The 68,902-nt window shown below is 44.5% G+C and overlaps 2 protein-coding genes across 2 annotated transcripts; one reads left to right on the top strand and one right to left on the bottom strand.

The window, feature by feature from the left end:
• Positions 1 to 20,461: 20,461 nt before the first annotated feature.
• Positions 20,462 to 41,545, top strand: LOC128438531 (spermatid perinuclear RNA-binding protein-like). The gene is made up of 17 exons (XM_053421114.1): positions 20,462 to 20,503; positions 21,502 to 21,731; positions 21,984 to 22,149; positions 24,238 to 24,385; positions 28,770 to 28,885; positions 30,186 to 30,281; positions 30,422 to 30,533; positions 31,889 to 31,986; positions 33,470 to 33,575; positions 33,794 to 33,859; positions 36,492 to 36,700; positions 37,314 to 37,463; positions 38,170 to 38,304; positions 39,116 to 39,256; positions 39,383 to 39,506; positions 39,820 to 39,870; positions 41,457 to 41,545. Exons 1-17 carry the CDS (start codon positions 20,462 to 20,464, stop codon positions 41,543 to 41,545), a joined length of 2,079 nt encoding a protein of 692 aa, XP_053277089.1.
• Positions 41,546 to 54,718: 13,173 nt separating this feature from the next.
• LOC128438970 (probable G-protein coupled receptor 21) lies at positions 54,719 to 58,712 on the bottom strand. The gene has a single exon (XM_053421760.1). It carries the CDS (start codon positions 58,688 to 58,690, stop codon positions 57,623 to 57,625), a length of 1,068 nt encoding a protein of 355 aa, XP_053277735.1. The 5' UTR covers positions 58,691 to 58,712; the 3' UTR covers positions 54,719 to 57,622.
• Between the last annotated feature and the right edge of the window lie 10,190 nt (positions 58,713 to 68,902).

The raw sequence follows: 68,902 nt of genomic DNA, 5'->3' as shown, positions 1-68,902 counted from the left end.
TTAAATAAGACGGTTTCTGTCATGTTAGTTCTCATTAAACAGATGTATGGATTCATGTTTCTGATACGGTTGTTTTAATCAGATATTTGATGCTGTAAAAAAAGGGCTGAGACGTCATGATTGACAGCTGCAACTGACTCATGATTGGTCGAGAGTGTGTGTGTGGGCAGAACCTCGATACCACAGCTCCCTCCCTCGTTCGTGTCCAGGACCTTTTTGTCTTCTTTTCTAAATAGATCTTTGATCAGATTTCTTTAGCTTGGTCCATGTCCTGTGTGTTAACATGGAGGACATGTGGTTTATACTGCAGCCAGCCACCAGGGGGCGAAGAAGCCATCATGTCGTCCATCTTTACATACACTCTGAATATGTATTTACCGTACACACACTGGAACAGGAAATCAGCAGTAGCTCTAAACACTGTGATGCATTACATTTAAGATATTGATTATTGAACCCACACAGACGAAATTCCCAAACATTTGATAACTGTTGTGACATTACCTGCATATTCATAAACGTTTAGTGAATCAAGGGAACCAGGTTTAGCTCTTTGAGTTGAAGCACTCGTCTCATTACAAACAACAAGGAGGCTGACTTTTCTTTCTGTCCCTGAACGCAGCCTCAGGTAGTAAAGAAGAAAATGATATTTAACTTCCTCAGCTCCACATGACTGGAATGAGTGTGAAACCCCAAGAAAGGCCGTAGAGCTGCTGCAGAGAGGGAAGCTCACTCTGAAGTCCACCTGCTGCTCACACACTCACACACACACACACACACACACACACACACACACACACACACACACACCCCTGTAACCCAGCACTTTGCTGATGCAGCACAACCACAGGGTTACTTGAGCATGCAGAACTAGAGAGTGGTGCAACATGGACAGACGAGGCCCGAGTGTCGTCCTGAAGGGCTGAGACGGCTGGTGATGCTGTTATAGATAGATGTGTGTGTGTGGGGGGGGGGGGGGGGGGGGGGACCTGACGTCTGTGGCATTAAGCACATGTCAGCAGTGTGTGTGTGTGTGTGTGTGTGTGAGAGAGAGAGAGAGAGGCATGATGATGTTGTCATGTGTCATCTTCATCATCACAGGCCTGGCCCTCACCTTCCTCTGAGACTGGGTGTCAGTCCACCTTTGGGTTTAATGAACATTTAAAAAGAAGCTGGGAAGTTGCTGCAGTTGTTGTGATGTTGTGTTATGACCGAAGTCACGTGAGTAAACCTGTTCTCTGCTCATTTGACTCCTCTGTGACTCACCAGCAGAATCTCACCTGGATCGCTGCTCCTGGGTCTGTGCAGCTCAGAGGAGCTAGAGAGGTAAGAGATGTCACTCTGCTGCGGATCATGGAAACCAACGACAATCGCTCTAAAACCTGTCACGTACATCTATACATCTTTACCTTCTATAAATATGTTAAACTGACAATATCCATCCACTGACTGTTCTTCATGTTCCCCTCGACTTTGTGCTGAACTTTGAAAATCTGCCTTTTCCTCAAGTGGAACAAAACACAGCTCATCCTTAGGTTAAGCAAACTTCTAACGTTTCGTCATTTTAGAAATTTGTTCTTACACCTTCCAACGTCCAGTTGCAATTGTTCAATATAACAATATTTTTATTTGACAGTTTTTGGCCTAGCCTGTAATGTGCACTAGATGGTGGAACTATTATCTGAGATATTTCAGACACTGGACAGCTGTTTGCAGTATAAGGCTTGGTCTCACTGCTGCTATAAAGGTTAACGGGTTAGATATTTTTATAAATAATTTTTAATAATTTAATGTTTTAAACGTGAATGTGATACATGCGCATTTCCCAGGATACTCTCCTGAGAAACAGGATATCCATTAGTGCCTATTTATAAGATTGTTGAGGACAGCGAGGGGGAGGGGGGGGAAGGGAGGGATGTGGAGGGGGGGGGGGGGGGGGGTGTCTATGATCGTATATCAGTTTTGATGGATTTAGACAACTTACATTAAGCATGTGTGCTATCCTGCATATTAAACTACTAGAAATGACAATCTTAGCATTAATCCTGTGGCCCGAAAATACTATTATACATCACTTTACAAGAGGAAAAGCAAAACAGTCAGAATATATTATTTATCATTGAGAAGTGAAAGCATGATTCCTGTTTTATGTTTTCAACACAAAGGGATGGGTGAAAGTTAGATGAATATTTTTGATTGTTTATTAGGAGTGTTAGTAGGAGTGTTTTGTACTTTATCAACATAAGTATTACCTCCATCAAGGAGGGTACTATCTATGCTGTTTATCTGTTTGACAGCAGTATCACTGAGTGTATATCTCGATCTATAGTAAAAATCATCATCATAACGATAAAACATTTTATTTATATATAACTATATAACAATGCTCAAAGACACTTTACACAGGTTTCATCTCATTTAAAAAACAGAATGCAAATAGAATCATATAACAACAATAACAACAACAATAATAATAATAGTAATAATAGTATATTCTATTTATATAACACTTAACGTTTTTCAGACACCGTACATTGTAGAAGGTAATAATAACACTTTTATTTATGTAGCAATTCAAAGACACTTCACATAGTTTACAAAAATTTCAGCAAAGTAGACGGAAGATTTTCAGGAACACAGACGGAGCTGATCATCCTGTCATCAGACGATCTCTATTTCTCAGCAGCAGCCGCGGTGGTGCGCACGCGCGGCTCAGAGCTCCGGTGCACGGAGCGCAGTGAGCGGCTCACAGTCACCGGACACCGGAGCCGCTGCCGCCGCCTCAGTCCGCCCCGCGAGCCGCTGACCGGAGAACAACCGGGTCCAGCACGGAAGTAACTTTCTGCGCGAGGACACGACCGCCCGGAGAACGAGCACCACCGGGAGGAGGAGGAGGAGGAGCCCCCCCGCTGCGCGACCCGCCATCGGTGAAGGTAAGCGGGGAAGAGGCGGGGGACGCGCCGCTGTCCCGGCTCGGCTCGGCTCACTTCAGCTCCGCGTTAGAACACCTGACGGGGACTCACCTCCCGCCGGGGAACGAGCAGAATTACCGGTGGAAGTTTTCCCCGTTTCTCCTCGTGAGACCCGGGGAAGCTCAGAGGACCGTTATCTGATGAGAGGACCGTTATCTGATCAGAGGACCGTTATCCCAATTAACTTTACATCGCTTTCTGACCAATGGCAGCAGAGCACCTGTCGTCTGTTTCCGGCGGTCACAGGTACAGGTAGGATCACGTGGTCACATGATGCACCTGTGCACTGAAAGAATTACTCCAGATAAACAACGCTCGGATAAACAATACTTCCATCATTTACATGTTATAATTTAGGAAGTCCACTAAATAATTTTCACGACTTACTTGTGTCCTGTCATCACTCACGTTGTGATGAAGTACCTTACGTCCTGTTGTCCTCCCCTTCGTGAGCTGTGTCTCATCTATATGCTTCACTTACAGTGATATATTAATGCTTGTCTGTCCAACACATCGGGCCTGTGAGACACTGGCGATCGGTCCAGGGTGTCTCTCTTCGCTCCTCTAAACCAACCTGCTCCCTCGTTTGCATTTTACCACGTTGTCCTGACCCTGTGCGTCCCCAGGTCAGGTTCCAGCCGGGGGCCCGGGGCCCGGTGTACTCGGTAAGCAGAGCCAGCACCGGCCCGGAGCAGGTGGCTCCTCAGAGCCGGAGGAATGTAAATAGAAACGGTAACTGGAGCCCGAATGTTCAAGCCCCGGTCGCCTCAGGCCGCGGCTGCAGCTCAAAGTGTTGACGAGGATTCAGCGGCAGCTCCTGCAAATGAGGCTCAAGTGTGTTCGTGACATTTAGTTTTCAATTAGAGGCGTCCGGTTGGGTGTGTAAGGAATACACTAATGTTGTGTTAGCAGTAAATCCTCAGTGGGGACACTGGTGGAGGCGGGACCAGTGTGGGTGCAGGGTAACGTCGGCTCAGCACAAGTTCAGTGTGTCTCCGCTGAGTTCAAACATCTGACACGAGTCTGACCACAACTCAACTCACAGCGGCCAAGTCCTGGTGCTGGTGGTCGTCAGGCTGTGAGACCTCTGCTTCACTATCGGCTGTGCTCTGTGTCAAACATACAGGAACATACATGTGAACACGTGAGTAGAGGCTAACTGTACACAACAGATAAACTTAAAACACAACTTAACACTTAAATAAATACTCAAAACTAATATGACAGAATCTGTCTGACTTTGATATGTCTCTCTTTAATGTAACATAGTAAAATGGGGATATAATTCAACCCTAGACTGTAAATAAAGATGGACGACACATGTCAACGATTTACCCCGTTTATTTAAATCATCAAATATCAGAAACCTCCACATTTAGAACTGCCTAAATGACACAAGCTCACGGAGGGCAGCTTTATGACCTATACGGTAGCCAGCCACTAGGGGGCGATCAAGATTAATTAGCTTAACCATTTGGGAGCTGTCATGTTGTCCATCTTGTCCATTTATGATTTTGACTCAAGACGCAGAGAACGTTGTTGATGATGTTGTTGTTGATTTAGATTTGTTCTTGTTTGGGTTGGGGGGGATGGGGGGGGGGGGGGGGGGGGGGTCACAGATGTTTTCCAGCTGTGAGAGGTGGAAACAAAGACAGGTGGACGATGAAAACTTAATTTCATCACCACATTATAATCACCTGTATCTGAACGAGGCCCAGTATTGATTTGTAGTATTGATTGTTTATTGTTTATTACCAGATATTACCAGTATGTTTGCTCAAGTATTTATTGTGTGCCTCTGTTGCTGGTTGTGTAAAATGTAAACTTGTGAATCCCCCTGATTCCTGTGGAGAGTTTAAGAATATATATTGATCTGAATTCTGCCTCCGCTGCAGGAATTTGTCATATTTAACGATACAGTAACCAGAGTTTTAGTTTCCCCTTCATCCTCAATGTGTTTTCAGAGACTCTCCTCGCGGCAAAGACAGAAAATATATGGAGAAGCTTTGAAAACACGTTTCGCCGTCATGAAAATTGAAGAATAACGACGGGGAACATCAAACACCCGGGGACACACTCACTTTGTGGAGATGGCTGTGCTGTGAATGTGCTGTGTGGTGATGATGAGAGTCAAATCTAAAGGACGGCATCACAGCCTTCACTGCACCGGCTGCAGAGCCGAGAAGGATCCACAGCAGCTGGATCTTCATTTAGAAACACAACACTGTGATGATGCTCCACTAAAACAACACAACAACACAACGACACAAGAAACAGACGCACAAAACCAGACGGCCACTGTTGATCCGTCACTCACTGCACGGCCTCAGGGGATGATGTTCATCCTCTGGGAACAACGACTGGTGATTGTTTATAGACACCGACAAGTTTCTGATAAAATCTGCCTTTTACAGACATATTTTAATATTTTAATATTTTAATATTGGCCGATAATGGATAAAAAATGGATTGATGAATCTCTACCAGCAGCAGTCGGCCACATCACTGCACAATATTTACCCATATGATATTGTGTTCACATTATTTATGGATTGCTATTATTTATGGATGACTGCATCAGCATATTGTTTACTCGTCCTGCTGCCACCTGACCGTGGAGCTCCTGCTCCCTCCGGTGCTGGCTCGGCTGCTGCTGGTCTCCAGTGCAGCTGAACGGGCGAGTTGAGGTAAACCAGTGAAACCTGAGCAGAAGGTTCCCGCTGCCATCAGCTCCATCTTCTCTCATTTCAGCTCGTTTCCCAAAGAGCCTGAAGAGCTCGACTCACCCTGCTCCGTGCAAACCTCAGAGAGCTTCCCTGCTGATGACAGAAGAGAGGGATTGTGATCTGAAGCCAGGCTGAAATAAAAACCTCACCATCCGGGGACATGAGAGGACGTGTCTCCTCCTGAGCCGTTTGATGTGCTCTGAAAACAGAAAACCCTGCAGCTCTCTGGATGTTTGAGTTGCGGTCGCTGCCAGAACCAGGACTCACTCAGCAAACACAGACAAAACCATGAGCTCCAATGTTACCTCGACTGTTTCAGACGTGTTCGGGGAACATGAATTAACTCAGAGCACATTTGAATTCTCGTGTTCCTCCTTGAACTGTTTGACTAACTTTTCATTTAATTCAAACTAAATACTCCTTAATGATGTTAAACCGAGTTAATTATAAGAATAAATCCCCAGAGATGGAGGTTTCAAATGTTAATCTCATTTAAAAAGCAGTAAAAAGTAAAATGATAGTGTTAATATTGAGGGAAGATGTCCCTCACTTATTATTTAGGGCTCCGGACTCCAAACCTTTTCCAGTAGTACTTATCCTCTAAAAATTCTGGAAGCATCAGCACAAAATTCAGGAGCATCCCTTCAGTCCACATAAAACATATTTAACGTTTTTTTATATCTCAACTGTAGTAGCGATAAATGCTTTGGCAATAAACGCAAATAAATAAGTATATAGAAAATTCTGGTCGGCTCCAGAAGCTGACAGAGGTTTATCGATCCCTCTGAGGATCTTAATCTGATTGGCTCAGTTTTAATCTACCTAGTTAGATCTTAATCTACCTGGACGGGGTTTAAACGACTTGGGAGAGTCTTAATCTACCGGATCAGGTATTAATCTACCTGGACCTACCTGATGTATCTGGACAGGTCACGCTAGTAGAGAGTAGAGAACCTTCCTCTTCCCCGTTGTCGTGCTTCACGTGTGTTTCATTTTCTAAGATTGTGGTTGATCAATACCTTTTCTTTCAAGTATCTCACAAAGTTTCTCTCTAGAACAAGTCTTTACCTCTTCCATCACGAGATCCCCGGCTGCTCTCTCACCTGAGTCGTCCTCGTCAGACCTTGGAGACAGGAGGCTCTGATCGATCTTTTACTTTCTGAAAAGTGAATCAATAGATTGTTTTATTGCCACCAAACAGCCAAGTGAGAGCGACTTGTACTTCACCAACCTCCAGTCGTGAGCCCATTCATTCTTTAACTTGTGTTATCCACTAAATAGGAAGGTCTGTGATAACGTCAGATCGCCCACGTCCTAGAAGGAACCGAACGAGGTGGAACCACTCGGTCATGAAGGAGCTGAGGAGCCGGTGATCATTCTCTGAGTGACCTCTCTCACACTACACATCTCACATGGGTCCATTTGTAATCTAGAAACATTGATTGTTGCAGCTTTGAGAGTCGGCAGCTCCAGGCGCACAGGGGCAAGAGTTTCTACCGCCTTAATGTTCGGGTTCAATAATAAATGAAGACGTGTTGCAGCTCGGGTCATTTGTTCTGAACTCAGTTTGTGCTGATCCTGGATCCACTAAGCACACGGACACACACACCGTGCAGTCTATTGAGTTTGAGCTTTTACAGTTTCACAAGCTGCTGTCTGATCAGTGCAGCGAGTTATGGATCAGGGTCTGTTTATGATGCTTTTATTCTTCAGTGAAAACGTGTAATAACATTTACCGGCAGATTCAAAGCAGATGAGATTGTCGGACCGAGGCTCGTGCAGCAGGGACTGAAGAGATGAAATCATTTTTAGGAGATAATAGATCAACAGGAAGATGATCAAGAAGTGACAAATTGGGCTCCTGCTCAGATTGATCATTTGAATTTGTGTTATTACTGCGTCAACACACAGAGGAAAGATGAGCATCATAATTCTCTTTTAACATTTCTGTAACGTGACGGTGGATTTGGAGTTTGAACCCAGAGTCGTTGCATCTCAAGCCTGGATGAGCTTTCAAAGTGGATTTCAGGGTTCCACTGATATTTCGAGTCAAATTTGGGTCTTTTTTCCTGAATTGTGTTGTGTTGCTGTCAATTCTTCCCGAAACACAACAAGATGAAACTTGCGCTGAACTCTCCCCGACACGCGTTTTTCCTTTTATCATCTCACTGCTCAGCAACGTGCACTGTCAATGTGTCGGGGGGGGGGGGGGTTCTCACTGATGAGCAGATTGTCGGGACTCTGGCTTAAAGAGAATCTGATGTCAGTGTTGAGTTGTAGCTTCGCACTATTTCAGATATAAGACAAGACGATAAAGTTTCATACCAGCAACGGGGTGATTTAGACATTTATTTAGTAATTATTGCTGTGGATATCCCCCCCCCCCCCCCCCCGACTTCCACACTGACACCTTTTAGTTTTAAAATCCACAACAACCCCAACTCTGATCTAATATTTGCGATGAACCTAATTGTGGATTTAATATCAACACCCTGCAACAACAGCTGTAAACTACTTAATTTGACAGCTTATTTTTTCAGCAGCTCCCTGATCCAAATGCTGGAAGCCTTCGAAAACATAATCATTATAAAGTTAAATTATTGATAGGACGTGAATGAAAGTTTAATTGGAAAATACGACACGGGAAATTGAAGTGACACAATCAGCTGGAGGGAAGATGAATCCTTCTGTGAGCTGCTGGAATTACAGAAAACACTGAGGCCACTTATGGTCGGCTTTAGTCTTTTCCCAATCAGCTCTGAAGATGATAATTAGGGACAGGTCATAGAAAATAGCCCTCTAAATAGGTTGAGTAGTTCTAGCGTACTCCTGCTGACAAACATGTCCACGGGGGTGAAAACATAACCTCCAAAGCAGAGGCAATAAGAACGGTGGATGTTTCATACAAATGGCCGAAAGAAAAAGTGAGATTTTACACATTTTCATTTTCTCAGGGTGAATATTGTTCACATGTCTCGGCCCCTCGTGGGAGGATTTATTACTTTCTGCTCTTGGTCCCCATTGGATTTAATTCCAGCTCTTTACTTCTACGCATCACATGGTCATAATTTCTGCTGTAAAGAAGATTTGTCTCGTCCTCTGGCTTCTGTCTTCCATCTTCTGCCTCGTTGAGTCACATCATCAAAATGACTTATTGTCGGTGAGCGCTGGGATATGTAGAAAGTCAACAAGGAGGGGCTGCAGGTCGGGGGGGGGGGTTGCTTTAAGCACCAGCAGGATTACTGTGAAGCTGCATGTGAGCTGTGAGTGTGATGAGGTGGAGTCCTGAGCTGCTCTAATGAAATCCATTAGCAGACTGGGCACAAATAATCCCCTCGGCTTCACCTGAGCTCAGTGGAGTCGGTGGATAGAGTCATGAAACACAAAAAGCTGCCGGGGCTCGGAGCTGACGAGATAGAAGTGGGACTGTCTTTGTTCTGGTGGCTCAGCTGCAACATCGGATTACCTGATGTTCCCATCGGCCCTTTTGTAAAACTCATTTGGTTCATTTTTTGTGTATCAGTGGTCGTGTTCAGTTCATCAGAACAGAAACATTTGAGTTATCATCAGACGAGAGGAGAGATCTGGGCTGTCGAGGAATGAAGTTCTTTCTCTGTGTCAGGGCAGCTAGATGGAGACTCGAGAACGTTGAACCTCAGGGGTTTGTGTGTGTCTTCTGACATCAGAGCTTTTTCAGATGAGTCCATTGTGTGTGTGTGAAGTGAAAGGATTTCCGTGGGAGCTCAGAATGCTAGTTGAGCCACTGGTAGCTTTACTTCCAATAAACACATTTTCTCTTATAGTAGAAAACATCATAAACGAAATGTGAAAGCATCAATCAGAGCTTGGAACTGGATATATAGTCACAGCAGGTTGAAGCAAACTCTCAATTACAGATGTGTATAGACGTGTATATAAAGCAATGGCTTCTTGAGTGCCCCCTGCTGGCTGGCTGCAGTATAAGTCACGAGCCCCGCCTCCTCCATGTAAGTGGATGGGGCAAGGCATCAAAATAAAAGGTCAAAGTACACATTTTTACCAAAGTTGGTTTGTATAATTTTAGGTAGTTCTTATTTCTGATTTATGTTTTCAATAGGCTGGGTTGAATTATGTATTTGATGATTTTAGAACTGCAGGTTAAAAGTTCTTCTCACCAAGAGAAGCTTTATCATTATTTCCACGTTTTGATGCCAAATCCTTTGCAAAGTTTAAAACGCCCGGTTGGCATCAACATTTATTTTAGAGTAGACGGGATCTAGAGTTGGGAGAATGAATATTTTATAGCGAGTCAGCTTCCAATCATTCATATTTCAGAAGTTAAAGACAGAAGCTGCCTGTGAAACCACAGCAAGGGCAGGTCTGTGAGTCTTGCTGCTCTGAACTGGGAACATGGTTTTTTACAGGAGCCGCTCACAGCTTCTGGTTGATGTCTGGTGCTGGGATAACTCTCTCTCCCTGGTTGCAGATCGTATGAGGTGGATGTTTGTGTTGAATTGGCCTCGGCCCATGGAAGCCGCTTGGACTAATGCCCAATACTACGCCTCTGGATATTATAATTAGCTTCCTTCACTGGGACTTCTTCAGGGTTCACACGGGGCTACCGGGCCAGTCTGGGAAAGGAATCTCATTCTCTCCCTCGTCCTGAAAAATGCATGAAACTGTACAAACAGTCCAATGTGAGAAAGTAAAAAACTGAATAGGAATAAGGTAAAAGAATATTTAAAAATAACAAATACTGTGTCCTCCTTCTCAAGAGGAACACTTCTCTCCTATCACACCTGATATGTATTGCAATTTTTCAAGCATTTCTATTTTATTCGACATTATGAGTCAGGCTTCAGTGGTTCAGGCCACTCTGAGCTCTGAGTGGTCGGTTGTGCTCGACCACATGATGCCTCCATTACCTGGCTGAGAGACCGACTCTGTCTCTATGTCACGTCCACCACCTGCTGCTTGTACACACCGCGGGCGACTCGCCTCTCGTGTCGCCCTCTCGTGCTGATTGGCCGTGGCAAAGGCAAGAAGCTGAAATAGCTTCCTGGAGGTGATCTGCAGCTGCACGGACATTAGAGTCTCCTCGCTGCCTCGTTGGTTGTTCAATCCGTGAGTGAGATTTCCTGATCGTCCACATTGGAGGTTTCATTATTGTATTTATTATCACATTGATAATACGGGTGAACCTTCTGCAGCTGGTTTCTCTGTTCACCTGTAAAGATGTGAACAGACGTCTGTTTCATGTTGTCTTTGTGTTTACAGGGACATCGTACAGATAAAGAAGATGTAGATCTGAGTTTCCAGCAAGTAGAGTCGACCTTTCTTAATACTCTTCAGAAACAAAATTTTTTAGGGTTAGGGTTATGTGCTGCAAACTAAAAACAGAGGCAGTGTTCACTTATGAGGCTTTCTAGTGTGGTCCAGACATTTGGACTTCTCAGTAACTGGATCAATTTAGAACACGTTTTTGTCCAAAAGGTTGAATGTAAATTTAGCATATTTATAAGAGCTTTTCTAGTCCTATCAATGTGCTCTACACTACAAGTTACATTCACCCATTCACACACACACATTCATGTAGTGCTCCTGTACGCTTCCTCTGTCACACATCATTCGGTTCACTTCAGGCATGCAGACAAGAGGAGGTTGTTGTTGAGATCAAGTTAAACTCAGACGACTTGTCCTCTTTAAAACAGGAGAGCACTTGATGCACTGGGACTTTCTCACCGTCGGCCAACATCTGCACTTTACACAACACTGACACTGAAACCGAAACACGCCCACCTGCTTGGAAAGGTAAACTTAATCTGCTGCGTACATCAAACCTTCCAGGGCCGAGCTGAAAGTGCTTCACTAACAATATAAGGATAATAAAGAGGATAGTACGGCAAGCAATAAAAACTGCAAGGCAAGCTGGTTTGTGTTTGTGTGGACTGGAATAATTTAGCAGGTGTGAAGGAAGCAGCAGCTCAGTCAGCTCTCTTTGGGTTTGGGCTTTTACTTTTATATTAGTTTACCTTTAAACCTCACAGCAGGGTGCGGTTCATAATGTGTCACCAGTGGATCCCTCGTCTTGTTCTTGTTAAAACATTTATTTCTAAGTGACCATGTTTGGAAGAGTAGGGGGTGGAGCCTGGGAGAGCTCGAGGAAACCACACGCCCCCCCTACACCTGCCACCTGCACTCATTGGACAGTACTAGCTGTCAATCACACTGTATCCACACCCCCCCAATGCATACAGTGTGATATCATCTATTTGACTCAAAATGGACAATAACTTATTCATCATTGAGTGTGAACATGAACGTGTCCTGGTTCCTAGCGACTTAATAACCAAACAAACTGTTAGCATCGTGTCATAAGAGCCTGTGAAAAACTGACTGTTCACACGCGATGTCGTTTCTTTGCCAAATATTTCTGTCACCATTTTTCTGGTTCTGCACGAACCACCACAATCCTCTTTTTTTAATCCCACAGACAAAGCTGTAAATTGACTCAGATGTTTGCTTTTGTCCAAACAGGCAAACAGCTGTAATTTAGCACAACAACGTTTTGAAAAGACTGAAACATCTGTGGAAAAATAATAAACACTGCAGTGACTGGTTCCAATGTCCACTTTTATCTTTACAGACATTTTTTTTATTATATTGACGTGTTCAGTTGTGTCGACATCTTCAGATTTTGCCTTGTGCGTCGTTGGGAGCTGAAGCCACCGGGGGGGGGGGGGGGGGGGGGGGCATTCTTTAGCTTTAAACTGATTTCCTAATTTTAGATCTCACAACAAAGCATTACATGGTATTCCACAGGCTCCCTTCCCCCCCCCCAACACACACACAGACACACACGGACACACACACACACACACTCTGCTGCTGATGCTTTTAGCACCAGACAGGGACGAGAGTGTTGTGCTTACTTGTTCTTTTCGTGGCTGCAGCACAGCACTGATCCATTAGTGCATTAATAAAAGAACTAATCCTCCACTGAAAAAATAGAAAAGCTTCTGTTTCATAACAAAGCAGCTGCGTGGGCGTCGCTCTGCTTGGTTTTATAAACTGGCTTCGGGGCCCGCCCAACCTTTACCTCCGCTGCAGCCCGCTCCAGAGCCCCCCCCCCCCCCCCCCCCCACTGCAGGTGAATGCCGATCGGCGCCTCGGTCTGATGGTTCACCAGGCGGCGGCTCGGCCCTGGCACAGCACCGTCACCGGGTGGAGTCGTGCCACGCGGCGCCAGCCAGAAGCTTTGTGTTGAGATTTGTCAGTTTGTCTCTTATCCTCGTCTCCCACAGAAGTGTTTGTTTACGAAAACTAAAAAGATTAAAATAATTCAATTATACACTTTTTCTATTTGTGCCTCAACGGCGCAGCTTGAATCTGAATTTGCAGAACACACGTTACACAACTCACTCGCCCTTTTGAATCCACACAACATCAAATAACAGATGCTTGTCGTGAGGTCGGATCTTGTCCGGTGCTGCATGTTGGATTATACCGAGGTCTAAACTTTAATAATCTATATCTAATCTATAGTTTTCAGGTAATTGAAAATGTCTTAAATTCATTCAATAGTAATGTCTTAACTATAAACCCCATCCCCTCTAGGTCTATTGAATCTAAATGTGGTTTCTTTGAGGGCTTGTTGGGTGGAGGTGTTCACTCTTCAGCTCTGTCTGCTTCACCTGTGATTGACCTCTGACCTCTGACCTCTGATCCGGTTTCTCATCTGAAGCCAAACATGTAGAAAATCCGCAGCTGCCTGAGACTCAGGATTCCAGCTTCTTACTGAAGACTTTGACATCAGCTCTCCTCAGCAGGAACCAGTGAGACCAGAGTGTTAATTCATATTCTGACATATTTTGATTATTTTTCACACGTTATTTTCAATTACATCAACCATGTTGGCTTTTTTCAGGCTTTTCTCCCTCAAGTAAATTCACATCCTCCTGTCACACGTTGTGACTTCCTCTGTGGTTGTGATTTAATTCGACACCTCTTTCTTTTATCGGGTTGACACAGCGATGACCCTTGACCTTTTCTTTTTTGTGTACGCTGCTTGACTTGCAAATGATGTGAGAACTTGAGCTTCGGTTTTCATCTTGAGACAGTTCGCTGGAATATATAGAATTTAATGTGCAGTAGAACTCATATTATTTGGCTTTTTAGTTTCAGACAGATGAGTTCAGGCCTGGCTCAGGTTGATCGCCGTTTCCTCCTCGTCTCCTGCTCATGAAGGGGCTTTACAATCGGAGCATACTGGGAAATTACTTTGGTATATTTGAGGTAAACAACGTCTCTTTAAGCAGCTGCCTTCCTGCCAGCTGTGACTCACTTGTATTCCTGGAATTATTGAAAGATGTAGATCAGATGATAGGAGACGACAAACCTGCAGTGTCCCGCAAAGACTGACTGGAGCGGCACACAGTTGATTGCAAGAAGTCAACACTTAAAATGTGATTGTGTATTTTTGCAGCAACTTTCCACTTCCACATTTTTTAACTTGTTTCTGCCCGGTGTCTGCACTTCTCTGGAGTTGTGAGTTTGAGCATACTACCCTATTTGAAAGTTTTGATCTGACTCATTCCTTTTCAATGTTATTTTAGATTGAGTTTTTGAGTATCTGTGGAACTTTCGGGGGCTTTTCACACCTCATTCATGTCTGCAGACCAGGTGGATGCATCCCTCTGTAGGTGAGGACGACACAATGAACATGTCGTACAGAACTCTTTAGTGCACTCCCTAAACGACAATGTGAAATCAAAGCTAACCAGGTGACAGTGTGACCTTGTACGACCTTTGTTCAGACTCTCAGGTGTGAAAACGTCCTGAGTTTCCCTGAGTGTTGTTGTCAGATCAAATGTTTATCCGACCAACCTTTGTATGTGAACACCCCCCCCCCCCCCTCTCTCTCACAGGACTGCAGAGAGCATTATTTGAAGACTTGTGTGAACATAAAAAGCCTGCTCGTAAAAAGTTCCCCGCAGTGAAAACGACCCAAAATAAACACGACCCCTAAAATAAAAAAAACCTCCCCGGGTTCATCTCACCTTCGTCAGAACGCAGGAGGGGGCCGGCAGCGGCTGGAGGTGGCATTAGGGAGCGAGCACCTGAAGAGGAGGAGGTGGCATTAGGGAGCGAGCACCTGAAGAGGAGGAGGAGGCATTAGGGAGCAAGCACCTGAAGAGGAGGAGGAGGCATTAGGGAGCAAGCACCTGAAGAGGAGGAGGAGGCATTAGGGAGCGAGCACCTGAAGAGGAGGAGGTGGCATTAGGGAGCGAGCACCTGAAGAGGAGGAGGTGGCATTAGGGAGCGAGCACCTGAAGAGGAGGAGGTGGCATTAGGGAGCGAGCACCTGAAGAAGAGGAGGAGGCATTAGGGAGCAAGCACCTGAAGAGGAGGAGGAGGCATTAGGGAGCGAGCACCTGAAGAGGAGGAGGTGGCATTAGGGAGCGAGCACCTGAAGAGGAGGAGGTGGCATTAGGGAGCGAGCACCTGAAGAGGAGGAGGAGGCATTAGGGAGCAAGCACCAGAAGAGGAGGAGGTGGCATTAGGGAGCACCTGAAGAGGAGGAGGTGGCATTAGGGAGCGAGCACCTGAAGAGGAGGAGGTGGCATTAGGGAGCACCAGAAGAGGAGGAGGAGGTGTGGAGCAGAATGCCGCAGCCATTTGTGAGATGATTACTGTTCGGCTGCATCACAGCAGCTGGAGTGGCTGCAGTTCCAGTCTGACCTTTGATTCCTCTCGTGTTGCAGGCCCACTGGAAATAGAACAAATTACATTGAGTTTACTGGAGTGAATTTTTTACATCTGAGTTTTTGCTTTGTTTACTTTAAAGCATCACTCCTACCTTTTAATAGTCTCTGTTTCCACTCAGACTCGTCCATGCATCGACCTCCAGCCCTCTGCTCTCCTCACTGCTCCTCCAGAGGTTCACTTCCTGTCAAGCGTTCATTCTGCTCAACACGATGTCCAACAGTAATGAGATAAAGTAAAAATCGATAAATGTAAAAGAAAAAGTCAAGAACACCCATTTCACGTCTTATCATTCAATATACAGGGAAACCATTAGAGTAAATGTACTTTATTAAATATTCATTACAATGTAGATTGAATGGAACCTTAGTTTAGACAGTGCAGCTGTGTTGGAGCAGATTCAATTATAAAACATTTATAAAGTGTCCTCAAGGTGGCGCAATGATCATGACTGGATATTGTCCACAGACTGTAAAGACAGACGAAATCGAAACCTACGATACTAAATCTTAAAACTCTCAGGTTAGGATATCGTGGTCGTGTTGAATTAAATATCTCCTCGTCTCATTTGAGATCCGTCCCCGGGAGATGGACGCTCGTCCCACCTGTCTCCGCTTCACAGGACGTTTGTTCCTGTCTCCGTCCACTTCAGTTATTAATAACCAGCTCACTGTTGTTCTCACCTCGTGTTCTAATGAACCTCGTCTCACTTGCTGCAAACCATCGTCTCTGGCTGGAGTTTGGTGAAGCTAATTTCTTCTCACTGAAGATCTGAGGTTGGATTGTTTCCTTCTCAGTAATCGTCTCATAATGTGGGCGTGGCTAAGCCCTTCGAGACCAACTGCGATTAGAGCCTATGCAAATAAACATGACTCATAGGGAGTAAATGCACCCAGTGTTTGTATCCTTCACTTCACTTCTAGAGCATGTGTAGGTCTGTTTTTGTTATGGAGAGAACATAAAGGCCTTTTTGTTCCCGTGTTCTCTCTTTCTCTTAGTTTACATATCGGGCTCGTCTCGTTGTCTCATGCTGAGCTCACCATCTGCCTCTGCTGCAGCAGCGTGCACGGCTTTGGAAAGTCATCGCTGTATTCTTAATTATCTTCGTTTAATCACCTCGCCTCTTCAGGGAGACGGAAGGTTATTATAGAGCGAGCCCACGTGGGGGATTTATTAAACCTGCAGTGGGATACTGTACAGCAGTGCACAGAGATGGAGGACGGTGCTGTAGCTGCTGTTGTCCTTGAACCATGTGCTCCAGTTGATTTAGAGCTTTTTATGCTTTTCTTTGCTGAAATGGTCGGTGAGTTCCTTCAGTCTGCTCTCTGCTCCCGGGCCTCTCGTCTAAGTGTTACCAATACCTTTTCCTTCTCAGCTCTTTCCCCCTGGTTTCATCGTGTATCGATTTGCTCTCTGCACTCGAGTTCATGTTCCAGACACTGTTAGATTGTATGTTTTGGTGATAAAGGTCAAATCTTTGGTGGCGTTTCATTCCTCTTCCTCTTCTCACATTAGAGCGGAGATGCAGCAGAACTCTGTGGAGACGACGTGTCCTCAAACTGAATCCGTCTCTCTCCGGGTGTGAGGTGGAGGCTCGTTAGCATTCTCCTGCTGCCGTCCTCGTCTCCCAACACGTGGCTACATCCTCCATTACGGATCACTTGTAAACGTTTTGAAGTTGTGCTGTTTTGGAAGCGGGAGCGTGCGGCTCTGTGAGGCAGACGTCTCAGCAGCTGGCCCAGTAATTGTTGTGTCATATTGATCAACATCCTTTCTCTGCTGATATTTATTTTCAAGCAGTTTCTCTCACGCTGTTTGATTTGCTGCACGGTTGAAAAGGATTCTGCAAACAGAGCTGATGGGACGTTCCTTTGCTCGGCTCCGTCATTGAAAAGCAGGTCAAGGTGACGGGGGAATCTGATTGACGCTGGGCTCGACCCACCGAGTCCCCTGGGATGTTTTACAGCTGCTCTGCTCCTCCACCACATGGCAGCACCACAGGCTCACGTCTCATTAGCATCTGACTGTGTGGGCAGAACTGCAGCTTCATGGAATGTGTTTTAGCAGTGAGAAGAGATTCAGAGTAATTACATGGATGTGTTGGTGTGAGGCCAGACGACACTGACACAAATCTCACAGCAGCATCTGAACAGTGAAAACCATCGTCTCATAACAGAAGAACACAAACTCTGGTCTTCAGATGAATATGGCTCAGTGACTTACACCGTGATGGGTTTATCCACTGATAATCAATTCCCTGGTCTTATATAGACGTCTGTACAGCACGGGGGGGGGGTAATTCGTGCTGTAAACGACACAAAGAAAAACTACTGGAGCACTTGAACATAATTTGAAATATGTTTTGCAGAAGCTTCGAGAAACTAAAAAACAAACCAGAATGTCCCTCAGAGCCCGGACCAGCAGCCCCTGAAACTCAATCAAGCTGCTCTAAATCAGATATATCAGTTCTCTAAACATGTCTGATGATCTGGATCCATGAATTATTCTCTAGGAAAGATTGACAGACGTTTGACGATGTTAAAGAAAGACATCTGTGTCTCTATCAATGCTCCAATCGAATGGCTTCCTCCTCGGCCTGCATCCCGTCCTTCTACCAAGTCTTGTTTAAATGGGTTCAGTCCTTTTTCGGTAATCCCGCGGACAATGAACGGTCAGCGAGCGAAAACACAACCTCCACCAAGTTGTTAAAGATTGACACAAACTCTTCTGCAGCCACAACCTGATGAAGTCGGGAATATTTTGCTTTATATTTTTATTTCTTGTCTTGTCGCCGTGAATCGTGAAGCACGGGGGGGGGGGGGGGGGGGTTACAAGTTCTGACATCTGTACAATCATTTTCACTCTGGACGGTGCAGCCCCAAAATTCTCAGCATTTAGTCGATGTGTGTTCAGAGCGGATTAGAATAAGCTTTTAAATCCTGGTTCACCCACATTATGAAAAACAAACGGTACAAACACAAAAGGTCAGATCTGGATCAGCAGCAGTTGAATTAATAAAACGTTTCTTTTTTACTTCCTCCTCCAGTGAGACCGACCAAGAGGACTCGTCAGGAGACGTCTGACTGCATGAAGAGGCCGAGAGACGGGACCCTGGTCCTCACCTAGACCTCCCCCACCCCCCACCCCACTGCCTGGACATGGTGAGCCTCCTGTTCATATCTGCATGCTGTGCATATTTAGCCTTTCATTAAATATACTGAGACGCATTTGGTGACCGATCAGGTGACAGTTGCCATGTTCACAGTCAGGAAGAGTTTGATTACTGGAAATCTGGTGGAAAGTGGAGTGAACTCAACCAAACGAGTCTTGATACGTGGAACAAGAGAAAATTGAGTTTTAATTGTGTCTTTGTCCGTGTGATGGTTCTTCAAATGCTGCGTGTGTTGGAATCAGAGGTCGTGTGTATGGTACAAGACCCAGTTTGACTTTCCAGTTTGAAATATTTACCAAATTACTAAGATCTTAGTCGACAACATCGACATCAACCCTTTGTCTTCACCTTTCTAGAAAACAGCACCTCCCAGTGGCAGCACAGCGCAACTGCGGTTATGTAGCGGGAAAGAAGAAGTGATAAAATGTCAGTTTTATTTGTTTATGGGTGAAATTAATGATCTTTAAAGAGTGGGACATGGATTTGTGTACTTGCTGATGTCTCTGTGGTTCTCAGTGAATCTGATCACACTCCATCCTCCATGTATATATGATGATTTGTGTTATTCACAGGATTCTGGACGGATCGATATATATTTTTTGGGGGAAAGAATTTGTGAAGAAAATAATGTTCTTTCAGAATCTCATTTCAGAGTCTCTTTCTGGGCCGTTTCTCAGAAGCTTGGTTCCCCTCATATACAGTAAATCATGCTGCCCCCCCCCCCTCCCCTGGGTCATTTAACAGAGAAAAGAAATTATTTCTGATGCGTGTGTGTCAGATGGAAGTCGATGGCATCTTCTTCTGCGTTTCATTAAAGCAGTGGATGTCATTATGGTGTAATTGCGGTGCGACTCCGAGCTCCCAGCTGTCTCCTGCTGGGCAGATTAAAGGAAGGAGCCCGACGCGGAGCCGGGCCGGGATCCAGAGTCGGTGTTGATGCCATGAAAGTCTTAATCTTTCATTTAGATCTCGTTAATGTTTGTGTGTAGCCGGGTGTTATTGACGCTGCCCACACTTGTCACTACACAGCCTCGGATGCCCCCGGCAGTTCGGCGAGAGATTAGCTAGGTCGTGATGAATGACCCCCCCGCAACTCCGGCACAAGCCCCAGAGACTCGTGGCCATGAATTATTAAAGCACCGTCATAAATAACTCACCGTAATGAGGGGTGCTTACACGCTGCAGGCGGGAGAGAGGGGGGAGCGGAGAGGAGGAGAGGGAGAGGAGAGTTGAAGAGGAAGGGATGATGGAGAGAGATGGCAGCTTGACCTTGGACTGATAGAGCGGCGTGATGCTCGACCGGCGCACTGATGCACTCGGGCGTGTAAAACAGAGCAAAGAGCTAATTCTCCTGTCAGTGAGTTGGACTCTATGTTTAAGTGCATGTCATCGATGTGGATGTTAAGTATCAGCGGCAGGGAGGGAGGACTCAGGTGTCCTGTCTCTCATCTGCACAACACCAGGGTTCAGCTCAGACAAATCACACAACAAAACATTTATTAAGACACTGTTTCCTGAAACACCTTCTTGTCTGACACAAGCGCAGCAGCTACGGCAGCTGAGAAGGTCATTCCAGGTGTTTCTTGTAGAAGAAATCTCTGAGTTAGATGAGTTTAAATCTGTGTTTTATAATTCAAACATACGCTTTTTGCTGCCTGGAAGATATAATGGTAAATGGTTTTGTATTTATAGATTGCTTTTCTAGTCTTGATGACTCAAAGTGCTTTACAGTACAGTTCTACATTCACTCATTCACGCACACATTCATTCAGTGCATCTATTTGCAGCACTTTGTTATTCTATGGGGGCCATTCGGGGTTCAGCATCTTGCCCAAGGACACTTCGGCATGCAGATGGGTCAGACTAGGGATCGAACAGCCGACCTTCAGGTTGGAGGACGACCGCTCTACCCCTCAGCCGCAGCCGCCCTACCTCAGATCTGCTTCTAACATTTTCAGTTGACGTGAGCATCAGGCAGCAGCGGCCGCATCTGTCAAGATCTGAGGATTCCACTGTATCACTGAGTTTTTAAAATATGTATAATATATAAGTATGAAGCTGCTGAGTGGACATCACCCCTGACACACCCAGCGAATGAGAGCAAACGTGATGGTCAACACGCAAGCGGCAGGAAAATGGTTGCACATCATTGTGAGCTCATTTTTGGGGTCAATTAGAGCTTGATGATTTAAAACAAGTGTTTAAATAGGTAGAGCAGCACTTGGAGATGACTCCTCACACCTCCACCAGGGCTCCTCCATAAAACCTAACAGCTCTTTCATCTTTGAGTGACAGTGACTCTGTTGTTTTGTCTCCTGAACACAGGAGCTGGTTTTCATGCAGCAGTGCTTTGGGACATTTCTTTCAGTCATGACATATCTTAACTCTCTGACAGAATGTGCTCTCTATGTTCAGAGGTTTCTCTTGACGCTGCTACTTTCAGCTTCAAGATGTTTTGTGACCAAACCAAACTCCCACAGTCCTGGTGAAGCAGAGAAACTTCATTTCCTTATAACCAGGAGTTCAAACAGGTCTGTGAGTCAGAAACATCCGGATGAGTTCTCTTAATAAACCAGTCCGTGCTCACCGGCTGTTTATCAACCATCAACGTTCCCACTGGTGACATTCAGGCTGATTAGTGATAATGAGGAGACACACGCAGCTTCTCAAAGGTCACGAGTCGTAGAGGTCACAGTTATGATTTCAGCAGAGGCCCATTGAAGTCCATCAGTGGACTCTGGTGTTTCCTCTCTGGACGTCCTTGAGCTCCAGTGTCCACCTGCTCTCTGTGGGATTCATGCTGGACACATGAGCCTCATCTGGAATCACAACGTGCCTGAAAGTAAAAAACCATAACGCCTCTCTCTCTCCCCTCTTCTGAACCCAGAGGTCGTTCCGATCGTTTGCAAACGACGACCGCCATGTCATGGCCAAGCACGCCAGCATCTACCCGGCGCCCGAGGAGCTGGAGGCCGTGCAGACGCTGGTGTCCACCGTGGAGGGAGCCCTCAAGAAAGTCTCAGATTGGATGGACGGCCTCAGCAAATCCTCCGAGAAGACGTCCACTGAGAACGAGGCAGCGGACGACGAAGTGGAGGATGATGCTGCGGAGTCAAAGTATGTTCCTGTGTGTGTGTGTGTGTGTGTCTGTGTGTGTGTGTGATTAAACGCACTGACCCTGGTCAAACTGTCCTCAGAACGTCCCCAGACTGTCTTTTATAACCGTTTTTTATAACTGGTTAGTAGTGGAGGAGAAACTCTTCTCTGGCTGCAGGTGTCTATTTGTGTCTAATCAGCTGTAAAACATCTTCGTGACTGTTTGAGAATGTGACGCTGTCTGTCCTCCGTCTGTCCTCCGTCTGTCCTCAGGCTGCAGGCCAGGTCAGTGCTGTGCGGGGTGACCCGAGTCGGCCTGGTGGCGAAGGGCCTGCTGATCAAGGGAGACCTGGAGCTGGAGCTGGTGCTGATGTGCCGAGAGAAACCCACCAAGCTGCTGCTGTACACCATCAGCGCCAACCTCCCCCTGCAGATCCAGGTACTGATCTCCAATCACCTCCAGCACTGAGTCTGAATGAAAGAGTCTATCAATGTGTTGAGTGGCGCTCGCTGACCTGAATGCTGGAAATTACCCATGATCCCCGGCTTCCTGAACCACTTGATGATACTGGGATGGAAATCTGGAAACATAAGAGGCTGGAAACACCAAATTTGTCTACTTAAATTTTAAAAGGGGCTTTCTGCAGAAAGGATCAACACAGGGATCTCAGAGTGAAGATGCAGGACAGCCAAATGCAAGGATCTTATAGAGGAGGACTAAGGCTGTCTCTCAGAACCAGTTCAGACTGGTTCTGTAGGCGCAGGTTGAGAGAGGACTCTAAACACAGAAAACTCATCTACATATGTTTCCTTTGGAAAGAAGCAGAAATACATTCAGTTCTTTGGAGAGTAAATAAGTGATAAAAAGGTTCTGACAGTTTTCAGTTCATAAACAGTTCAGACCATTAAACAGTTCAGGTCATAAAGTATTTGGACATGTTGTATATATATGTAGATACAGGTCATACAAGTCTTTAGACAGGGCTGCAAAAACTTACTTTCCAACTACAAAATAGTTGTCAACCACACTTAGTAAATTGTTCCGATACAAATTACAGGCAAACTATAAAAACTATCAAACAATTTAAAATAAAGAAATTAAGAAATGTTGCACAGCAGCACAACACAGTCTCATTTCATCCTCAATATTTGTATGGACAGTTGTTTCTGATAAACACTCCGGTAGCTGAGGTTTTTCTTTTTTATTTCACGATGAAGAACCTTACAGGACAAAATATAAAATCATGGAAATGTAAAATCCCTTGTGCCACTAAACCAACATCTCTGCCGTCACTTGGTCGTTTAAATCAGGAACTGTGACTTATTAAGAATCTCACAGCATGGGAGGGTTTTCTCTTTTAAGCTCTGTTTGCATAAAAATGAGCAGAATAATAGGCAGAATGGGACGAAGCAGAAAGAAATACTCAACGTAAAAAAAAACTTTAGGCACAAAAACACTCACTAACCAAGTTACATTTAAATAATGAGCCACCCCCGCATCACAAAGTGTGAACTTTAGGGATTAAATGTGTCGGTCGGCAGCCGTCAATGAGAACCAGCGTTTCCTCCTCAACACTGACTCAAAGTTCATATCTTCAAAAAGTTCCCTTATTGATCAAATGAAAACCAAAACCACTCAGATTAACTCTCCGACAAAACAATCGCAGATACTTTTGTGTTGTTGACATTTCAACAAATCTTAAAACAAAACATAATTTCCTGATCGTCTATTTCAGATTCAGCGATTTATCTCTGTCACTCTGTTTTATTGGGATGTTAAAAGCACAGACTAATCTACAGACCCCAACCACTGACCACATGGACCCGGGGGCGTTTCTTTATAGACACCGGACCTGTTATTCCAATTGGATATGATGCACCTCAGCATATTATAACACTTTATAACAAAATGATCATCCTGAATATGAGCAGGATTTGTCTCCTTTAACATCTCAGCCGTGGAATGGTTTCCATCCCTTCTAGCATCTTCCATGGTGTCTCAAGCCGTTATTTGACAGGAGAGAGTTAAACTTTAAATGGTTCACATCAAATGTATGAAAATGACAATTAAACATGGAGGAGATGTTTTACCAAGTTGTGACCCTGGTTTAATTCCTACCTACATGTATCCAAAGCATTTTGCAGGATATTCATTTATGGTCAAGTCAAGAGTTTTTTTCTTTAAGCCGTTTTACCTGCAGGCCTCAATTAGTGTTTAATAGTTTACTCATTTATTTTCTTTGATAATAACAGATGATGAATATATGAATTAAATGATTAATATATAACACCGATCTTGATCAGGAAGTAATTGTGCATTTAATTGGTGTTTTACTTTCCTCAGCTCAGAGTGAAATACATGGTTACAGGTTATTAAAATACATTTGCAGAAGGTGAACCCTCAGAGAACTGATCTGCTTAGTGTTCATAAACAATTTAATTAGACGTGTTGTTCTGCATTTTGTCCTGAACAAGCAACAGGAGTCAGTGTTTGATTTTTGATTAATGGAGCAGCTTTGCCTTTCAGACGATGACGGAGGAGAAATACGAGGTTCGGTCGAGCGTCCCTGAAGCAGCCATCCAGGTCTGCAGCTCCAAAACCCCTCAACTCACCCTGAAGATCACCCTGTCCTCGTTAGCCATGAGGGACGAGCGGCACAGCAGCACCGAGGAAGGTACTGACTCCTCCTCTCAACCCTTTAACCCCCCCCCCCCCCCCCCCCCCCCATCGCTTGGTGGGAGAGGAAGCTCTTGTTTTGACCTTGAGGGCTGAGAGATTGGAAAAGAGGGAGGAAAGAGGGGGAGGGACTTACAGGAATATATAAAGGTATAAAAGTGCTGTGAAACTTGAGCTAGAAACCGGAGACACACTGGGGGACGTTGGGGGGAGGATGATACATGGAGAGGTTGGAAGCTGAGAGGGCGAACGAGGGGGGAAAAGGAGAAGGGACGATATGGATCTGCAGGGATTTCTATAGAGGACGTGTTGGGATTGGTCTCTGGTATCATGAGATTCATCGATCGGGATTTAGAATCAGATTAGAGAAGTTGTTTCTTTTTTAAAAGCGTTGTTTTTGAAAGTCGACATCGTTTTTAGGCCGGGAGCAGATTTGGTGAAGGAAACGAATCCCTGGAGGAGGAGCTGGTTGTTCAAGTTAAATAATGCTTCACACCAACAAGACACTTTATTATCTTGTGAACATTTCCTGTGAAAAACGGCCACAAAATGATGGGAAACTTAACTCTGGGCTCTGTCGGGCGTCTGCAGGTCAAGAGCTGAGGTCTGGCATCAATCAGTGCCGTGTTGGTTTTCTCCCACAAATGGGAATGAAATGGAAAAAGAATGGAAGGCGAGTCAGAAGTGAAGCTGCTATTATGAAACGGCGAGTCTCATTGTGCTGCTCGCTTCCAGCAGGAAAGATTGAGTCAAGCTCAATAGGTAGAAAAATGGATTCTTCTCTCAGACAGGAGAGAGGCTGACAACCATTTCCCCTCTGGTTCAACATCCTGTCAGCACAAACAAGCACAGAGTCACACTCCAGGTTTGTTTTACTGTGAAATCACATCAACGAGAATAAACCTCTGCTGTTCACATACACACCGGAGAAGAGCTGACGTCCTGATGAGGTTCTTACGTCTGAATATTAAAAAGACAAGTATCAGGATGAAGCTTTAGACTAAACCTAGCAGGTTCCTTGAAGTATCCCTTTGTTAAGCATGTATGTTTAGGTTAAGGAGATATTTTAAACATATTTTCAAATTGGTAAAATCAGTCTAGATCTGATTTAATGAATCTGGTATTAGATATTTAATTTCTTCTCACTCTTTAACACTAGAACAGAAAAGTGTAAATCTTCAGTTTGCAGGAAATCAGCCTGAAAGTCGAAGATTTGAATTTTGAGTCAGAGAATCTCATAGTGGAGCCTTAGTTTTCATTTAGCTGCTGACTCAGCGCTCTTTGACTTCACGCTGCTCTCTTTCAAGGTCCATGAGCCATCCATTAACATGGAGGAGGTGGGGTTTGTGACCTCTACTGCAGCCAGCCACCAGGGGGCAATCTGGATGATTCATGAAGTCAATGGGGCACTGGATTGATAACCCAGTTTGTTGTGGCTCTTTGAGGAACCTGTTGAGGATGAACTGGTCTTACTGGCGCTGTGCGGCTCACAGATGACCCCTGGTTGTCGCCTCTGCTCACTGACTGTTGGATTTGTTGCCGTAGCTCCGCAGGTTCGAGTCCCAGTGGATCGACGCCTCTCTGCGACCCCGCCGCCGCCGCCGAGGCGCCCCCCCCTCCCCACCCGGCAGCAGGAAACCCTGGGTACAGAGGGGTTCCCCGACAAGCAAATCAAACCAACCCACTCACTCTCTAACCCCCCCCTCCCCTCTGTCGACTGAACTTCTCTCTGGGTCGCCATGAAATTCTGGTCCATGTCTATGACCAAGCAAACAGACTAAAATAACAAAACGACGTCATTACCCAGAAGCCCCGGTCCACATCTGTGCCTCGCTGCTTTAATCACTGGGGCGGGCCCCTCTCGGCCAATCAATTTTTATTGGCTCAGAAATGACTTCCCATAATTTCATGTAATAAAAATGGTGTTAATTGAATTTACCTGATGTACTGGTCACTAATCAAATTCCCTCGAAGCTACGATGTGGAGGAGAATTTATCATCGTTGTTGTGTTTGTGGTCGTGAGCTGAGGCTCCTTCATGTTCAGCTCAGGAGACACGAGAAGGGACGAGAACCCACGACACTGAGATCTGAAGACCTGCAGGGTTATTTATTATTCATATCCTGTTCTAACTCCGCTCTTTAAGACTTTGAGTCTTTGGCCCAGTGTTTTAACGGCGGAGCAGCTGTCCAATCACAGCCCCGCGACGCCCATCAATCAGATCTGATTTATTTAGCACGTGTTTAAATTAAGGAAAATCACCACTAAGTGGAAGCTAATGAGGAAATGGAAACCAAATGTCAAAGCGGGGGACGAATCAGCTACGAGACGGGAAGAAAATGTCAAGTAAATTACTGCTAAAATAATGAATCTGTTAATTAATGTAACAGAGAAATTGACATTTACACAAATACTTTTTTTTTGACCGGCAGCGTCATTAGAACTTTTATGTTTAAACCAGACTGAAGTGGATTTTCATGGCCAATGCCAATTTATCGTCCATATATATAAAAAAGTATTCATAAAATTTAAACAAACATAATTTCTTTATTGTTTATTATAGCAAGTAAAAGTTACAGATACATCAATCAAACTGTAGTTATGTCATCATTTCTCAGATTTTCTATTTGTCAGTTTTAGAATAAAATCAGTCATATGAAGTGTGATGATGTAAATGTTATTGTTAAGTCTCTTTACACGTTACAGCCTCACGCAATGATTGCAAAATAAAATGAGCTTTTAATTATATCTGACACAATCAAGTATAATCTCGGTTTAATACACAATATAGTTAATTGAAAGTAAGTAAACAAGACAGTTAGAAACTCTTAATCTGAATTTTATTTCTAAATATAAATGGACGACATGTCTCCACTTCCTCCCACTCCCCACAAGTGAAGCCAAAATATATGATTGCTGCCATCTTGCATCGATAACCTATACTGCAGCCAGCCAGCAGGGGGCGAGCAAGACGGTTTGGCTCCAGTCATGTCGTCCATCTTTATATAAACAGGAACACTTCTATATGTTTCAGTTTCTCCCCACAAACTATTTTGAGGACAGAAACATTGTTGAATGGTTCTATTTTGTCAAGTTTCACTTCAATTCCCAATTTCATTTGTTATTTCGGTCTCCAGGTTCAGCTAGCAAACAAAACCTTTACCCCCCCCCCCCCCCCCCCAAAAAAAAATATGAAGAAGTTCCCACACACACTCATAACAAACCATCCCATTAGCTGCAGAGCTCCTCTCAGTACAGTACATTACCCAGAAGTCCCAGGGGCAGAGCAGGAAGGCCCTCGTTCCCACCTGGAGGTCAGACACCTGCGTCTCTCATCAGCTCCTTCATCTTCCTCCTCCTCTTCATCATGTTCGGCTTCCACTCGGGTCTCCTCAGCCACAGACTGCTGCACCTGCTGCTGACGTGTCACACACACACCAACCAATTAGGTTTTGGAATCCTGCAGATATTTGGAATCACAGGCTCCACTTGTCTTCTGTTTTTTTAAAGCTCTGTGTCAGCATTACTGTCGGCGCGGTAGAAAAAGAGCCAGGATTTAAATCTCTGCTCATAGGAGTTGATCTTTGAACCATGATGGGAGAGATTCCACTACGATGGGACGTTCGTCAGGATCTAATATTTGCTGCTCGGCAAGAAGCTGAAGACTAAAGATAAGGTTTCAAGTCGCACAGGAGTGTGTGTGTTCTGTTCCCTGGAGGAGGTCATTGATAACCTGCAGTTCGTGCTGAGCTCTGCAGTGTGGTCTGCAGTCTGTCTCCCCCCCCCCCCATTCTCTGTTCATCTGCTTGACTGTCCCACAGTGGACCGGCCTTCATTTTCTTTCCAGGGTGGCGTTCTCACTCACTGTCAGATGTTTATGTTGTTGTTGTCATATGCTGTCACTCTTCTTCTGCTACTATTCTCCCATGGCTCCGCCTCAAGTCATGGCAGGAGGGCCCCCCCCCCTCCCCCAACAAAACCTGCAGAGCAAACTTTAAATCTTTGAATCGCTGCACTCAGACTTTTCTGAGCTGATGAATCAATGGACGTGTTGTAAATCTGACCTTTGACCCCTCGCCATGCTCTCATTTCTCCTCCTGTGCTGTAATTGATATCAGACTAATCTCCAGCCACTGATCTGCATCACGAGTGAGACTCCAGCCCCCCCCCCCCCCCCCCTTTCCAAGAAAATCACACAATCTCTCAAATTACCAGTGTATTAACCCCCCCCCCCCCGTAGCGGTCAGATCAGTGGATTTGCCTAATAATTAGTTGTTCAACGCTGCTGCCTGTGTGTGTGTCTGTGTCTGTGTGTGTGTGCGTGTGAGGTCAGCGAGGTCACACTCACACTCTGTCCTGTCTCACCCTGTCCCCTCTCTCCAGAGAAGGCCGATCAAGACGTCCACGAGGACGAGGAAGAGGAGGACGAAGACGATGTCCTGGACAGGAACAAGTGCCGGGCAGCGCTGGCTCTGCTCCGACATGCCAAATGGTTCCAGGTGAGCTGAGCAGACTGTGATGGAGCCACAGACCTTCTGGTTAGAGGTGGACCCGCTCTACCCCCTGAGCCACATGCTGCCCCCAGTTAGTGTAGAAGGAAGTTAAATCCCAGCAGCCCAATGTCTCTCGTGCTTTAATTCTTCACCTTCTGTATAGATGAGGACATGTCCTCCACTCTGCTCTCAAGTCAGGTGTCAACCATCTCCATCTTTTAATGTTGCAAAGTATGAAGATGTTAGAACGAGTGTTGCCCTTCGTTTGAATCGTATCGTCTGGCATCAACCCCACGGACATAATCTGCCGATCCTCAGGAATCTTGTGACAGTGTTTAACACGAGTGTTTCTAGAACAGCTTGGAAACTGTAGAGGAAGAAGCTGACACAGCGATTTAACTCTGATTGTCACTTCACCACATAGAAGTGGATGAAGTGGGTTGTTCTGCTGCTGAGGGAGGACAGTAGGGAGGAGGGGGGGGGGGGGGGGGTGAAGGTCAGGTGAGTCAGTGAGCAGCTCCCCTCAGGGCAGGAGAGCCAAATGCTAAATGTAGTGTCAGAGTGAAGAGCTGCACTGCAGAGTGAAGGTGAGGATTCACTCTATATTCAGACATCACTAATCCCACCTGCACAAAGGATCAGAATAATAACAGAAGAAACAATTAGCTCCTGATTTCAGCCCCATACTTCATTTCATCTCATAATCAGTGTCTGTGATCTTCATCATATTATTTGTTTTTGAAGTCAATTCCACCATCATCATCATCATCGTCTCCATTTTCGTTTCAATCACTGCTTCTTCTGATTTCCAATTTAATGCTCTTCTCTCTTTTTGAACATTGACAGAAGTGGTGTTGAATAAATTTGTGAACAAAAGCTGAGAAAAACTAATATTAAGTTTTCTAATTGGTTTTTCTGACTGAACCTTTACTTGTACGTGACCAAACTCTGTGGAGAGGACCTGCTCCCGATGTAGATATGAAGTATTTAAATATAAAAGGACCATTCCAGGGTGAAGAATTCCTGGTTCTGCTCCATAATCAATCCATTTGTTTTGCTGTTAACGAAAAGACAAACTGGAGACAGGACATTGTGACTTGATTGTCTACAGCTTCACCGATTGGCCGAGGCGTTCGACCACCAAATCCAGTTTTTCCAGCATATTGACAGTTCGGGGATCGTGAAACTGCATCGTCAGGAGCTGGAGATCTGGAAACACCAGACTGCTGTCATGTGAAAGGGCTGCTCAGTAACTTGTGTGTGTCTGTGTGTGTGTGTGTGTGTGTGTGTGTGTGTACCCCCCCAGGCCCGTGTCACAGACCTCAAGTCCTGCGTCATCATCTTGAGGATCCTCAGAGACATGTGCAACACACTGCCAGCGTGGCAGCCCCTCAAAGGACGGGTAAGGGACGTCCATAGAATCACAATAGTCTCACCCTGTCCTGTCCTCCCTCTTGGTTCAGTCTCCTGTCCTGACAGCAGCTGGTTTACTTTGCGTTGTGTCCAGTTGTCCAGTATCTTCTCTCTGTGTGTCCTCCCCAGCCTCTGGAGCTGCTCTGTGAAAAGGCCTTAGCCACCTGCAACCGGCCGCTGGGTCCAGCTGAGGCCCTGCGTCGCGTCATGGAGTGCGTCGCCTCAGGGATCCTCCTGCCAGGTCTGTGATCCTCCAGTCAGCCTCCACACCTCCCTTCTCACACTGTTCAGCCCCCGGGTTAGAGGTCCTGAACCTTCACTACCCATCAAAGGGTGGAAACTGGTGTAAATGGTGAATTGGTGGCTGAACTTATAGGAAGACTTGAGGTCAATACGAGACCATTTTGAAGTTAAGCACATTTTTTATTGCTCTTTGAAGAAAGACAAAAAGAGGAGAAACATGGTTAGTGGTGATTTTATGAATGAGTCTGAGGGGACAGAGTCCACTGTCTCTGTCTCTGTCTGAGTCAACGAGACAAAGACTGAATGAACACCGGAGCAGTTCTCCTTCAGACGACTCAAGGAAACGAGGCACAGTTTGACTCGGGCCACTTCCAGCGGGGGAGCTGAACTCTGACCTCGACTGTCGGGCAGTTTGAGTATTTGATGTGGGGGGGGCTTAGGAAGCAGCTCTCTGTTGGACGCCACTGAGTCAAACAGCTCTGCACTGGCTGCAGCCGTGGTCGGGTGAGAGCCCAGGGACTGACCAACGTGATGATCTCACAGAAAACCTCTCACAGTAGAAGGAGGGGAGTGAATCTGAAGCCTTAAAGGGAACAAATTCATAAACACATGTATATCATTTTTTCAGGGACAAATATTGGTGTGAGAGGTTTGATAAAAGCCGCCAGAGAAATGTATCAACGAGCTCTCATGAGGTAAAAAAGGCTCAACAAGCAAAAAAAGACAAATATAAATATTGTTTTTATCTTGGCAGGAGATTTAGAAACAAGACTTATGATTCCAGCAGTTTTTATGTTATTATGAATCGTGAATCAAGTTTTTCACGGACGCAGCCGATGCTCCGCCCTCTGCTCAATACACTTTCAATCTTGTAGAGGATAAAAGTTATTCTGACAGAAATTAATATACGTGTGTGTCATCAGTGGCAGGAGTCGGCCTTAGTGAGTGACTTTCATATCAGTCATTTACAAAATGAAATTAAAAATTTTGAAAGTGAAATTTAAATCATCAAGGACGTTGGAAGAATGCAAAACATTTATCTCCTGAGATCCCACAGACAGATTTGATCCGACAGTCGTCCACGTAGAAGAATTCGTATTTATCTGATAAATAGAAAGACGTCCTCAGATTTGTGTTTCCTCTGTCGTTGTCTAATCCCTGATTTGGGAAACGTTAAGCCTTCAGTGACTGGATTTTTAAAATTGACTTCAGGGTGTTTTCCCTCAGTGGAGAAGCAGCAGGTGAATCACTGCTGTGTTGGAAGACGAGAGGAAGTCCGAGGTGTATGTTCCTCTTCGGGGGGGGGGGGTCGGAACCTCGCTGTGGAAACACTGATGTGGTTTCTCTCCACAGGAGGTCCAGGAGTTCATGACCCCTGTGAACGGGGACCTGCCGACATCCTGTCTGACCTCAGCGCCCAGCAGGCGGACGCCATCACACACAGCGCACAGGTCAGTCCACCCGCAGAGCAGCTCACTTTACCCATCATGCACCTGTGCTGCGGAGACAACATCACAGACTCCTTTTGCTTTGAGCGGTTTATTATTCTGTGAGCACTTCTATCAGCAGGGGCTCTGACACTGTACCGTGATTCTACATCAGATCAGATCTGCACCTAGCGATTAGTATTTGCCACCCTGTTATTTTCTCAGTGGGGCAGCTGCAGGTTTAATGCTTTGCTCAAAGGCACTTTGACAGTAGCTGTTAAGGGAGATGGTGTTTTCATGTCCACGTTATCCTGACGACTCAGAGAGTCTGAACCTCCTGGAGCTTTGCAGGAAGTTTTAACAACGATTTTTAACAAGGATTTGTGAAAACTCAGATTTATTCTCAGGAAAAACTTGTAGAAGATTTTTATTTTTCTGTATTTTTTCTCTGAGATGTTTTTAGTTCAGAAGCTACTGAACTAGGGGAGGTCTTTCATTTTAACAGCTGCTTTCTGGACGTTGTTTTTACATCTCCAGCTCAGAGCATCATAAAAAGTCCCCTTCCTGTTCTCCTGCCTCAAAACACCAGGAGCTAACTGATCCCTGATCATTAGTCAGGCCCAGAAAGAGAAACTCAGCCGGGCAACATGGGAGAGCTTGAAACATCTCACCAAGGGGCCCCCCCCACCGCACCAAAGTCAGCGTTTCTTCCTGGAATACTGACGATTAACGTTTCCTTTACACTGATTGAAGGGGGGGGGGGGGTATTTAAAGCTCACGTCGGCTCTATAAATAGCTGAGCGGCCGGACGCTGACCCTGGGTAAGCAGCCCCTCGGTGCTGCTGAGGCTTGATGAACCAGCAGCCTAATTAGCCACATAATAAGCGTTGGAACACTTTCACTCGCTCACACCCACAACAACACCGCCACCGCAACTGCTGCTGCTGCTGCACAACAAAGTCCCCCCCCCCCCCCCCCCCCCGGGCGGAAGATATGGGCTCAGCGCTGAGAAAAAGAAAAAGACATCCTCAAATCCATCTTTTCCTCCCTCTCTCTCTCTCTCTCTCTCTCTTTCTCTCTCCCTCTCCCTCTCTCTCTCTCCCTCTCTCTCTCTCTCTCTCTCTCTCTCTCTCCCCCTCTCTCTGTCTCTGCCTCCTGCTTCGGTCTCTGGAGTCGGATGAAACGTGCCTGAAATGGAAAGCTTGGAATATTTTTCTTTCTTTTTTCCTCTCCCTCCTTCGTCTGTGCCCAGTGTTTACTACCCCCCCCCCCCCCCCAGAGAACGCAGGTTTACACAAACATGGGGCCAATCACACGAGCCTCCAGGATAATTAAAGCGTATTGATCGGAGAATAAATGGAATCGAAGCAGCCCCCGTTTATTTCTCTGCTCTCAGGGTTCTGTTGCCAATCCAGTGATGTGCCCTTATTCTGTCTGTGTGTGTCTGTGTGTGTGTGTGTGTGTGTGTGTGTGTGTGTGTGTGTGTGTGTGTGTGTGTGTGTTACAGCATGCGTTACGCCTCCTCGCCTTCGGACAGCTTTACAAGGTCTTGAATATGGATCCTCTCCCTGCGAACAAACCCTCCCCAAGACTGTTTGAAGGTGTGTGTTTGTGTATTCATCATTTGTGTGTTTGTGCGTCCCCTATGTGCCTTTCGTTTTGTTTGTATCCCTCCGTTATTCTCCTCTTCACTCCTGTGTTGTGTGACCTGCAGTAGCAGTGATAATGAGGACGTGTGTCGTTTGTGTGTCCTCTCTTTCGTGGTCTGTGCGTGTTGTGTGATGTTTGATGTCACCTCTGATCGCTCCGTGTGTGTGTTTGTGCTCCTCAGGTTGTCAGAAGAGGCTCCGGGAGGACGTCGGGTCGGACGACAGAGACTTCATCAAACGGATGAAAGGTGATTTTACTCGTCGATCTCAATCCTCCTGCCGTCACCTTCAGGAAACAAATAACAAAATCTGCTGTGTCGAGGGCGAGAGGAGGGAAGTGCACGAGGAAGAATCCGTTGGTTTGTTTGTCTGTTTGTCAGCAGGTTAACACAAAAACCACTGAACAGATTTCAATAAAACTTGGTTTGGGGTTGGAACATGGGCCAAGAGAAAAGCCCATTAAGTTTTAGCAGTGTCTATCTGTTTGCTCACGTGTCCAAATTACACCAAATTCGACTCTGCACTTCCTCAGGCCCTCGACAACACACATGACAAGTATGAAGCTGATCAGATGAACTCTTCTCCAGATATGTGAGCCACATACACACAGACAGAGATTTATTCTGGTAGATATTGAGGGATCTGATATCTACAAGTTTATTAAAGTTAGAATCCAGATCCAGTGGATTTAAAAGTGGTTTTGTGATCGTCTAGAAACCTGTAACTGACCCAAATGTCTTTTAATCAATCTGTTTTGTAATCTCAGCTCCTAAAGCTTGGTTTAAATCAAGAGGTTTGATCTCTACTGACTCAAGACCATTCAGTCAAATGAGCTTCATCAAGTTGACAGTTTGGTCCTCAGAAGAAGCGGCAGAGTGAGCGCTCACTGTGCTTGACCTCCGCGGTAAAAATCCCTCCAAAGGTCAACCTCGCTGTGACATCACAATGTTCCTCAAAGACACTTTTCTGGACGATATATTCATCAACACAACTCGAGTGAAAACTTCTACATTTGACATATAAACGCAGAGTATGAGCTTTCAGTTGTATATTTGTGGAACCCGCCACAGCACATGGGGTGTGTGTGTGTGTGTGTGTGGGTCTGTGTGTCTGTGTGTGTGTGTGTGTCTGTGTGTGTCTGTGTGTGCTCTGGACAGTCGACTCTCTGGGTTTGTGTAAGAGGTGGAGTCGATGGAGCTGAAAGACGAGAGCAGTGAGGCAGAGCTTTTCTTTTTGACGCTCTGATTCAAGCAGAATCAAACCAAACGAGCCGTCAGGGTAAAGAACAGACGACCCGCCGTTTGTCGTGTTTTCACTTCGGTCCGTGTCGGAGGAAAGAAAACCCTCCGACCCTGAAGCCTTCATGAGATCCCATCAAGAAACCAGTGAGGTGTCCTGTGTCACCAGGACACCGTGAAACCAACTGCATGAAGCAGGTTTCAAAGTTAAAATTCTTTAAGGTTATCAGATCGAAGGTGAAGAGGAGGAGCGGAGGACCACTTCCTCTCCAGCTTCTGGAGTCAGAAGTCTGATTTGAGTGGACACAGGTTCGAACCCAACTGATGGCTGCAGCCCCCCCCCCCCGTGTCTGTCGGTGTCACAGTAATTAAATCGACTCTCACCGAGACGACTCTCATCTGCCTCCAGTTCAAAGGAGGTGACGGGAGGCCGAGATAGAGAGGGATTAATTATCTCACTGCCTCCCGTCGCACAAACGCTCACATGTACACACACCACGTACACACAAGACACACACACATATGCATCCCCGGCGTGTAGACACCTCCTCCCCCTCTCCTCCTCCCGGCACCTGTCCATCAGCACCGTCACATTCGTCTCCCTCAGCTGCTTCGTGTTTCCCGATGTGAAGTGACACCTGTTTGAATACGTGAATATTTATTTCATCATTTCCACTGATTTCCTCAGGTTTTCTAAAAGGAGGTGAAAGAGTTCAAATATCTTTTCATCCTGTTTCTGAGACTAAATAGGGATGAAACCTGAATCAGGGAATAAACCCACTGCAGGATTTTGACATCACTTGTTTCACATTACAAACATTTTGATCAGTTTCTCAGACAGAGAAGTAAACACATTAAGGATGGTTTGTCCTTGGAGGAGGAACCAGGTCTCTGGTCTGAATTCATTTAGTCTGTTTGTTATTCCAAAGTGTTTTTCAGACTCAGGAACATGAACAAATCTTCTGCAGCTTCAAAGCTCAATTGACACAAAGCTGCAGCTGGAGTCAGGGTTTCAGGGTTTCATTTCCAACTCATCTGTGAGATATTATTGCTCATAAGCTCCGGGGCAGCGGAGAGCTCCTCAGCTCCTCAGCTCGTCAGCTCTCCTCAGTGTAACGTGTCCGTCCAATCAGCTGCTTATCGAAAGTGACAGAGCCAATCAGAAGGCTGCTGACACTTCCTGCTCCTGGATTCATGAGTGAAGTCTCGGCACGGAGCTCAGGGAACATGTGTCAGGTTTAAAACACACACGTTTTCCATTTAGCTGCTAAAGAGCCTGATGTCTGAACGCGTCTGTGTCGTTCATGTGTGAAAAGACACAATTCTGTTGACATGCTTCGGAGTTCACGTCTGAAAACGGCTCAAGTGAAACTCCTTTGCCGAATTTGAAATGATTCTCTCGAGGTTTCCTTAAGATAACGCATTAACGAGGCAAAAGAGATTTTTAAATTCACAGTGGCGTTGACCTTTGACCTTCAACCATCAATACTAATAGTTTATTGTTCAGTGAAAGTCGTACCAAATTCAGAGAAACTCCCTCAAGGTGTCCTTCAGTTATCTGGTTGACTGGAGGGACGACCTGAAAACCTACATGTCTGTTATTAGAGGTTCAGTCTTCACCCTGATGTCTCTGCTCCTTTAGTCCTGGACTGGAGGATGACCGACCCGAACCACCCCATGAACGCCCTGATGCGTCTGAACCAGATCCACCCGGGTCTCCAGTACCGCCTGCTGTCCCAGTCCGGCCCGGTCCACGCTCCGGTCTTCACCATGTCCGTGGAGATCCAGGGAACCACCTACCAGGCCACGGGGAACTCCAAGAGAACCGCCAAGCTCCAAGTCGCCCTCAAGGTGTTTACAGGTTGAAGTGTTTCACTGGGAACAAACTAACGTCCAAACAAATTCACAAAATATCATAGAAATCAGTTCAGCAGTTAAAAATAATCCTGTTTACTGTTTTTACTGGAAAAATCTAAATCTTTCCACGTGTTGTGCGGCGTCGTCTCACTTTTAATAACCTCTAAGTCTTTTTAACTGATCTTGAGTTCAGCTTCACTTTATGACCTGTCATGATTTGTATTAAATTAAATTAAAAAGAATACTCTACTTAGTTTTTAGGATTCACAGTTAACTGAATATCTGTTATTTCCAAAGCTCTGATGTTTGAAGTGGTCACTATTGAGCTCCAGCGAACTCGGACCAAACGATTCATCACAGATAATAAATAAAACAAAAAATCTGAAGATTAACCGATTAAGAAAATAATGGTTTGAGGGATGATGTATGAGAATCGTTTTGTTGAACTCAGTCAGTTCGACTCCTCTTATTTTGTTTTTCACACACGTCCAGCTCAGCCAGTCTGTGTGGTGTTGTTGATTTCCACTTCACAGCAGCTCGCTGGTTGTAATGCCTTGCTCATGGACAGTCAGAGATGATGGATGTGAACCTGTGACTCACTCTTCAGGCGCTGCAGGCTCTGGGCTTCGTTCTGCCCGGCGACGCAGACGTGGACTCGCTGAGCGCCGACGAGAAGTCAGATGGAGAAGGGAAGAACGACAGGATGTCCAGCAGCTCCAGCTCCACCTCCATCACCTCCTCCACGGACACACAGGAGGTGGGAGACACACACACACACACACACACACACACACACACACACACACACACACACACACACACACACACAAACACACACACACACTCAAAGAAAACACTGGGATTGTTAACTCTTACTGTTTGATTGATGCTCAGTGATGAGATCCTTCACTAATCACAGTCACATCAGTTAGCTCGATAACAAATCATAAATATTTATGATTAATATGATCTTTATTTCATTTTAATATTTAACTCTCTGATCAAAGATCCTCACTGGAAGTGTTGTTAACATCTTCCTGTTTAAATCAACCTTAAATAAAAACCATAATAGTTAATACATTAAATAATTTGGCAGCAGAAAGTCAAAACCTCTCTTACGCTCGTTAAGACGTCATTATGTTTTTATAACGTGCTGTTAAACCTGTGTTGATGACACATGGTGGCGCTAGAGAGTGGTGTGTGGGGGGGGGGGGGGACCAAAACATGTTCAGGAAGTGTTACAGATATTTTTTTCAATACTAGATGAATAATATCAGTACTATTATTGTTTATTAAGATTTATGAACCTTTTAGCAGAGGTCCTAGATTTAGAAGATATGAAGCATTTGGAGATTCTCCAGGAAATGACATCACAGTGAGAACAAAGAACATTTCTACTGCAGAGTTCAAAGTTTTAATAACTTTAACTAGGACGTCCGGCCTGATTCTCTGTCCGTCTCCAGTCCAGAGCTCCAGGTCCGATTCTGACGGCCGGAGGTAAGAACCCGGTGATGGAGCTGAACGAGAAGCGCCGCGGCCTCAAGTACGAGCTGATCTCAGAGAGCGGCAGCAGCTACGACAAGCGCTTCATCATAGAGGTACGAGAACACGCCCACGCTGGGACTCACTGACTTCCTGTCGGATCGGAACCCGACGGCTCGTTCGATGATCTTCAGACGTTCGTTCTCTTGTGGTGTCGAGAACTAAACTGCACATTTTCTCTGAGGATTATTTCTCTGGTAAAGAAGTTTGATTGAAAAGAAAAAGAGTAGTTTAACCGAAATGATTGACAGCTGAAGTCTGATTTTAAAAAATCACTATGTTCACGTCACTCATTGATTTAATTGACAGATTTTTATGTCGTTATTTTCACTGTGGAAGAAAATTTGTGAACTGACGATCCACAACATTTTAATCCTCACAAACAACAACGTTAACACCTCAAGTCTCTTTTTCATCTTCACCATATGTTAAACTAAAAGTCCAATTAATTTATCTACAATAAACTGAGCTGTAAAAAGCTTAAACAAACAAACTTTCAGTAGTTTAACGTCAGAATTCGACTGAACTGTCTGAAAACCGTTATTTCTACTGAGAAACAAAAACAACTAGAATGTCTCCGTCGAGCTCAAACCTCAGTCTCCTTCAATTCAGTCAAGCTGAAGCAACTTACACTCAGATATTAGTTCTCTCAACATGTCCGAGTTCTTTCATCGAGATTCAGGAATTATTCTCTGAGGAATGAAGCAAAATGTAAAAAGAAAATGACCTCAATTCTTCCTCAAGTCCCATTGTTCAAGAAAATTTCAGCCATTTTTGCGTAATCCTGCAAAATAACAACTTCCAACGTTCCCTTTCTGAAACCACATTTAACTTCCTGAGCTTGTAAATCTTTGTGTCGTGCGACAGGTGGAAGTGGACAAGCAGGTTTTTCGGGGAACGGGTCCCAATAAGAAAGTAGCCAAAGCGAGTGCAGCGCTAGCCGCCCTGAAGAGCCTGTTCTCCGGCTCCAGCTCCACGAGCAGCAAGAAGAGACGGAGCAATCCTCCGGTGAGTGATCGGCCAGGACGAGGCCGACAGCAGCAGCTCTCCTGCAGCCTGAAGTCACCCAGCGTCAACTCTGTGTGTGTGTGTGTGTGTGTGTGTTTGTGTGTGTCTCTGTGTGTGTGTTTGCAGCCAAAGCGACCGGTGACCTCGGTGCTGACCCTCCCGGCCCTCGCTGCCAGGCCTCACCGGGTCCCCGTCATCCCCAGAGCTCCCTACATCAGCACCCCCCCCACCCACGGGTACATCCCCCCAGGTGAGCGACACACAGCAGAGCACCTCAGAGACGGCTCATCAGAAAACAAATACGATCAATTTTTCCTCATCAAGATCCATAATTTACTCACTAAATTCTCACAATTTTGAAGAAGATGTTGAACTTGAAATAAAGAAGAAGACAAAACCTGATCATCATAAACTTAATGATTTACTGTTATGTTCGGCTAGGTGTACCTAATAAACTGACCCTGGAGGAAACAGCTAATTTTATATCGCAGATTCATGTTCTCAGTTGATTAATTATTAACTGTGTATATATATATATATATCAGTATTTTCTGTGCTTACAGGTTTCGGTGCTCCCTTCGGTTACAGCCCTGCAGGGCCCCTCCCTCCCTACGGTGAGATCCTCTTCATCACTAACTGATCAATCCATTAAGTCTTCATCACATCATCCCAATATTATTATTTCTTTTCTTTTTCTTTGCTCCTCCTCAGGTTTTCCCTCCAGAATGTCCTCAGTAGTTCTCCCAGTCATCAGAGTCCCCCCATCTTACCCCGTCACCCACCTCTACCCATATTAAGACTCATCTCACAGGAAATCACTGTTTTTCCAGACTTCTGACCAGTTTCTCCATCAGCACCAGTTCCTGCTGCACTTTCATTACATTGAATCTGCTCATTAGAAAGTTGTGCTCTGACAAATCAGCTCTGAGGTCATCAAACCATTAAAACCATCCAGTAAAACCGTTTACTTCATAAACACTTTAAGTCTTAAATGTTCAATTCAGCAGATTTTGTGTAATCCGGCAAACAAACAAACAGTGTTTCCCATAAATCATCTTCCAATTCATCCACAGTTTCATAATGAACCAGAAAACGTTTTATACACTTCTCATAATATCACAAGATATTATATTCTCTACCTTGGTGTTTTGCTCCATTGCTGCTTTGTAAAACTTTGTGGAGATCTATTTGTGGCACGATTTTCTGCTTGTTTGCGTTATCTTTGCGTTATCTTCATAAAGTTGTATTTAATAATAATATATATATTTAATTCACTTTAGCTAATGAATATCAAATGTAAGAAACAGCCACAGATGAATAAACATGGGATGGATCAGAGAAGTTTAACTCGTGGATGTGAACCTTGTGTTTTCTTGAGAGAAGCAGGTTCACGTCCCTCTGATGCACCGACACACGTTTTCTTTCAGTTTGGATTTTTGATGTTTACACTTTCTCTTCCATTTGAGCCATTTTGTGTTGAGTTATTATAAAACTCTCCTTTCAGGGAGATTTTTACTTTGACCGGTTTGTAGATAATATTCTTTTAAAATAAATGAATATTTTTGTGAACGGGCTGAGTCGTCATGATTTATGTTTATTTTTTTTTGTGGGTTAAAGCTTCTTTACAAAGACGCTTTTGTAGATTATTCATGTTAAGTTATTTTATCTTAAGTTACGTCAAATTCAACAAGTTCTCTTTCAGTCCAGGTCTCATCCTTCCACCAAGTTTCGTATCAACATGCTCGGTAGTTTTTGTGAGATCTCAAACAGACGTGAGTGAGAACATGTAACAATCACTCCGGTGAAGTCGATGTCACCGTCAAAGCTAAAACGTCTTTAAAGATAAACCTGCGCCAAACTTTCATGATCGATCTTCCACGAGTTATAAAACCACGAGTCTGAAATGAAGTTTGGAGAAAATCAGATTATTGATCAGCTGTAAACTTGGGTCTGTTTTTTGTGTGCAACCTGCGGATCCTTTGTTTCTGGATTGGAACTTATTAACGATCCCAGAGAGAAATAACGTAGCCGAGCCGCAGTGTGATCGATAAACGTGACTGCACTGAATCTACTTATTTCCCTCGACCTTTCAGGATCCGGGGAGACTCCACTAGACATTTCAGGAGGTTCTAAACTAGCAGGTGATGATTTGTGCTGCTGTTAACCCCCCCCCCCCCCCCCCCGCCTGTGTCTCCTGCAGGAGGCCTGTACATCGACAGTGCCTACTACCAGCCGCAGACCATCGCCACCCCTATAATCATCCACCTGGGCCCTCAGGATCTTTTCTGACCCTCGCTCTGCAACGGACTCAACCTCCTGTTTAATCCCGGCCCTTATTAAACTCTGTCAGCGCCTCTCAGTTACTGCAGCACCGCTCCCCCGGGGTTCTGCTTCCACCTGAGACACGGCAGCAATATTGAAAGCAATATGGAGGAGAGCGCACCGCGGGCGACACCGTGCCGGCTGCAGGGTCGAGTGAGGAGGAGGCTGCAGCCGGGACCTGGTTTGGAAAAACATCAATAAAACACAAAGCAATACTTCTCCTGCCTTCGGGAATCTCACCGCGTTCCAGAGCAACTGGACTCTGAGCTGAAACAAACAATGTGATCTGCTGAATGTAAATACAATATTTAATACTCTGTACATATGGATGTTTGTGAGTTTTCAATATATATATATACATGTTAATATGTTTGAATATGTAAAACCCACTGACGGGGAAAGAAACTTATTTATAACATATCTCTGAATGTAAATATAATAGTGACTGAAGTGGCTTTGTATTGAAAGCACTGTCAGAAATGATATATAATAACTACTCCTAGTTACATTACATTTTACAGGTTGTCTATATCACTGTATTGGTATGTTTATGGTATTTAATGTCGAATTAAACATTATTGCATATATTACGTGAAGTACTACTTTGATTATCCTGAGCAACAACACAATAATTCATACAAGTTTACAAAGAGTGTTTTAAATCTTCTTCGAAAGGAAGTTTGTCATCAACTGTTTTTAAGATTTAATAAGTACTACATAAATAATGTCTAACTACCTGTATTATGCATTTATAGTACATTATATTTGAGACACAAGAACTTCTGAAGAATTTACATTTTTGTTTGTTGGTAGATTTTAAACAATTGATTTAGATTTGTTTTTAACTACAGAATCTCAACTGATTTATTTCTAAATACAACGAATGCCTCATTTCTGCAATAACAACCTCTTTAATCTCGACTTGCTGACAGACCAGTTATATTTTCTTCTCAATATAAAATAAGTTCCAGTGACAGTTCAGATCATAAACTGTAAATAAACAAATGAAGTCAAATATTACAGATTCAAACGTCGGTGCATGCTCGACCAATGACGAGTCAGTCTCAGCTGTCAATCATTACATCTCCGCACCTCAAATAAATGATTTTAAATCTGAAAGTTAAGAAAACGTCTGATTAGAAATCGTGAGAATCAAATAACGGCAGCAGACGAACCTTTAAAACATCTGTGACTGAGCAGCTGTGAGGAGGAAGAGGAGGAAGAAGAGGAAGAAGAGGAAGGACGTCGGCTGGTGACTCTGCTGGAGCCGTCACCTCGACACAGCACCATCACAACAGCATCCCACAGCAGAGGAATATGAACAGTGTTGATGTTATTACCTGTTGGTTTATGACTGGAATATTTATTATTTATCCATTATATAAACCTTCACTTCCCCCGAGGCAGAGCTCCATTCGGCCTGACATCGTTTTTCACCTGTGATCACATCTCCGTCTCTGAGGGGTTTTGGTTTTAGAGATGAAATAATGACAAATTTCCCAAAAACATATCACAGCTTTTATTCCAGGTTAAATTTCTTCAGGCTTTCATCCCCAACATAACACAAGGCTTGTCCCACAGGTTCCATCTGTACCACAGAGGTCAGAGGTCAGAGGTCAAAGGCCAATGATAAGATGCATGTTGGCAATGAATACATTAACATATCTTATTAAAGCCACAGACAGGAAATAAAGATGGACGTCGTGTCTCCACTTCCTCCTGTTAAGCAAAAATAAATTGAAGCATGTTTTCTCACATTGTTTACGTCTCATCTGCTAAGTTTCCACATTTTAAATCAGGGAGAGAAGACACGTATGTCCCGTCGGCATCACCTCTTCTTGACCCTGATTGGTTGAAGCTTTGAGTGAAACATTAAATCTGTAAAATCTCCTCTTGATCTGAGAATGAGTCCGATCAGCGTTTCCCTGGTTGATTAGAACAGTGGACACAGTTCATGTTGTTCTTATCTGCTGCTGTTCACAGGCCGAGCGCCGAGTCCTCGAACCAGCAGCTTCCCTCCTGCTGCCGACCTGTGACGCCCGGCTGCTCGGGGACATGACGCCTGAGTCGACAACATCCTACACAACAAGTGTGGGTCCAAAAAAAAATGAAATCAAGAAGCTATTCAGTGGAGCAACAACTTCTTTGCTTTTATCTTAACGGCGTCAAAAAGTCAGAAGTAAAGTTACAACTTCTTTCACAGTTTGACTTTCTTTGTTGTTGAAAATCTGAGACAATTCTTTGCTTCTATGTGTGATAAAGAATCAGTGGTGAGGATGTTGTGTGTTTGTTGTGTGTGATATAAATCAGCGGTGACGATGTTGTGTGTGATATAAAATCAGTGGTGAGAATGTTGTGTGTTTGTTGTGTGTGATATGAAATCAGCGGTGAGGATGTTGTGTGTGATATCAAATCAGTGGGGAGAATGTTGTGCGTCTCTGTTTGTGCGTCAGGATTGTGCGGTTGCAGACTCGGGGACGTATCAGATGGAGGTCCAGATCCTGCTGGTATTTATAGCGCTGAGACAGAAGCCAGAAGGTGTTGGATTACGCAACATGGACACACGCTGCCTTCACTGTGTGTCATCTTATATCAGCGCTCAAGGACCATGATGCATTGCAGCGCAGACCTCGGCTGCAGGTTTGAGACCAATGAGCTCAGAGGACGACGATGAGGTCATGAGATAAAACGTCGATGACATCACCATCAGTGGAGGTTGTCCACCATTAACTGAACTTTCTTACTGTTTCTACCTGGTGATGTTTGTGTGGTTACACAATATTCTGAGAATCATAACGACAAAACCTTTATGAAATCTGTTGTTGACCTGTCACAGATATTTAATCAGAGGATGATTGCTGCTCTGATTTGGTCTTTCTGTCGGTTCCTGTTTGTTTATGGAGCTGGAATTTCATTAGTAAAATATCTACATAATTTTTTATTCTCATTTCCAGACACACAAGTCTCTAAATTTGAAATACGGATGAAAGATTTTAGGACAAAATAAAACAGCCTGAGAGTGGAGCTGTGATCAGGGGTTTCTGCAGTGAGGTCACAGCGCCCTCTGCTGGACTGGAGTTTCCTCTGAGGAGCAGACACAACCTTCATTTATCTTTCGTGACTAGATTACAACTAAACGCCGAAACTGCCCCAGAACCTAACCTGAAACCGACCTTCAAGAAGCAGCTTGTCCCCACCACTGGTTCCTGTACGTTGAGACGTTGAATTAAACCAGGAGATGGCAGCAGACCTCTGTGAGACACTGACCTGAGATCAGCTGCAGCAGCACCAACACTGGCTGCTTTGTCTCCTCTGACACTGAGGAGGAACGTCACAGAATCACAGACCGGCTGTTGTCTCTGCCAAAATATTTGACTTCCTACAGTTGTTCTCACAGGGTCTTTTTATTTTGATCCCAGCCTCAGCGCTCGGACCACAGTGTTTCCTAAGAGATGAGGAGTGTTGGAAGCAGCAGCAGCAAACAGGCCGTTCATCACGAGGAAGCTCAGAAACCCTCGGCCTGATAAAGACTTGTTCTACCACAGGCCCTTTCTGTGACGTCCTGCTTTTCAGGAGTTTCAGCTGAAATACAGAAGGTTGGAACAGAGGAGGAAATGGAAACTTGACTATAGAAGAACTAATTTCTCTCCAGACGAATACTGTCTTCACTTCCTCCTGTTGTTAGATCAAGCTCCAAACATCCTGGATCCCGGTGCCACCATCTTGTGCTTTTGTCGTCCAAAGTAATTTGAAAACACTCCCTAACTCAAGCTACTGAAAATAAAGGATTAAACCTGGAAGCCTACTGATGTCACTTCCTGAGAATATATATAACATATAATATACTGTATAGATATATAAGATATGACTGGAGCGGTCGAATCGGTGACTAACTTCAAACCAATCGGTCTTCCTTATGACTTTACAGTGAACTCGTTTGTAATTAATAATTATTTTAGTTCTTTATCAAGCAAACCACCTGATGATCCGGACAGACCTTGTGCTTTCTCTTTATATAATAAACTGTTTTTAAACACGTCTGAATGTGTCACAGGATATCCAGTCTTTTCTCAAATGTTCCAAAGTAATAAATAGAGACTGAAGACATGAAAGATGGAATCTGAGGCCCATGTGATGCTGTGAACGCAGCCTGATCCAGTGGAGGTTGAGCTGCTGCACCTGCAGATCATGAGACCGGCCTGATAACAGAGCTGCTGTCTCTGGCTCAACACTGGGCTGCATTGTGGAGACGCAGCCGGGGGCCAATCGATCCAGCCGGAGCCCGAAAATCATCCTGACTTCACCCCCGGCAATCCTGAGAGGAAACAAGACGGTCACGGACCAGATGGGGGAAAAAAATCTTCATTATATTGTTTGGGTCGACTTTAAAACATCCACAAAAAACAGTGGAACAAGAAGAGAGCCGTCAAATATGAAGAGCAAATATGAGTTGTTTTAATAAGAGTACGAACCTCAGCCAGTTCTCAGGCACGAGGGAAAAAATGATCTCAGCTCATCTAAGTTTCTTCTCTGAAACTTAGATGAGATATTTGTATATTAATTTTGGATCAAATGACTTTGACTTTGGAGAAAAATAAGATTTTAAACTCTGTGACCTCATCTCGGTTAGTGAGGTTTCTGAGGCTGAATCTTTGTGTGATAAAAACGATCTCAAATTACAGAATCCATGGTTTGGTTCGTGTCCCAGATGCTGACATGGAGACGAGTTTAGAAACTATATTGCAGCCAGCCACCAGGGGGCGATCGAGACATTTTGGCTTCGCTTTTGGAGAGACATTTGTTTAGTTTTTTAAAATTCTTCTAAGTTTCAAAATCACAGTTGTATTCACACTTCTGGAATAAGAACCGGATTGTTATGTGTAAATCACTTTTATTCTTTTAAATAAAACTTGTGTAAGTGTGTGTGTGTGTGTGTGTGTGTGTGTGTGTGTATGTGTGTGTGTTCGTGTTTATTGTGTATTTGACTCTAAGTGGGAACATCATTGACTTGAAGAAGACCATGCTGTGTTGAAGAAGACTTGAACTATAGAGATTTAAAAAAATCCACATGCAGATGGAGGAGAGAAGATGCTGATGTGACTGCAGCAGGAAGTGAACGCTTCCCACACAAACTAATCACTGCCACCGCCGCCCCTCACACACACACACACACACACACACACACACACACACGCACACACACACACACATCCCTAAAACAAACAGTTAATCCTGTATGAATCCCCACAATGTGAATAACTGATTCTTGTCCTCACAACATCATTAACAGACACACACAGGGACACACGCATACACACGGACACACACACGGACACACACACACACTGCATTTTCTCTTTAGCCGTCCATAGATTACGCTCCTGCTGTATTAAATGATTTATTAGCTGCTGGTTCCATTATTGATGCTCTGTTTATGTGCAGCAGAGCAGCTGAATAATAGATTGAACCCCGACTCTGCTGCTGCTGCTTTTGGGGGGGGGGGGGGGGGGGGGGGAAGCACAAGAGGAAGGAGAGCTCATGTGTCTCTAAGGAATGGGATCACACTCATCTTCACACTGGTCCTTCAGTTTAATCTCAACTACAACAGTTAAGTTCCTCGACTTGCACAGTTGTGATTCTGTTAAAAAGTCTGAGTCCAAAGTACACAAACCTCCTCTGTGGTGGATTAGGTTCATTTCTATTTTCTGTCATTTTAAAGGCTGACTAGTTGGCGGGGCCTCAGTCCAGGTACGGACACAGACGCCATCATATCGGGACGATTTGCTAACACCAGCTAAATCCCTGAGATTCAAGGAGCGCTTATATATCAGCCGACGCAGGTTCTCTAGTGTTGACTCACTAGACCAGTGGCCGCAGGAATCCCACAGACCAATCGCATGGCTTGTCAATCATCTCACATGATGTCACTCAGCCAATCGAATCCCTCCCGATCCCAGTCGGTGAGTAAGATACGGTGCGAAGTGAGACGGAGAAAAGTTAAGACACCAGTTTAAATCGTGTGAAACAACACGACAGCTCAGATTCAAAAAGCTCACTCCTCACTCGCCAGGAAAAGTGATTCAAGGACACAAGAGGAGGAGAAAGGGAAGCAGGTTGTTGTGTTGTTGTGTTGTTGTGTTATTGAGAAGTGTGTTAGAAATATTTATTCAAATCCATTCAGCTTTGTCGATGTGACAGCTGCTGTGTGCGATTCTGCCAAAGCCGCACAGAAGTCATTCGTCAAGCTCGGCTGAAGAAATGTGAGTTCGACAGGGATGAAAAGACTCATTATTAACTGTGAAGAAACTATTAACGTGCAGCTGTCTCGACTATTTCCAGCCTTGTGTTTACCATGGTTGTTAATTTGCAGTGTGTGCGTCGTGGCCTTGTCATCGTCACATAGATAAATATAGTTAGGATATAGAAGGATTGGATTTGGATGTTTTCTATCTGCTTCTAGTTGTTATTTGAGTTGTTTTGCAACTAATTTCCAAAATGCGTTGAACACATCTCAGTTTTGAAATGCCATCATGCTAACAATAAGTGATTTATAGTGATTCCCTTATGGTCCATAATGTAGAAAATACAAAGAGATCTATTTCTTCCTCGCGTTTCATCTCTGACATCCCGAGGCGACTTCGCACAGCAACAATACTGTGAAATATTTTATCGGGTTAAATTCTCACATGTCAAAGTGTTTTTCTTTCAGTTCCACACTCGTCCATTAATTGAGTTTGCACAACAAGATGGATAATATGAAATATGAAAATTGCTTTGCCCTCAAGCTATAGGAAACCATCGTTTGTTCCTGGATGGCTATCTTTAAGAGATCTGAGTTTTTTGTCTCGCTATATTTAATATATTGGCAAAAGTTTTACATGATTTTCCTCATGTGGAAACGTTTTTTGTATTTAGATAGTATAAGTATATTATAGGTTTATTAAGTGGTTTAAGTATTTTCTTCAAATTTGGACCAGTTGTCCCTTGGAGTCAAAGATGAATTGATTAGATGTCAGTGGTCAAAGGTCAAAGATCAAAGGTCACAGTGACCTCAGAAGAATGTGAAAAATAAAATGTATTTAGGCCCCGAAACTTAGGAAAACAGCCAGAGGACAGATGATTGTAGTTCATCCTGATTTGAATTCATCCTGATTCTGTTCATGTCGATCATTATTTCATCTTCTGGGACGTTTTTGTTTCTGCATTTGTTCTTTTACATTGTGTTTTGGTTCTATCGTCGTTGTTTTTAACAAAATAAACCTAATTTGTAAAGAAAACTGACTTGACTGGAGTTGACTAACATTAGGTGATTAATAGTGAACACAATAATAAATCAGACAAAAAACGTGTAGACAAAAATATTACAGAACACAGAAATCTTATCTGTATTTTATCTTCACATCATTAAAGGAAACAAGCACAGGAAAATTACTAGGAAAAACGTGGTCAGCTGAAACCCTGATGATTCTACTTGTGGTAGCTTCATGTTTTTGATTTCAGTCCAATAACTGATACAATTCTTGAAACGCCCAATTTTGCACAACAAGTCAGTGTGATTAGAAAAAGCTTTGCCCTCGGGCTTCAACAAAGAAGTGTTTGTTGGTTCCTGGAGAGCTGAAACGTTGGAGATATGAGTTTGATCTTGAAAAGCTGTTGAAGAAAAAAGCGACGGATAGAAAACACTTTGTCTCTCATGTCTCAAAGTGTCAAAGCCTCAAAGTCCTTTGAATCAGCACTGGTGATATTAATGGTGGATTAGATCGTGAGTGTGTCTCCAATCAAGGGCCTTCACAGACTGCACAATTTTTCAAATGAACATGAAACTGAAAGAATTGAAAATCCAAACGTCTTGGATGATAGCGTTTTATAGTTTTGTAATGTACAAGTCTGCCATTTTAAGCCAGAAGACAAATTCATCTTCAAATATTGTGATGAGTAACTGAAGGTCTCGTTCACTAGATTCCAAATATTTTCTGGTTTGAGCTTCTTCTGTTGTTTTTTTTGTCATGTGTGACAGTAAAAAACATTTAGTTGCTGGACTGATCGCTCACAGAAAACTGGAGATATCACTTCTGAGAAAATGTGAGTAACATTTTTATAAAAGATCAATGCTGTTTCTTTAAGACTTGTTTTTACTGCTGCAGATCCAGATGAAGATACAAGGACAGTACAAAAGTGTGTGTGTGTGTGTGTGTTCGTGTGTGTGTGTGTGTGTGTGTGTGTGTGTGTGTGTGTGTGTGTGTGGACATGGATTCCTTTCATTCAGAGTAAATTGTTCAGTAATGTTATCTTCCTCAAAAAGTCCCCAAACTGGAAAGGGATCACCTCAGTCACCTTCCTCCTGACGTCCAGTCACACACGTTTGTCGGAGGACAGGTTGTTTTTGACCACTTGCATGAAACGCGTCAAATGAAGGCCTGAAGAAAAATGTCAGACACGGGTACCGGCTCCTACAAACACTGCAAACCTCTAATTAGACCTGAAAATAAGATATAACAGCATCTTCTTCAAGGGTCAGTGTGTAAGATTTATAAGGCTCTCTAACGGGATATAATCCTCATATCTAAGTTATACTAACTGTGACATAAAAAGCATTTATATTTCAATAGAATGAGCCTTTTTAAATTCACAAGTATCTCTGTTGGATCAACATGTTTGCTGCAGACGCCCGAATTCAACAGAAGAAGAACCGTGCCCTTAATGTCTTTAGTGTTCCAGAAGCTAATGGAAGAGCACTAACAGGATAATGAGAACTTCCGGGGTCTTTAATGACACGACCGACGGAAAGAGAGAAAGTGAGTGAAGGAGTGGTGAAGAATGACAGGAAGTCGGGATAATGAACAGAGAGGGGAAGGCGGGTTCATTTTTCAGATGACCTCATGAGGGTTTGATAACAACATCGTAGGAATCATTGACTGTCTTTTTAAATATGAACCAGCTGATGTATTGTAGTGGAACATTTCTCACTCCCTTCTATTGGATTTGACATCAGCCTCTAAACACTCACATCAGTCGGGATCTCGTGAGACGTAAATCATATCGGGACGGACTTTTATCACCTGAGAACGACTGGACCAACGAGACGTCCTGTGTAAACTGTATTTAAATGAACTCCTCTAAGCAGCAAAACATCATTAAAGCACCAGTCAAAGATCAGGGACGTGGCAGAGACATATTTCCAGAGAACAAAGTGTGCTTGCTCTCTGTTCCTCTGAGTTCACAGTGATCGTAACACTGCCTCCGACCTAGAGGGGGAATGATTTATGATTTATTGATGTGAAGGAGCAGCAGATATTTCTTTAGCAGTGCAGAGTTCTGTGGCAACGATAGAGATCATGTGTTTACATCATCTGGTTATCGGGGTCTAACACACACAGACACACACACACACGCACTCACACACCCACACACACACACACACACAGGGACCCAGATTACATCACGCTGCGACTGTGCCACACAAAACAGTGAAAGGTATGAAAGAAAGAAGTGTGTGTGGTCTCTGTTCTTCTGTCTTTGTGGGGACCAAGACCTGAATGTGGGGACATTTCTTTCTGGTCCCCACTGTATTTAAAGACCTTTGTTTAAATGTAGTCTTTAAATTAAATGTGTGAGGTTGCAGAAGAGTGATGGATGGATGGAGCGGCCCAAAATATATATTATATTACTGTTTATTATTAATATTCGTCCTATTCTCAGAAGAGAACAGAGCAGGAGGGATTTTACAGACAGAGTTTCAGGCTCGACACCGGACACATCTCAAGTGTTTGGTCACGTCCGTCTGAAGAAGTGTTTCCCAGGAACCGCCCACTGAACTTAAACTCAACTCGTCAACTCTGTTTCTCAGAACTGTTCACGTAACTGCAGCATGTATGTCTGTGGAGAATGCTTATCTGTGTCCATGCATCTGGCTGCAATATGTGTGTGTCTCTCTCTGTGTGTGTTTGTGTCTGTGTGTGTGTGTGTGTGTGTGTGTGTGTGTGTGTGTGTGTGTGTGTGTGTGTGTGTGTGTGTGTGTGTGTGTGTGTGTGATAGCAGTCAGGTGAGTCGTCCTGGCTCCAGCCTGGTTTCCTCAGCCATTAGAATAACCAGCAGCATGAACAGGCTGTTTTCACCCGCATCCATCTCTCTGATTCCAGATAGGACCCCCACCTTCTTATCGCTCAGGATCCTAAGCACACAACACACTACCCGCCCGTACACACACACACACACACAGACTACACCCACACCCACACACACGCTACACAGCATCAACAATACAGCCACTCAGAGGACCACACTGCAAAAAATGCCCCTTGTCAGTAGAGGTGTAGACATTACATTTCAGAGGTGATGCAAACACTGTTCAGATATTAATAATCAATAAGCTGTGAGCTATGTGGGTGACCGAGCTGCAGACCACCGCCGTGTGGCTCTGTCTCCAACCTCAGCCTGGACCCTGACCAGCCTGCATTCAACTCTGACATCAATTCTATCTCCATCGTGAACTGATGAAAACTCTGACTCTGCAGTTGCCCCCCCCCCCCCTCCCTTCCCCAGTTCCCTTCTGTTCACACTGTGCACAGATGACTGCCTTTCCAGAGAGAGAGAGAGAGAGAGAGAGAGAGAGAGAGAGAGAGAGAGAGAGAACTTTATGATGGAAAGGAACAATCTTGATGTTCCTTATAAAATGTTATAGTTAAACTCTCAGAGACATATATGGATATGTGTGAAGCTTCAAAAGTGAAGCCAAAGCATATTGATTGGCCCCCGGTGGTCATAAACCCCTCCTCCTCCATGTTGGTGGATTGGACACAGACATCGACAGTTTTGACAGTGGACAGTGTCTTTCTGAGAAAACGTAGAGTGGACACAGGGGCATTGACACAGGGCACAAGACTCAAAAGATAGCTTGCCGATAACAAGGTTACAGTAATCTCATTACCAGCCGAGAGCTGTCGAACCTACTGTACAGCCGCTAAAAAAAAACTCATCAGACCATCTGCTGTGTGTGACGGCTAGCTTCACTTCTCGATAGCGGGAGGAAGTGGAGACACGTCGTCCATCTTTGTTTTTACAGTCTGTGATTTCGAAATGTTCAGTGCAAAATGTTCGCGAGGAACATTCAGGTTGTTTTGCTTTGTGACAAATCCCGTTGAAAATGATCATGTGTGGGCGGAAGAGAGCCGGACCGTTCCAAGCTAAACTCGTAAAGTCTGTTTACACACACACACACACACACACACACACACACACACACACACACACACACACACACACACACACACACACACACACACACACACACTAGTGCTCTGCTCTCAGTCCTGGTCCAAATTTGGCACTGTCGGCCTCTGTGAAAAAAGGGCATTTCCCCCGAGGGGCTGTGGGGGGCTCTGTGTAACTCTTGACTTCGGTCCGAGTCTGACAACATCGTGGATTTTCCCACAGGAAAATAACAACATAATCTTTGACATGACATGTTTTTGAATCAGGATCAAAGTCGTGAGAGACTTCGTGGGATCCTGAAACTGCTCCTGTAGGAAATTCAGAGACACAATCACACACAAGAAAAGTATGAGGCATTTAATGATCCTATGAGACAAAGTGGAGTCTTCAAAATAAGAGGAACACAATCAACATATTGGTTGGGTGATTCAGGGACAATTATATTATATATATATATTTAATATTTGGGAAAATGCTCCTTGAAATCAGAGAGTAAATGAAGGCATTGTGGTTTTTGTACATTCTTAAAACTCAGGGTCAGTGACCAGGTTGATCCCCTTCATGTTTGGGTTCTATCTTTGAAAACACAAACATGGATCAGTATCTGAACTGAACTGAATGTGCTGGAGAGTTGTACTGTTGGTTTAAAAGAGTTTTTTTTGGGCTGCAAATCACATTAGTTTTTTTTCCAACGAGGTCCGCACCCTCACAACATGTGTATCCATCCACAGCGTCTCTCAGTCCACACCTCACTGGTTTGGACCTCACTGGTTTGGACCTCACTGGGACAATCACGCATTGTAACATGGGACTTTTAACACGCTCTCCCCCGATCATTAACATTCATGTGAGCCCAATCAATTTGCATCAAACACAAACAGTGGTGTCATGTGAGTGGGCCGGGAATGGCTACTTGGCACAGAGGGGTAAACGGTCATGTGAGCCAGATAGAGCAGGACGCTGCTGCGGGACACTCTGGAGACAGAGGAGGGGATTACAGTCCGGTCATCAGCAGGAGGAAATAAAGAAATTGGCCGGACCTCTGCTCATCGAACAAGTTTATCTTCCATCAACTTTTTTATGATCTCTGTCTGCTGGAGAACAGCAAGACTTAATAACCAGAGTGTTCCTCATTATTGTGGGTTAATTATGATTAATTTAACTCATTAAGGGCAAACACAGATTTGGTTTATTCCATTCATGACCATTTAGCCCCGAAGACCAACGTTTACCCAGTGTTTGGGATGTTTTATTGTGAAATGCTATGTTGCAAAGTTATGTGTTTATTTCTTTATGATGCATTTGTGTTCTCACACACAGATCGTCCAGATAATTTCAGGAAAAGGTCTCAAAGCTCAGTGCAGGTCTGGAAGCAGCATCAGTTAACTGAGCTTTCCAGACACAGTGTATTATTTGGTACCAAATCAATACAGAAGACAGTTTTCACATCTCATTTTAATCAGCTAATTACAGACACTATTACACCAGAATCTGCAGCAGATCTAAGAGGCTCGATAAACGACTTATCCACAGTTAATTCAGCCCTTTCATTGGGATTTTACTTCTTTTATTGATCTGATCTGGTTTTGGGGTTTAAGAGCAGAGCGACCTCACACTGCTGTCGGGGAAAATCAACACAAAAGTGATGAGACAACTCTATATTTACTGAGACCTTTGGTGCTTTAGCTCTCGAAACCGTCACAGAGAACACCGGGAACAAACAGAAACATATGGTCACACAGAAAAGTGTTAGAACCAAACATACTGAGGGCAGCAGGGATGGAGGAGGTTCCATCCTCCTGCCAGCAGCTGGTGTGTCTCTGGAAATGACCTCGAGCTGAACCCTGACCTTAGTCTGACCCCCTTCATCATCATCATCATCATCATCTCAACAGCTGGTCTTACTGTTACCATCAAATACAAAGAGGCTATTTTCAATGAATATTTAATTCAAATTCATTTCATGTGAACATTTACAATTTCAGGACAGTGCAATGAGCCCAACTTGCTGAGGAAGATCATGTGATGCAACTGAAGGTCACTATATGGACCTTGTGGTGTTTACAACTGTCAATCACAGCTTTTAGAAGATTTACACACACCTCTGACAATAAATGTGGATTTGTCATTTTCTTTCATATTTTCACATCAAAGTTTTACCCGGAATATATTTTTTAATTATATTAATACATATTTACTACACAATGTAAACATTATTCAATGAATTAATGCATAGTATGATCAAATGGATGCTCTAGGGAATAGCTGGACTTTTTCATATCTAGACGATAATCTTTGTAATACACCAAACTTAAAACGTTAAATCAACAACCGGCCTTTTAACAGTCTTCAGGGATTTTGAGGTAATGAAACAGCTGACGAACTAAAAATCTTACTCTTCTGTAGCTTTCTGTCATTTACCATTTGTTGCTAGTTTTAAATTCAAATAACTTCAACTACTCTTTAATACTTTAAAATATGTGAATTCAAAGAACAGGTGCTGAACCACAACAAATCACTAACGAACTTTTAAAGAGATTGAGTTCGCAGGTTCAGCAAGTTTCAGTTTATCTCCATCATGGATGGATTTAGCAACTTTCTTGTTTATTTATCATATTATCTTGAGTTTCCATACGACAGTTGAAGATTTTGTGTCAGTTAGCTTGATACTGATATACTGCAGCTGTGTAACTCTCAGTTTCTCTGGGAAATGAGAATCAGAATTGCTTCAGCAGGTTCTTCTGTTACATTTACAGTAATAATGAATCTCATCATGTGAACTTTCCCTGTTTAAAGAATGAATAAACACATCAACTTGATCAGCAAACACGAGTGCACTTTGATTGAGTGCTGAGAAGCTTTTGGGGGGAATTCTACTTTTTTGCAGCAAAATATTTGTAGATGTTTCAACTGATTTAAACAGTAAAAAATTTGACCAAATATAAAGTTATATTTTACGCTTGTATCATATTTAATTCCGAAGCTTAAGTCTCAAAGTAGCTTTATTTTTTCAAACCCGAAAATATTCTGTTAAAAAAATGTGATACGTTTATGAGTTCTATGTATTTGGTAGTATTTGTGTTTTCTTCCTATTAAGAGTTTTTTATAATCAAGTTTATGGTTAAAATATTAAATATTGAGCCTTGGTTATATTTCTTTGTTTTATGTTATCAGGGTCTTGATTAGGAATCACTACCAAATCATTGCATTTAAAAATATCCTCACTCTACTTTCAGTATCAGCCCCTAAAAATCAATATCAGTCAGACATATTTTCGGCTGTGCAACATCATGACTCTCTGAAAAATCCTCCCATTCAGTTTCTATCTTTTCCCATTTCTACAAATATGTAAAAAATCATGGAGCGAGACGCTGTCAGAAAAATTTCACCGGGACTAAAGCAAACTCTACATTTTAAATCTTCCTGCAGTGCATAAAGAAACACTTCTCCTCGTGAACACTTAAATAAACAGCCTCAGTGTCAAACCTCTTAGCTGTGACCAATAAATCATCTTAAAAAAAACATTGCACTATCCACAAAATCATTTATAACCCTGGAGGTCAAGAAATTCCCCCGATAGGCCCATTTCGCCGCTGTTTAAATATTTACACTCTGAAGTGTATTTACATGAAGCCAAAAAGCCACAAGCTCTCAGGAAAGTGCCCTGACCCTCTTGCAGTCGGGGTCGTGGAGCACAGCGCCGGCTCCTCTCCACCGCTCCTCACCGGTCGGAGCAGCATCAGCCTCAAAGATGACAATGGAGTCTTTAAACCGGAGCCCGTGTGGGTCCTAGGCCGACAGCAGCGTGATGATCAACCCGGACGACGACTGTCTAACAGGTCAGGAGGTGATTATCTTACGATGTGACTTGTGATTTAAGTCACGTCGCAATCCAGCTGAGATAAAAGAGCAACCGCCCCGAGGCCGAGCGGAGAACAGCTGATAAACCTGAGGAGGAGATGCAGAGAGATAAAAACTCTCCCAAATAATGACACTGCGTTGTCTCGTTGACGCGGCTGAACCACCGTGTGCCGACAGGAAGACTTCCCGGGTCAGTGGCCGCCGTGGAAGGTAGAGCTAATTCTTAAGTCAATATACCCATGCAAAACCCGAGACTGTGTAAACATACTTGGAGATCCCACCAACACCCGGCTTCAAAGGAGAGGAATCCTTTGAATAAAACACACAAAGTCCAGAATAAACCTCAATCTTCTCTCTGGGAAATGAGCTTACAGTCCATCAGATACACATGTTTATCTCACACACACACTGAACGGCTGATTAACACCTGAGATCAGTCACTCGTTCACTCGTCAGTATCTTGGGGAAACAGATCAGTAGTCAGTTTCAAGTGTCAAACATTTTCTACCCTGGGAGAACCAAAACAATTTACAGATTTAGGCATGAAAAGAACTTTTTTTGCATTTCAGTATATTGCACAACACAAGTCGCACTGTGAATTCCTCCTTTTCTTTTTTTTGCTTCTGGGAGTTCTTAAGTCAGTGCAGGAGTGTTCATTAAATCAATTTAATTAAATTACACAAATCTAATTTGCTATCATCAGCAAACGTCTTTACTCTGTGTCATCAGTCTGTCGTTGCTGCAGCATCACGCTGATGAGCTTCCAAGATGAAACTTTACTTCTCCGCACAAACAGCTTCTGACAGGAACAGCAGGCGTCTGCACGGGCACCTCTCTGTGCTCCGAGCAGGAGGTCCTCAACACATTTCAATGCCGGGACCACAAACCCCTTGGTCATGCTCTGCAGCCGAGCACATGCAGAGGGCCGTGCCTCCAAAGGGACCAAACCAAAAGTTCGTTTGATGTCAGGAATCATACTTTGCATCGAGGGTCCGGTCGCGGGCCGACGGGAGCCGGAGCCTTTCTGGAGGCGCAGCCGAGGCAGGACGGGAACAGAGGGCTGAAGAGGCGGCCGAGACCTTTCCGGAAGACGCTGTTCGAGAGGCTGTAGATGAGACAGTTACAGAAGCTGTTGCTAATCGCCAACCACGTGGTCAGAAAGGACGCCACGTTGTGGTGGTACAGTCCAGCACTCTCCAACAGGAAGTAGAGGATGTACGGCATCCACAGCACGTAGAAGACGCTGGTGATGCGGAACAGCACCATGGCGTAGCGTTTGTCCGGGCAGCCCTCCACCCGATCCCCCCGCTCGCCGGTGCCCCCCTCCGTCTGCGAGCAGAAGCGAGCGTGGCGCTGGGTGATCTCCTTCGTGTGCTGCCGGCAGATCCTGAATATGCTCCCGTAGGTGAAGCAGACGATGAGCGCTGCCGGCGCGTAGAGCAGCGCCAGGATGAAGGTGCTGAACCCCGGGTCTGTCTTCCAGGAGTCCGCGCACCATTGAAATATGTCCCCATGGTAGCCAGGCTTCCCCCAGCCGAAGAAGGACGGGAGGAAGATCAGAGCGGAGTAAACCCAGACCAGGACGATGCAGACCCTCAGCCGGCAGGGCGTCACCAGCGTGGCGTAGGACAACGGGCGGGTGATGGCGATGTAGCGGTCGACGCTGATGCACGCCAGGGAGGCCATGGACACGCTCTTCAGCACCGACACCATGTAGCCGAACGCCTTGCAGGTGAGCTCCTCGTTCAGGCCTCGGAGGTAGTGGAGGAGGGACAGCGAGGGCACCAGGCAGCTCACGCCCACCAGCAGGTCCGCGTACGCCATGGTCTGGATGAAGTGGCTGGTGGTGTGGTGGTGCAGCAGAGGGGCGCAGTGGAAGACGAAGATCACCACCAGGTTGCCGGCGATGATCAGCACGGTGAGGAAGAGGATGACGACCACCTCCAGTACGCATGTATCCAGGCTATGGGAGTAACCCACAGCGCCCAGCAGGCAGAACGGGGGAGAGCTGCTTAGGTTCGCATTAGAGGAAGCGTTCATGTTTGAACTAGAGGAGGGAAGGAGGACGAGGGGGGACGGGGGGGGAGGGGGGGGGGGCAGTATCAGCTCAACTCAACCCTCATCCTGTTTTCTCAAGTCTCTTTTTAATTCTGAAGTCGCTCGTCCCGTCCTCTGCTCCAGAAACAAAGCGTGCCTCCTGTTTGTTAAATCAGCTCCTTCTCCTCCTCAGCGGGTGGGGGGGGGGGGGGCCCGTCCCTGAAGAAGCAGGAGTCCATCCATGTGTGCAGAACGCAGTCAGGCTCTGCTGCTGCTGCTCGGGGTGAAATCTGTGCATGAGTGCAACCAGGAGAGGCAGAAGAAATCCAAGAGATGCCGGTGTGATGCTGCAGTGCCGGTCGCTCTCACTTTGCAGCTGATTGTCATAACCCCCCCCCCCCCCTGCACCTCAAACCCCGAGGTGAGCACTCTGCTCCGGTACGCAGGCACCAGGAGAAAACACAAGCATCCACCGCCACTCCAGGAGAAAGGGAGGGAAACACAAAGCTGGAATTTCCTGGCAGCCCCGGTGTTAAAACTCCTTCATGCCGACAGGGACGTCTGTCTGAGTAAACAAATTAAGGCAGTCCAAACAAACAGCGTCACATCTGGAGGAAGCAGCCGCAGCCACAGTCCACTGACAAGAATGACCACACACACACACACACACACACTTACACTGTCACACACACATACACACACAGCGTCTCCAGCAGCAAAAGTCCAAGAAACAGACGAGGCAAATATCCAGAGGTGATGGAAAACGTCCCCGAGGTCTCGGCTCTGTGGAGCTTCTTCAAGGCCGAGAGGCAGCCGGCAGACTTTCAGTGAGAGAGAGAGGGAGAGAGGGAGAGAGAGAGAGAGAGAGTCAGATGTCCTCTCTGCTGTAGTGGCATAGTGATGATGAAGCACTGCTGCTTCCCTCTCCTCCCCCTGCTCGCTCTCACTCCCTCACTCGCTCGCTCGCACACACACACACACACACTCCCTCACTCCCTCGCAGACACACACACACATTTTTCTGCCTTTCCCCCTCTTCTCTCTTTCTCTCTCACAAACCCACTAAGTCCGACCGCCCTCCTCTTCCTCCCTCTATCTGTCACTTGCTGTACTACCACTGAACAGCATGGTTCGCTGATATATCTGATATAATGAAAAACAGGATGAGAAGATTTCATATTCTGTGAAATTGTGTTGGAGATGTTCTTAGATGACTAAATTAAATGTAATCAATCCAATCAGGCAACATACTACTACCACTACTGCTGTTCTGGTAAAGTATACATTTTTGGTGTTTTTAAAGCCTTTTCTCCCTGTTTCTTGATTACTCCCTCTCCCCTGTTGCCTGAGTACAACAACAACAATGTGATCCCACTTCCCGTCCATACATCTTTAAAGCGGTCCATTTATCCCCCTTTCAATTTATCAAAAATCCCAATAACACCCACTGGCTTTCCTGCTCTCCTGAGATATGCTACCTTCATTTCTGGATACTGGAGAGTTTGATGTATTTCTGCATTTTCTGGCTTCAGAGGTGAGTTTTTCTTAGTCAGAGGAAACTACTATCTGCAGGACAAGACTTAACAAATGATCAATTAATGTTGAATGTAATTGAAAGTGTCATCCTACATTAACCAGTGTTAGTCAGTTTTGTATACCCGAAACAGTGATGGAGCTTAATTCATTTATCAAAGTTAAATGAGACTTATTGCTGCTGTGATTTTCTCGTTCTGTCTTCATAAGATTCATCTTGACTGTAACTGTAACTGAACCCCCCCCCCCCCCCCCATGTCCTTGCATCCCTCTATTCTTCATCTCCACAAAACCTTCGCTCCGCTCATCGCGGGGAAGGACCGCCCCTTCCTCATCTCTCGGCCAATGAGCAGCGAGCCGGTTTCCCTCTCTACGGAGGCCATTCACACCCACTCACGTGCAAATATACACCCTCTCCTGCAGGCTTCCCTTGTGTCTGGACTCTACCTGTGCAAGTGCAGCGACATTGCAACACACACACACACACACACGCACACACACACACACACACACACATCTGTTCAGAGGCACATGTGCAGGGATTCTTTTGATTTCAAGGAGAATTCCCACAGAAAAGATGGAAGGAAGTTACAGGGCAGAAGAGAGACATCGAGCCATTTAGGGCGAGAAAGAAAAAGGGAAGACTGTTTTCTTGATCTGCAACACACACACACACACACACACACACACACATGCATGCACACACAGACACACAAGCCACCTGCAGAGAGACTCTCAAGTTGCAAAAATCCCTCCACAGCGAGGCAGTGGTAGGTAAAAGATTTAAAGAATCAGTTCTCACACGTTGCAGAAATACATATCTTTCCAGGTCTCACCGCGCAGATATCTTTGGTTCTTCGGCCTCCATCTTAAAAAGCGAGACTCTCTCTTCTTTGCTAGTTTCAGGCTGAAGCAGTTATTATTTTACAGTAAAAATAATAATAGTTTAATGCTCCTATGAGGTGATACACAACAGGCACATGCTCCCCTTGTTCCCCACAGAGATTATCTGCTTACTTTGCATTATGAGCAGTTACTCATAGGATGTTACAACATGGAAGATGACCTGCATATCGATTCCATCTGTGATTAGTGTCTGCGGCGGTGCTTTCATGTCCTCCCTGGAAATGTCAAACCTAGGTCTCGTTTTTTATCTAATCCAATTTATATAAATGCAAGAACAAGCAAAGCACCTAAAGTCCTGAAGTCTAGTGCGTCACTACCAAACTCTGATGTCTGCTGATCCACCACATTAAACCAAAGCCCAGAGCATCTCATGAACGAGAACATCTTTCCCTTCCAGGCCGGTTGTTGGTGGCACAACAAATACTGCTTTTGTAACCATATGGTGAGCACTGACACGGTTAGAAAAGCCCATTCGCGTCTGGATTTGCTTTTATTTTCCAGGCGGAGGGTCAGAGGTGTCACATCTGGCCGAGTTATGAGGTCAAAGGCTGAGGCGGCTGAACAAGCAGCCGGTTGTCTGACATCTTAAGTCTTTTGTAACACCATGATACCAAGTCAACACACCGTTGCTCCACAGCAGCAGGCTGCAGGCTGACCGGCGGGGAAACCACCTTGTGACTAAGTGTCTGGAAAGAAGCTTTTAACAGAGCTGTCTGAAGACGAGTGGGACAGAGTGTCTTCAACAACAAAACTCCAGCGGCTTTCATTCTGGAAATTCACATTAATGATGTTGTCGTTGCACAATAAAGATCAAACCTGGACCTGTATTAAATAGTCTACAGGAAAGAGGTTGAAAGATTGAGAGCATGGGCTGCGTATGAAGAAGAACAACATGGTACTGGACCGCTGAGGGAGCTGAGCCACAACGCAAGATTTAGATTTACCGGTCAATCTGCTTTCCAACCAGTTCACCTGTGGTTACGAGCTCTGGGCAGTGTCCGAAAAAACAAGGTCACGGATACAAGTGGCTGTTCAGACATGGAGAAGGTCTGAGAAGGGAGCTCGGAGCAGAACCACTTCTCCTTTTACGTCTAAAGAGGACAGTTGAGGTGGTTCGGGCATCGAATCAGGAAGCCTTCCAGACGTCGTCCATTGGATACTTCCCAGAAGCATCCAACTGGGAAGACCGAGAACTCGCAAGAGGGTCTTCACTTGTGGTCTGTTCCTGGAATCTCCTCTGGCTTCTCCAGGAAGAGCAGGAAAAGCATGACAGGAATGCCATGAAAGAAGGATGTCTGGAATATCCCGAGCCGAGAGAAACAGACAGTGAATCAAAGGACGGATGGTTTCTGTCATTTCAAGTAGTTCTTCTCCCACTGATGCATGTTCCCCTTTCTGATAAGTTTGACCTCATCCGCACAAGATGGCAGAGTTTGTGTCCAAGATATTTTGGCTTCATTTCCTAGAAAGTGGGAGGAAGAGGAGATCTTCCCATCCATCTTTATCTTCTTCGTTTTATGTAATAAAGGAAGTTCCTGCTCTCATGAAGGCCACTTTGTTTGTTTGACATTTTTACCCCAAGTTAAGGCTTCAAGGTTTTTTTTTACGAAACACCAGTAATCGTTATATAACCTCGGATGGTCAGGTGGCACAGCTGCTGTCATGTTACCAAACAGAACTTCTGACAGGTCACTTCGATCATCACACCGGGACCTCTAGAGGAATCCAAAGGTCACAGCTCATTTGCAAATAAGCGACAAGGGTTTGGATGTGGTGTCTGGTCTGTGAAATTAAATAAATAAATAAGGAATGCATGCCAACTCGCTAATCTGATCCTTCCTCCTCTCTTGTTGCTTCACAGTGGTCCACCATTATGAAAGTTGTTTTGGTCCCATTTCAGCTCTAGAGCTCAATTAATGAGGATAAACAACAACAGAAGAAGTCGTCTAACCAAACGGATAATCCTCTCCTTTTATGGTAAATCCGTCAGTGACTGGAAGCTGCAGTTCATTGAGGTTTTACACAGAAGCTGACAAGTCAAAATTACTCATTCAATAATATGTCTTAAAGCAGCTGGACCTATTTTTATATATTCGGGAATCTAAGCCAAACCAGTTGTTTCTCCTTTCTTTACAATCAGATCACATTTTGGTTCCTTCACAGTAAAATGTCAGTTGTGTTTTATAGTTTGGGATCCAGGAGGGGCTACCAGAGCAGTTCTGGCAAAACACATTAAAAAAATGCTGTTCTACACTCTTCACGAACCGACAGCTTCATATATAATTCATGTACATCAATGTTTCATAAATTCACTCTCAGGTATCAATGCCCTGTTATCAGGCAGCTCCTCTTCTCCTCCACAGACATGATGTGACCCATGAGGGCCCTCGCCCGGAATCGAATTAACCTCGGGCACATGGTTCATTAGGGGGGAGGCCTGCCTGTCGCCACGGGGCAATTAACGTTTGCAGCGCGAGTCTGCACGGCCGAAACTGTGTCCTCGCTGTCAACAGACGCACAAACACAGGCCACGGACGCACAACACACGCTGTTAAAGGAGGATGCAGCCGATTACTGTCGGAGCAGTGTCGTGGCGAGTGGGGGGGGGGGGAGTCGCAAAGTTGACTTCATCGCATTCGTCTCTTTTAAAATCTTGTTCTGTATCGCTCCGTTTCTTCAAGCCCTCACACTCTGCCTGTCAGGTATGAGTTTCAATGGTACTGTGTTCACCTTCACATTTATCTCATCAACTCATATAACATAGAACCTTACATTATAGATGTTACAACACACCGTTAACTCAAAAACAAGCATTCAATAGCGACACTTTGGGTTTCAGATATTTATAAAATATTGTAAATGTATTGACCACAACAGAATAAACCATAAATCGTTTTTTTTATATCGTGTTTTGTATCAGCTTGAATTCATGTCGATTTCAAAGCAGAACATTTTCTCATCACTCATGTGGAATAATCCGATGTTTGTTCGACACAGTCGTGATTTCAAACTTTCACCTCCCCTCAGTTCCTCGACCCTGTCAGCAGGTCAGTGGGTGAATGAATTCGTTTTGGGGGTTTTCAGCTTTTTTAACACGGGTGAAATTTGGGATTTTCCATTTCAACAGCAAGTAAAAGGTATTATGCAACCCGAGGAGCACTGGAGATGATTAGTCTGATGTTACCTTGTGTTGTGTTTAAGGTCAGAGGCGAGCGTGGTGTCTATGTCTGACTGTGTTCATCTAAACTGGAAATTAACCACATGAATCACTGCTGAAACAATAAACTGACATTTTTGTTATGTTTACTAAAGGTCTCATTGATGGGCATTGGAAGAAGCAGCCGAGCCGATCACAGCTTTCTGCTGGGATGAGGAACACAGACGTTTTACTGACCTCAACTCACAGATCACAGTGATTCTGACCCAGACGGGAGAGAGACAGTCTCTCCTGGTTCTGTTTGAAATGACCACAGAGCTAACACTTATGAAAACACGAACATGAGCACAGTGTCTTTCTGTTCCAGATGCAAATCAAGCTTTTGTATCTCTCACACTACGTTTGGCCGCAGACTAAATGCTCATGTCTCCTGACCTCCAGTTTCCTTTCATGTTCCTTTGATTTGCTTTAGGTGATGAAACTCCTGCTCTGTTGATACTCACACTTCAAATAAAGTTCATGTTTCCAGCTCTACCCTGAAGCTCTGCTGTTCCCTCAGAGCACTCGTCTTAACGGCCTGGAATAGATATGTGCAAACTGTAGAATCTTTTTAGGAGCTTGTGTGAGAATAATGTTGGAAGTAAGGAAATTCAGCCCGAGCAACATCTTTTCTGTCCAAAAGGGAAACAGATTATGAAAGAGTATCGGGGCCACGTTTAAGAAAGATTTCGAGAATATAGTCGAAATATCACAAGCATAAAGTCATGATTTTAGTTGTCTGGGTTGTAATGAGGACATTTGGAGCGTGTCAAATTATACTCTAGTGTAAGTTTCAAAAATAACAAACTACTCACATTAGCACCACTCTATCATAAGTTTAAACTGAGTCTATTCTTAAAGAAGAACCACAGGGACTTGGAGGAAAATGTCCCTCCCATCCAAGAGGCCTGCCCAGCCGGGGGTCCCTGGCATATAACATCTGTGGGTACCTATGTAACTACCACCAATCAGATAGAACCAAAGAAACCCCCTGACCCTACCTGCACAACGTTCTATATCTAATCTAATCTAGAGACTGAGAAAAAGATATAGCAAATTGTCAAACACACTAAAAGAACAAATTAATAAATAAACTTCAATTAAAGCCAGACAGGTAAAGTCACTCTGCCGAGAAAGGATTTGTATTGTTGGATTGTGTCGACTGGATTTGAAAGTACATCCATGAGAATTGTTAGATTCCTGAAATCACACAGCTCTTGTTGCGTGTGTGACACTTCGAGGCTGGCGTGGGGGTGGGATCACTGAGTCCAGGTCACGAACCCATGACCACATCATACAGGATCTGTTTGAACATTCTCTCTAAGCCAGTGGACACGACAGCACCTAAAAGGTCAGAGGTCATTTGCTCCTTGCCGGATGTGGACCAGAAGACTTGTCACAGGCTGCTAAATAAAAAATGAATCATACATAACTTTAAAAAGCCCATTCATTAGAAATCAGTGACACAAGATGTTACCACAAAGCAGAAAAAGAAGAAATGCAGTGAGAAGAAGAACTGTAAGAAGAACTGCAGTGAGAAGAAGAACTGCTTCACCAGTTACAGCAACTGAATCAAAACACATCGCTAATGTCTTCATCGCAGAGTGTGGCCTCTCGGTTGGAGAGCAGGACTTCCTGATTTCACGTCTGGAGTTTGTGATGCTCTCACTCAAACGCCTGCACTTCTCCACTTGTGCTCAAAGTGTGACAGATTCCCTGCGCTCCAGATTCAGCTCTTCTCCTCAGAGGCGAGAGCATGAAACATCTCACCAAAATCCCCCAAACCAATAGAAGGCCAGGAGTAGTGCTGGGAAATGAAACTGTCCCCCCCTCCTCCTGCGTTAGCCAGACGGGAAGCTGGTTTAATAACGAAGCTAATGACGAACTGCACGGACCTCGTTAAAGTAACCGCCCTTAGAGGACTAATGGAGGAGTAATGATCTTCAAAAAGCACGTTGAGATCTGCTCAAGAGATTAAGAATTAAACCATAACGTTTACCGCAGGTTTGATCACTTGATCACGATTGGACCAGAATACTGACACGTTCAGAAGGAAGTCAAAAGATGTCACAGGTGATTTTTATATGGAAATATTACAATATTCACAATGCAAACAGTGCAGCTTGTATTTTGAATAATTACAAGAGATCACAAGAGCTTGGAAGTTTTATTCTAAAACGTAATTTACATATGACACTGATGACAATAGCCTCTTTAGTAATAGAGTCACCTGATTACACAGATTTGAGTGTAAAGTAAAGTTTTTTCATATTTCCTGACTACCTGGATATTAATTCCTAATTCATCCCGTTCAGAACTTGACCGTCAGGGACCTTCAGCACCTAACCCCATCTTGTGCCAATCCATCATTTGGAGCCAGAGTCTGTGAAGCCGTGATCGTGAACGCTCAACCGATTGTGTCAATGTGATAATTATAAATGGTGAACTTAAGACGTGATTCCAGAAAAATGTCTAGGCTGATTTATCCACAATTTTTGTTATATTTTTGCACATTATCTGATTTAAAAAGAAATCCCCGAATAATTATTGCTTCCGGCGGCCTGCTCACACATCGATTTCCCACGAGTCACACGAAAGAATCCGCAGTTGAACTGGAGTTTCTGCTCCAGCACAGGAGGCCCAGTGTGCTGCTGCAAGCTCTTCAACCAAGCGTCATAATAACTTAATAATCATAATTACGTTCCATTGTTTTCACTGATGGCTGTGGATTCGACGGCTCCCTGTAGGTTAAACACAGTTCTTCTAAACAGGGCGGTTCACTTAACGGCTCCCTGGAAAGATTCCCATGTTATAATCAGACGAGCGTCGACACACAACTCACACGGGCGCTAGGCATGTGCTAGATTTAGTTTTTAATTACATTTACAGCCTCTCGAAAAAACCATCTCAGGGTCGTGATTAAGGACGATGCTGCGTCGTCCTAATGGGAGCGAAACAAAATGACTCAGAAACACCTAGACTACCCCCCCCACACTGTATGAACGTACTCTATGTCTGCCTGAGTGAGTGTTCGAGTCTCCACTGAGAGGCGGTGCACTAGTGGCAGAAACTTGGACCATGGGCAGAAAAGGTCTCTGGTTCGACTCCACGGAGAAACAACAAAAAGACGAACCTGGATTGATCCGTCCAAAAATCAAAGAGGATTCTCCCTACCCTGTCTAGTGCCCCTGAGCAAGGCACCTTACTCCCCCAACATCTGCTCCCCGGGCACCGTACACGGCTGCTCACTGCTCTGTGTGTCCTGCACCAGATGGGTTAAAAGCAGAGGTTACATTTCCCTTCCATTGCACGGTCAGCATGAGTGTGCCTTTGTATTTATGTTTGGGATAAATAAATGTATCTTAAATCTTATATGTGCATCCGAATCTCTGCAAGGGGCCAAAATCTAAAGTCTTGAAGCTGCTTATTTCCTTTGATTTCAGAGCTTTTCATGTCAGTTTTCCAACAGGATGAACAGTTTCACAGTTTTTCACAGCCTCCAATTAATATAGAGTCTATTCAATGAGGCTGCGGCTTATTAATATACTCAGCGTGATGCCAACGTGACTGGAAATACTGAGATGTGAGTATTGGTATTGAACTGCGACTAAAGAAAGAAGGATGCAACCTCCCTCCACGGTGTTTGACAAGCAAGTAGCAAGGAAGTCAAGTTTGATCCCATGATACGCTGTTAAACCCACATAAAAACAGGTGAAGGAAAAATGACCAAAGCTCATGGAATGATATTTAATAATCGAATAGTTAAGGTTCAGTTTATCGATGACACTGTTGTGATTTATGTGGATAAATTGGAAAGATATTAACGGTGGCAATTTACTCCAGCTAACATCATTTAGCTTCCAACCTTCCTCTTTTCGTTTGTTTTCCTCCGAACTTGTTTCCCTGAAGCGTTTCCACTCAGCTGTCATGTTGATTGCGACCTTTGACCTTTATAACACATTTAAAAAGTCTCAAATATTGTAGAGCAGATAAATTAACCTTGAAACTTGGAGTTAAAACTCACTCAGGGTCACTGAGGGATGTGTGAGAAACTTGTATCCACCAAGTTTGTTCTATTTGTACAATGGGAAAATAAAAGTTATATTCTATTCTCTCTATGGGAGTATCTGGGTCACCAGATCTTTTCTGGCGAATCACCTGAGACAACTGTGATTCCCGACCTTCCATGTTGTGATGTAAAATCCGCTCTGTGGGCACAATGTGGAGGAAGCTGACCTGAGATCTGTGGCTCCTCTGACGCGCAAACTCTACATATGAGATTCTCTTCAGCCTCAGGAACACGTTTGTGTGACTAGAAACCTCCGTCAGTGCAGAACAACCACACAACTGCACCATGTGAGCAGTGTTCCACTCCGGAGGCGCCAGCTTTGTTTTTTGATAAACGAGTTCAGTCCAACCAGGAGGTGCACTGACTTATCTATCCACCCATCCGCTTAATATCCGTGTCCGTCCTCCATTCATCTGAAAATCCAACCATGCAACCATTAACCCATCTGCCAGCGTGCATCACATCATCCATCCATCTCCACCTCCATCGGATAATCCATCCACGAAGGCCT

This window comes from Pleuronectes platessa, chromosome 4 (genome assembly GCF_947347685.1).
Source record: "Pleuronectes platessa chromosome 4, fPlePla1.1, whole genome shotgun sequence".
Lineage (NCBI taxonomy): Eukaryota > Metazoa > Chordata > Actinopteri > Pleuronectiformes > Pleuronectidae > Pleuronectes > Pleuronectes platessa.
Note: the sequence above shows the minus strand (reverse complement) of the source record. Positions and strands in the feature narration are given on the sequence as shown.

Coding starts and splice junctions, on each gene's coding strand:
- LOC128438531 (XM_053421114.1), top strand. CDS start 20,462: ATGCAGATGGGTCAGACTAGGGATCGAACAGCCGACCTTCAG. Junction 21,732..21,983: donor GATGATGCTGCGGAGTCAAA/GTATGTTCCTGT, acceptor GTCTGTCCTCAG/GCTGCAGGCCAGGTCAGTGC. Junction 39,257..39,382: donor AGAGACGGAGCAATCCTCCG/GTGAGTGATCGG, acceptor GTGTGTTTGCAG/CCAAAGCGACCGGTGACCTC.
- LOC128438970 (XM_053421760.1), bottom strand. CDS start 58,690: ATGAACGCTTCCTCTAATGCGAACCTAAGCAGCTCTCCCCCGTTCTGC.